We start from the raw sequence: 72089 nt of genomic DNA on the forward strand, positions 1-72089 counted from the left end.
ATTATACTTGCTAGTGACAATAAATGTTCTCTGAATGAATAAAATGTGCCTTGGGGTAATGGGAGGGACACCAAAAGTTTTAATATGAGAAATAATATCATTTTTGAATAAAACAGTTTTTATATTGAAAAATGGATGAGTTGAGATTAGGAAAATCTAAAGCGGGAGATGAATTAGGAGCTATTAGGCAAAATAGGTACTTAATTAGAACCAGTAATCGAGAAAGTAAAATAGGGAAAAGGAAGAGGCTGTAGAAATTAGTTAAAAATACACGCGCGCGCACACACACACACACACACGCATACACACACACCTGTTACTGAGATAGAGCAGTAGAGCATTTCCCTTACATGTGTGAGACTCTGGATTCTATCTGACATTATAAATGAAATGAAATCATATCAAAACAAAAAACAGCCACCACCACCACCACCACCACCACAAAAGACAAAATCCTGTGTGTATTGTGTGCACTGAGCTTGAAATAACTAATGATAATGCTTACAATGGTAATACTTACAACTATGAGTCTTGAACCATTAATGACTTATGAAACCTATTTCGTGAATTAAGTGTTTTTTAATAATATGGAAGAGAAATGAGTTAAAAGTTCATCATGTGCTCATGTGGTAAGATTAAATATTTCATAGAACTTGTATTTACATTGCATATATCTGAATATATTATATGTAGAACTGACATAAACATATTTTCCATCATACATCAAAAACTGTTTGTGCGGTGGCCTCTCCGCAGCTGCATGAACATGACTCCAGACGCCAGCTAAATTTTTCGGCATGGGCAGCTCCTTGCAGAATGTCTCCAGACTGAGAACTAAGCCACGGCCCCATGCCTGCCCAGGAGGGGAAAGATATTTCTCTCGCGCGCCTTTTCCTTGCCGGGGGTGAAGGGCGTGGTGACCGCCATATTATGACTATCACAGATGGGGTTTATAAGCTTGCAATGATCCAATACCTGGAAGAAATCTCCCTGGACTTAGTTGCTAAAGTACAGAAATCCAAAACCGCACGGCCGCGCGACCTTATATCCCTTCACAACAGGTCTGATTCTAGTGGGGTACTCCTAACAATAATAGTGAGGTTTGTGTTGAAATATTGAATGTAACCAAAGTAACTAGAAAGTGAAGTGAAATTTATCAGTTACAAGGCGGGGTGGGGGCGGGATGGGAGGTGTACTTTTTTTTTTTTTTGGTGGTGGGATATGGGCACCGGTGAAGGGATGGTTGTTTCAGCATTGTATAACTGAGACTTAAGCCTGAAAGGATTGTAATTTTCCACATGGTGATTCAATAAAAAAATTAAAATTAAAAAAAAAAGAAAAAATCAAAAACATAAAAAAAAAAAAACTGTGTGCCTCTGTGCTTAGGTAATGGCAGATCAAGTGGTTTATGGAGTGGACTTGCTCCTAATCAAAAGAGACACAACTACGCACATTTCTTTCTTTTGTGTTTGCTCTTTTTTGGGGGGAAACACCAGGTAGTACTCGGGGCTAACTCCTGGCTCTTGTGCTCATGGACCACTCCTGATATTGCTCTGGAGACTACAGGCAGTGTCAGGGATGGAATCAGGAACTGCGTGCAACTTAAGAACTTAACCTATGTACTAAGCACTTTTGCCTCTGTGCACATTTGTTTTCTAATTTTGTATTCAGTGACTTTACCTTGATAGCTTGAAATAGGTCATAGTGGAGGATATCGTAGCATAGAAATCATCAAACACCTTTGAAAGTAGGACTTTGGCCCCAGTAACTAGCACGCCTTTGGGTGGAGCCATATCAGATGCAGTGAATCATGTTAGTCTGAAGCTCAGTAGAGTAATCGGAGCCAAGTTATTTATTTGGAAATAGAAATATTAAGAATGCAAGAGTTTGATTATGAAGAACTTTAAGCAAGATTTAGAAGATAGAACTCTAACGAACATTGCATTTCATGGAAGGTATAGGAGCTTTTTTGATTCATTCTAACCACTTTCTTTTTATTAAACTTGATGTTTTAAAATGGATTGAGGGGGCTGAAGCAATAGCACAGAGGGTAGGTTATTTGCCTTGCACATGGCCAACCTGGGTTCAATTCCCATCATCCCATACAGTCCCCTGAGCATTTCCAGGAGTAATTCCTGAGTGCATGAGCCAGGAGTAACCCCTGTGCATCACTAAAAAGCAATACATAAATAAATAAATAAATAGATAGATAAGTAAATAAAAAATTGATTGAGAGCCAAATCCAGCTTGTTCAACCCTACTACAAATGCACACATGTCAACGAGTAAAAGGAAATTTAGGGCAAGGACTCTCACCTAGGTAATCAGAGACTTTGGAATCACTATTTGTGATACAGATAACCTGTCCCCATACCTTACGAAAGACTAGGGTTGTCTTTTTCTCATTTCTTCATTATTATGAAGAAAACCATTACCCCCACCTCCATTTCCAGCTCCCCAGATCCGTTATCGTAGAGCTAGTTTTAAAAGTCTTGCATAATCTGTGGTATATATAGTCACTATGACGACCAAATTCTTTTCATTCCTCTATTTAAATATCTCTCAAATTCTATTATTCTTTTTTCAGCTATCTTCAGTTCAGCATAACAATACTTACTAAAGAGCATAATTCCTGGGAAGCAAGGATGAAAGATAAGAAAAGTAAAGCAGGAAAATGGAAAGAGCAAACAAAAAGGCATGTGTAACATTCAACAAGTTCTGTTTTCTTGGTAACTTGGTTGCTTTGCAAGGAAGGATGTCTTCAAAGGGGCCAGGCCAGGTGAAGCAACTGTATCACTCAACAGTCTGTGTAAGAGAAGAGGGAAAAAAAAATTGAACTGCTAGCTCTCATCATTCAAGTTTGTCCTTTGGCGAGTTAACTATCCTGCACTTATGGGTCTTGTCTGCTTATGAGCTATGCATAAGCTTCTTAAGTAAGCATCAGTGGCAATAGGAAAGCCGCAGGAGTGGCTTAGAATTAGAATGCATAGAAGTGTGAGTAGAGGCAGTCTGTGCATGCCTGCTGCTTACATGAGGGACCTTGTTCAGCTGTATCCCAACTCTGTAGCTCCCAGCAATAGGCTTCCTAGCCAGAAGGTAAGGTGAGATATGGATTTGGCCTGGTATGGCCCATCTACTGAATTGGGCATATATATATATATATATTTTTATATATGTAAAACATTTTTACAGTCTTAAACCTGGTGTTGGACCAAACTGGTTATTTCTAGACCATTTCAACAGACTGCTAACCATTTTTCATGCCTCCAGGTGTAGAAGCTTTTGGAAACTTAAAAGTTTTGTCTAAGTGGGAATAAAAAAATGGGAGAAATACTCCCAATATTGAGATAAGATAACTTTAAAAGGTAAATATGTTCGATACCATTGACTAAACCAATTGAATACAGATGGCAGAAAGGGTTATGCAATCTAGCAATGAGGTGGGAAATAGTATAATTGGAGCATGAAGACAAAGAGTTAGTAAGAAGTAAAAGTAAGCATACAAAGAAAATAGTATAGACTTATCTTTTTTTTTTTTTTTTGCTTTCTTGGGTTACACCCGGCGATGTTCAGGAGTTACTCCTGACTTTGCACTCAGGAATTACTCTTGGCAGTGTTCAGGGGACCATATGGGATGCTGAGAATCTAACCCGGGTTGGCCATGTGCAAGGCAAACGCCCTACCCGCTGTGCTATTGCTCCAGCCCCTAGTACAGACTATCTTTAAGACATTTTAGGAATGAGGGCCACAGAGAGAGAGGGAGTAGAGCGAGTAATGTCCTTGCCTTTCATGTAGCCACCTACCCTTAGCTTGCAGGAGTGAACCCTGAGCGAAGAATCAGGTGTAAGCTCTGAGCACCTCCAAGTGTACTTCCCCTACTGCCTCTACACACCTTCAAAATTAACCCACACAAATAAAAATAAAATAAAACAAATTGAGCCATTGTCAGAATTATTCACCACTAGAGATAGCATACTAGGTAAGGCACTTGCCTTGCACATATCTGACTTGGGTTCTATTCCCACCACCACCTATAAGCAATACCAGGAATGATCCTTGAGCATGGATCCAGGAGAAAGCGCATCTGGCAATGACCCAAATACCAAAAAGAAAAATACATCTTGGGGAGAAGAAAAGAAGAGATATTGCTGCAGCATTAGTGAAATAAAGCACAAGGAGAGTAAAAATCTGAAGGGGTGGCATTGAAATCTGCCCAAAGATGGTGTGATGCTCTTTGAGAATTGCTGAGACCAAAAATCACTCCTTAGTTATGGATGCAGTCCAGTCATTTATTTCTGCTGGTGGTGGTTTCCAATCTAGGAGCAAGTTCATAGAGAGCAATTTCCTGCCCTTACAAAGAGAAGAAAAGAAAAGGAGGGGGTTGGTAATAATTTGAAGAATTTTTTCCTAGCTAATTTGTTAAGCATTCATAGTTAAAATTTGAAAAGCAAATCACTGTATTGCTGTCATCCCATGTTCATCGATTTGCTTGAGCAGGTGCCAGTAACGTCTCCATTCATCCTAGCCCTGAGATTTTAGCAACCTCTCTTTACTCGCCCTTCCCAATGGTGCTGCATTGGAGGCTCTTTCAGGGTCAAGGGAATGAGATCCATCATTGTTACTGTTTCTAGCATATCAAATACTCCACGGGGAGCTTGCCAGGCTCTGCCATGCGGGCAGGATACTCTTGGTTCTCCAAGAGGGAGAACTAGACAATAATTTGTAAAGCAAATAAAAAATATAAAGTGAGGAGTTCTCTAATAACCTTGTCATGAGGTAATTATTGAACATTTGGTACATATCTTCCATCTTTCCAGACTAAATGAAATCATTAAGAGGTCTGAGTCAGACAAACTTGGGTTCACACCCATTTCTACTTTTTCTAGCTCTAGGGCCTGAATAAACCTTTTAAATCCTGTTTCCTGTCACTATCACTGTCACTGTCATCCTGTTGCTTATCGATTTGCTTGAGCGGGCACCAGTAATGTCTCCATTGTGAGACTTATTGTTTCTGTTTTTGGCATATCCAATATGCCACGGGTAGCTTGCCAGGCTCTGCTGTGCTGGTGAGAATCTCTCGGTAGCGTGCCAGGCTCTCTGAGAGGGACAAGTTTGTCTCAGTTTCCTAATCCAAAAAAAAAAAAAGGAAATAGTGCCCATTTCACTTGGTTGCACTGAGGATTGAAAGAGATAATGCGTGCAAATTTTTTAGAAGAAAATTTGTCAAGAAGAGTATACAAATATAGGATGTATATATATATTCTTGTAGCACTTACCTGTGAGAAGGAAATTTCACACATAAAATACAGATATATTTGTAAAAAATAATTGGGAAGAACTGAAAAACACTTGGAGAGAGGCAGGAATGAAAAGGCATGTCATGGTCATAGGATACAATTTAAAGTACAAGGCCTCCAAGTTTGTGAAGCATTTACAAAGGACAACAGATCCCAGACTGTAGGATAACATTGGGTTTTTCCTTTTAGCTTTGCCGCAGGGAACTTAGTTTACCTTAAAGCAATGTCCTCTCTGTATGGACACAGTAAGACAGTAAATATTATGCTTTGTGACTTGGGAGCTGATTGACTCCAATAATATTTACTCCTGGGCATCTGCTTTCTCAACTCAGTTGCCCTTAGTTCCTAGCACTCCAAAAGCAGGGTCCTGACAAGGGACAGGATGGACTGAGGGCAAGCTGTGAGCTACTTTGGCATGGGCCAGGCCAAAGCACCACAATACTCAACTATAAGTTGAGAACATGGTCATAGACAAATGCGTCATGATCCAAAAGTAACAACGAGACTAGGATCCTGATGGGGTTAAAAAGACTAACCTGGCCTGAGGATGTGGTCTGGAATATATAGTGAATGTCCTTACGAAGAACCAAACTTTAAGTCTGATATATCTCTTACTGTGCTCATACAGAATTCTATTGCTAGAAATATTAGAAGTAAATTTACTATAACTATTTAAATTTACTCTAACTATTTAAAACTAGTTGAGGAATGAAGAAAACGACACACCCTTGTTTGGATCCCACCCTTGAGTGGATCTCCTAGTAATCTGGAGTAATATCCTTAGATGAGATTTTGTTAATCTCCTGGAGAAATGATCTTACTCTTCTTTGTTGGTTTGTTAATGTTCAACCCACCTTTGTGTCATCACCCTATGTGATTGCTATATAAACTAGACTGTAAGAGAAGTAGAAGGAAGGAGAAGAGACAGAAGTGTAGAGAAGACACAGAGGCAAGACAGAAGCCACAGGAGAAGATACAGAAGTGGAGAGAGAAGACACAGAAACAGAGACAGAGAGAGGTCTGAAGAGACCAAAGGAGAGACTACAGATACAGAGACGGAGATAGAGAGACAGACAGAAGAGAGCACAGTGGCACACATAGAAGCAGAGCACAAGGAGGGGCCATCCAGATCCTGTCCATGAACAGAGGCTCAAGAGCACAGAACTCGAATGGAGAGAGGGACAGAGAGAGAGGGAGGGAGAGAGAGAGAGAGAGAGAGAGAGAGAGAGAGCACCGCCCCAAGAGCCCACGAACAACACAACAACACACATCACATTATCACCCCCTTCTGTGTGCATGTCTTTGTATTTTTTACATCAGACAGTCAAAGAAAAGAAGATAAGACTCTCTTATTCAATATTTTAACCAAATTATAAAGTTCTTAGCAAATGCCAAGCTTTGGCTTCATTCTCCTTGGCTGTACCTTAATGCCTATTTTAGCCCTGGTTTACTTAGTAACTCTGGAACTGTGGGTGTCCCAACTGACATGTTTGTATGCATTCAATAACTAGATTCTATGAGCTGGCTTGCCAAACCAGTCTTCAGGATGTTTTCCCTTGCCCAGGTCGTTGACATTACACCTGCTAATCTCCACCAAAATGTTGGCGGCACTAAGCTAAGAATGGGCCAGCCAGATTTCCCTCAGTGGCACTATGATTCATATTCTCCCAGTTCCTTTAAGGTGGTTGACAAATTATTTCATTCCTCATACATAATGTCATCAATTACCTCTTTCTCATTCCAACCTTTGCCTCACTAATCAATATCTTCAAAAGGTCTACCTTTTAACAATTAGCAATTATTTATTTTGTTTGTATAAGTTGTTTCAATTCAGGAAAATTATAGTTAACTAATACCAATTTAATAATTTATTTTAGCAATATAACGCTGATTTTTAAAAAAACTAATAAATTATTAAAGTTTAAATGTTTCTAAAGTACTGACCCACAGACTATAATATCCTCACTTATTAGCACATTTGAGTTACTTATTAGGAATATGTGTGGTTAGCATTTTTTACATTTTAAAAAGTTACCATATTTCAATTTTGAATATTCTTACAATTAAATTTTTGTGAATCTTTCACATTTTTTAAATGACAAGTCCCTCAAAATGATTTATCTAGGTGAAAATGCCTACATTTTAATTTCCCAAATATTCTTTGTTTTTCTATTAGTATTCCCTCATCCAAAAATATTATACCTTCTTTTTTTTTAATTTTTATTGAGTCACCATGTGGAAAATTACAAAGCTTTCAGGCATAAGTCTCAGTTTTACAATGCTCAAAAACCATCCCTTCACCAGTGCACATATTCCACCACCAAAAAAACCCCAGTATACCTCCCACCCTCCAGCCCCCCCAGCCCCGGCCCCCCCCCCGCCTGGGTAACTGATAAATTTCACTTTACTTTCTCTTTACTTTCATTACATTCAATATTTCAACAAAAAACTCACTATTATTGTTTGGAGTTTCCCCCCTAGAATCAGACCTGAAGAGATATGAGGTTTTGGATCTCTGTATTTTACTAAGTCCAGGGAAACTTGTGGCAGAAATTGGATCATTGCAAGCTTGTACCTCTCATTAGTGGTCCTCATAATCTGGTGGTCGTCACTCCCACCACCCCCATCAAGGAAAAGGCGAGAGAGAGCAACCTTTCCCCTCCTGGGCAGACATGGGGCTGCAGCTTAGTTCATAGTCTGGAGACATTTCTGCAAGAAGCTGCCGGTACCAAAAGTAGTTTAGCTGGCCTCTGGGATCATGCTCGTGCAGCTGTAGAGAGGCTGCACATGTGCGACACTGGGGTCACATCTCAGCAGAGGATATTATACCTTCTTGTGGCAAGATTAGTTCTTCAAAATAAGAAACTCACAATAACTTTGCTTTTCCATTCATAAATTCAGCATTTTCCACTGTACTCAAGAACAAATAAAATCCAGATATCCTGCCATGATATTTGTGGTCTTCCAGAATCCAACTTCAATCTTCTTTTCATTTAAATTTCCCCATGTTCAACTAAATTTTCTTTCAGTCATTCTGATTGGGTCTGTATATTGGAATAACCCCTTGTAGAATTCCTGTATTATTTGTTTGGATCCTGATATTCTGACAGATCCTTGGGGTAACCTCAAATTGGAAGATTTGAGGGAAATCTTAATGGGATATGTTTTTTGGGGGGGAGGTTATAAGGGGAAGAGGGCCATACCTGCACACCTGGCTGTGTTCGGGGCTTTCTCCAAGTTCTGTGCTCCGGGGTCAATCATACTGGTGCTCAGGGAACCATCAGAGGTGTTGGGAATCAAATATAGGCTGACTATGTGCAAGGTAATCACCTTACCCACTATACTATCTCTCTGACCTGATGAGAGTTTTAACGAAGGAACATTTGCAATCTAAGAATTTAGTAAATCCCAGAAGAAACAGTGTAGTGCTTCTTACCACATAGTACTGAGTATTCCTTAACTCTCACAGACTTGAAAGAGCATGAGGAGCAAGCAGCAATGGGACCTAATGGGAGTCACCAGAGAGCCAAGAGACAGGAGCTGTGACCTCAGCATCACACCCATGGCATGAGGCAAGAAGGAAGCCCCTGGGTTAAACATTCCAAAATCACCTGCCAATCTTACTGCAATATTTTCCTGAAATTCGACCAAACCAAACTGTAAGTCAGAAGCACTGGAACTCTTGGATGTTCTCTATGTAGATCATCTTTCACTGGGGGATAAAGAGTGAAGAATAAATCTCATGGGGCAAATGAAAATAACTGACATCATTACAAAATTCCTATATGTTGTCTTGAAGTATTTTGCAGTTTCTATAAGATATTTAATATAATCTCAGTTATATTGTATTGTGTGACACCTTATTTTCTTAACTAGGCTAATAATTTTTATAGAGAGATAGGGTTTTTTTAATACATGTGTGATCAGATGTACAGGGAAAGTTGTGTTAGGCCTGCCTCCTGTTCCTGGTCCCACCCCTTAAGGCAGTTGAGTCAGAGGCAATACAGGAAATGATAGAAAACATGGAACCCCAAACAAGGGTTGTTGGTGTATCAAGACCAAGCAAATAATACTGAAGCCTTATATAGGCCTGATCACAAAATCAGCATGTGAGGGAGCTAGACTGACTTTTGGGATATATGTCAAGGTTGAAGGAGAAACAGATCTGTAAATTTGGATGTATTATTTGCCACACAAAATAACAAAAAATTATATTTTAGAGAAAACATGTTCGATCTGAAAATCCTAACCATATGCCAAAAGATGTCATAACTTTCATATTAGGCTAGCAAACAGTCAAAACTTGTACTAATCTACAGTATTGTGGAATCCTAGACCCAGGATGAACCCCTTCTCCTTTTTTAAATTTTATTTTTGCAGGGATATGGTGTGAGGTGGGGGGATAGGGAGGAACACATACAGGGTGCTCAGGGATTACTCCTGTGCCTGTGCTCAGGGATAACTCCTGGTGGTGCTTGGGGGATTCTGGTGTTAAAGATCAAACCTGGGTAAGCTTTGTGCAAAACAAGCACATTACTCTCTGGTCCCTTTCTTCACTCTTACCTCAAGTATGTCAACCAGGGATCTCCTCTCTAATGAGGAGGTCCTGTAAAAGCTTTTGCAAGATGGATGAAAGCAGAAAGGAACAAATTAACTGGAAGCCACAAACAGACCAAATTCTCACCTTCACTGGTTCAGACACTGTGAATTCTATAACTTCTCTGAATAACAACTTCTTCTTCTTCTTCTTCTTCTTCTTCTTCTTTCTTCTTCTTCTTCTTCTTCTTCTTCTTCTTCTTCTTCTTCTTCTTCTTCTTCTTCTTCTTCTTCTTCTTCTTCTTCTTCTTCTTCTTCTTCTTCTTCTTCTTCTTCTTCTTCTTCTTCTTCTTCTTCTTCTCCTCCTCCTCCTCCTCCTCCTCCTCCTCCTCCTCCTCCTCCTCCTCCTCCTCCTCCTCCTCCTCCTCCTCCTCCTCCTCCTCCTCCTCCTCCTCCTCCTCCTCCTCCTTCTTCTCCTCCTCCTCTTCCTCCTCCTTTTCCTCCTTCCCCTTCCCCTTCTCCTTCTCCTTCTCCTTATTCTTATTCTTATTCTTATTCTTATTCTCTTTTAATGCCAATCCAATATGAAACTTATGAAATCTTATTGCATGTGGTTAGGATTTTCAAATTGGACATGATTTCTCTAAAATATTATTTTGTTATTTTGTGTGGCAAAGAATACATCCAAATTTATAGATCTGGTTCTCCTTCAATCTTGACACATATCCCAAGAGTAGCTTCAGTCCTCTGAGACTTAGTTTTCTTGCTTGCAAACTATATTTCATTTGAAGTATTATGATTAATGAAATGATATTTGTGAACCCCCTAGAGTAATTCCTGGTTCACAAAAGTATTCAACAAACATTTCTTTCATTTTATTTGTCACTGATAAAGCAGGTCTATCTCCCATAGCCCTGATTCTGTGTTCCTCCCAAAAGAGTTTTGTGGGAAGCTGAAAATATTGTATCAAAAAAAGATAGAAAAGGCAATTGAAGGAACACCTTTTTTTTTTTTTTTTTTTTTGCTTTTTGGGTCACACCCAGCGATGCTCAGGGGTTACTCCTAGCTTTGCACTCAGGAATTACTCCTGGCGGTGCTTGGGGGACCATATGGGATGCCGGGGATCGAACCCGGGTCGGCCGCGTGCAAGGCAAACGCCCTACCCGCTGTGCTATCGCTCCGGCCCCAGGAACACCTTTATTTAAGAAAAAGAAAAAGTAACAAAAACACTCCTGCCAGCACAAGGACTTGGGGTACCCAAAGGTGGAGGCAAATGATATATTTATTTCATCCTTTTTATGATTTCAGACTTCCTACATTTCCTCTTTCCTCCCTCTTTCTTCCCCAATACCTTGGGTCTGAGGCCCTGATATTTAGTATATTTAGTCCCTGTCATGGGTAATAATAACTATAAACTGTCATGGCCCTGGTGCTGTTTTCATATGTTGATGTATTAGTATTAAATGATTGTATAATGAGATACAGCTCCTCAGAGGACTCCTGGGAATCATCTATGCTTGCTCCCCTGGTTGCAACACAGGGAGAGACCTTGAAGGGTATCATAAAACTCTGGTGATTTTTTTTTTAAACACCATAAATTAGAAATGGGACCTGGCTAGAAGCCTGGTTCCTGGGAAGTCTATTAACATAGCTTGCTCTTCTCCTTGCTCTTATGGCCTTGCACAATTGCTATCTACCTCCCTAAATCCATGTTCCACAGTCATCTTTCTGCCTATTTCACTATATTGCCTCCTTTACAAATATTTTTTTAATTTGTATAATGAAACATTTATTCCACAAAATAAAGAAAAAGAGTCTTGTTAGGGTACTTGCCAAAGACTATTGTGAGGGAGTTCATCATTAGGAAGATAAATTTTCATTGCACCATTTTTTCCCCTTTTTCTTCAGTTTTGGGATATTGTACCTAGGGTTTCACACATGTAATACAATGTTCTACCACTGAGCCACATTCCCAAACATTATTGTACCATTTCTTTCGTAAATAATTTTATTTTTATAAAGACTGGAGCAATAGCACAGCGAGTAGGGCGTTTGCCTTGCATGTGGCCAACCCGGGTTTGATTCCTCCATCCCTCTCAGAGAGCCCGGCAAGCTACTGAGAGTATCCCACCTGCACAGCAGAGCCTGGCAAGCTACCCGTGGTGTATTCAATATGCCAAAAACAGTAACAACAAGTCTCACAGTGGAGATGTTACTGGTGCATGCTCGAGCAAATCAATGAACAACGGGATGACAGTGATACAGTAATATTTTTATAAAGTTGGTCACAATATTTGATCACATCTGATATTTGAACACCAATCCCACCATCATTAAACCTTCCCACCACCATATTTTGGATGTTTCCCTCTTGAACCCCAAACCCTGCCCCCAAAGCAGAACCTATATAATTTATTTTGTATTACTTATTATGAATAATCCGCTGAAAATGATCCAAAAAAGGTTTCTTAGAGGAAAGTGTTCTTTCGCAAATATTAGTTTGATTGGAATGTTCATTTCCCAGGTTACGATTTCAAAAGTTTTGTCTATGACTTTATTTATTATCTCAGGATGAAATGATGTAGAATACATAAAAACACAGATACTAAAAAATCCTGACTGAGTTGTTTAATGACTAGCTTTGTATCCTAGAGCAAATCACTATGTTATGATGGATCTTAATTGTTTTTTCTAAAAATTGTTAGGAAAATAAACAGGATGGAAGGAATGCAAATAAGCCAGACTCATGGAGTTTACTGATTATAACAGCTGCAGTTCCTAACAATGATTTCTTCCTAAGTCAAAAGATAATTGAGGCACTGGTTCTCTCTTGACATCCTTAATTTTTCACACATATAAGTTGCATGTCAAGTATGTGTTGAGGGGCTGGAGCGATGGTACAGCGGTTAGGGCATTTGCCTTGCACTTGGCCAACCTGGGTTCAATTCCCAGCATCCCATATGGTCCCCCCGAGCACCGCCAGGAGTGATTCCTCAGTGCTGAGCCAGGAGTCAGCCCTGAGCATTGCCGGGTGTGACCCAAAAAGCCAAAAAAAAAAAAACCCAAAAAACCAAATACGTTATGAATGAAATAAACCTGAACTAGATCTGTTAGAAAGCTTAGATGTTGTGATGGGGTACTGAGTTCTTGGGGGTGGGCAAAACTCTCAAGTGTGGGGCTGGAGCGATAGCACAGCGGGTAGGGCATTTGTCTTGCATGCAGCTGACCCGGGTTCAATTCCCAGCATCCCATATAGTCCGCCGAGCACCACCAGGAGTAATTCCTGAGTGCAGAGCCAAGAGTGACCCCTGTGCATCACTGGGTGGGACCCCCAAATCAATAAACAAAACAAAACTCTCAAGTGCACTTTTCCTGGTCTCTAAAATAGGCATTTATTTAACTCTGTCCTTTTGGACTGGCTAACCACAAGTCTAACTATACCTTTACACTTTTGCTTTTGTGAGGCTATGCTGCATTAATTTTCCTCCTCCCTCCTTGGTAGTACTTCTTAATCTCCTTTAATAACTTTCCTTTGCTACCAGACATTAGAATCATATGGAAGGTCTTGGCCTTGAAGATTCTTGATGTGCTTGCCATTCGTAGCTTATTTTATATAATCTTACAACTTTAAATGACATCTATAGTATGACAATTTCTAAAATATGTCTTTAGTCCAATAGTCTCCTGTTTGTTTTTTGCTTTTTGGGTCACACCTGGAAATGCACATGGGTTACTCCTGGCTCTACACTCAGGTGGTGCTCAGGGGACCATGTTGGATGCTGGGAATCAAACCCAGGTCAGCCACATACAAGGCAAACGCTCTACCCACTGTGCTATTGCTCCAGCCCCATAGTATCCTATTTGTATTTGGATGGTTTACAGCTATATCAAAACTAAACACACTCAGGAGAATACATTGAGTTAATCTACACTTCTGTTACCCAAGCCTGATCCTTACTTACTCATCACCATACCAAATGTCACCACCTTCCACCAAGTCAGTTTAACCAGAAACCCAAGTACCATCCTTGATTACTCCATTTATCTTATTACTCATTTCTAATATGTTGACAAGTCCTTGTGATATTCCTTCCTAAGTGATTTTTGATTTAACGCGTTCCTCTTCAAGAAACTCCAAGACACTTTCCTTTATTATCCTTTATTATCTGGTTTTTAACAACATACTCTTAAATGGCTTATAGATAGCTTTCAATTTTGTCTCCCTTCAATCAGTTTTCCAAGTAAAAACTAAAGTTATCGGGGTGGGATGTATACTGTTTTTTCTTTTGTTTGTTTGTTTGTCTGTTTTGTTTTTGCTTTTGTTTTTGTTTTTATTGGTGGTGGAAAAATATGGGCACTGGTTAAGGGATGGGTGTTTGAGCATTGTGTAACTGAGATAAAAGCCTGAGAACTTTGTAACTTTCCACTTGGTGATTCAATAAAATAAATTAAAATATATATATATAAAAAAACTAAAGTTATCTATCTATCTATCTATCTATCTATCTATCCACCCTCTATCTACACATACTACTTGTCATATTGTCTTTGTTAAAAACTTTATATGAATTTGGTCTTTGAATAAAATCTGAAATCTTTGTTATGTTCTACAAGATTCTAATTTTTTAAATGATCTATGCCTTGTATGTATTAAACTCATCTCCCACATTGACGGGCTGAATCCTCTCCTTCCTTCCTTCCTTCCTTCCTTCCTTCCTTCCTTCCTTCCTTCCTTCCTTCCTTCCTTCCTTCCTTCCTTCCTTCCTTCCTTCCTTCCTTCCTTCCTTCCTTCCTTCCTTCCTTCCTTTTTTAACCACACCTGATGTTTTTCATGGCTTGCTCCTATGGCTCTGCACCCAGGGATCACTCCCGAATAGGCTGGGGCTAGGGCATATGAGGTGCTGGGGATCAAACCCAAGACTGCTTACAAGGCAAGCACCCTACCTGCTGTCTTATCTCCAGTCCCTCTCTTTCTTTCTTATAGTTACCTGTGCCAGGTGCTTTATAATTCATTTGAACTGATCATTTTTCATAGCTGTCTGAGAAAGAGATTAAAGAGACTCACATTTTATTGGTGAAAAAAAAATAAGCTTATCAAAATTAAGAACATTTCCCAGTGGGTTCCACATTTTGTCCTTATTACTCCACAGAGGTTACATCCTTCAGAGTGGGTTACAGACTGGCAATTACTTTTTCAGTTTTCACGTTTTCTAATGCAACTTTATTTTGAAGAGAACCTGCTAACAATCACACCTGAACTGAACAACCTCACTGGAGTTGCAGAACAGCTTCACGTGAGGCAGAAAAATGGAGAACTCCCCTTCCGTCACAAGTCACCACCTAGTGAAACTAAGTGGGACTGGCCAACTTAATTAGGAAGGAGGGGACAGTTTCCATGGTGTAAAGTTACAACAAGACTCTGGCTGCTGAGACTTCCAGCATATATCCAACCCCTCAGATTTCAAACAAGACAGTAAGTATTGTTGTTTTAGTTCACTCATATTTGTTCGGACATATATTGCTGGTTATTCTTTTACAGGGAGACAGCTACAAGAAAGATAAAAAGCCAAGTGGACTTACTATGATTTATGAAGGTGTGTGAAGGAAATTTGGTAATCTTTTTCCAGTGATGGGCTGGTGAACTGTATGTATTTTCTACAAATAATTTTCATTTTTTATTTTGGGCCACAACATGTGGTACGCAGGGTTTACTCCTGTCTTTGTGTTCAGGGCTCATTCCCAGAGGGGTTCTGGGGATTATATAGGGCTCTGAGTAGTGAACCTGGGTTGGCTGTGTGCAAGGCAAATGCTCTACCGCTGTACTATTGCTCTGGCTCTCTATAAATAATGTTTAAGAAAGTCTTTAATAGTTTCATTTACTTTTAAAACATATTTGTGGAGACATAATTGGTATGCCAAAAACAGTAACAATAAGTCTCACAATGAGAGATGTTACTGGTGCCCGCTCAAGCAAATCGACAAACAATGGGACGACAGTGACAGTGATAATTGGTATGCCATAAAATTCATTCATGAAATATCAACTAAAGTATGTGATCCAGAGCTTTTTAAAACTTTGTTTAAACACTGTATTCATCATTATACATTTTTTTAGGTATTTAATGTTCTAACAGAAATTCCACCACCCCTGTGACCTTTCCTCCACCATTGTCCCTAGTTTTCCACCCATCCCCCAAGCCTGCTCCCTTGTCAGGCACAAAATAATTTCTTTTGTATTGCTTGTTACAACGAAATGGCAAGTGAAGTTATCAAAAAATAGTGCCGTGAAGGAAACTATGTGAAAATTGTTATATCTCACAATGGTATTATTAAAGTCAGTGCCTGAGGATTTACTAAGCTGTTTGTTGTTAGTTGAGCCTTCTGTGTTATTGTTTTTGCTTACTAGCTTAGTGTGCCTCTATTCTGTCCTTCCTTCTAAATTTCTGTTCTTCTACTAGGCTGTCAGTATGATGGCATTTGGAGGTGTCATACAATTATGTATGCAGCCACATGCTCTGGGCTCCGGGATTGGTATAACTGCAACTATTCTTGGCTCTTCCTGTCCCAAGGAAGCCCCAGAGTCTTCAGCCTGAAGTCCAGTATACTTGTGAGTTTCATTGACTTGCCTTGGCATTTTTTCTGAGATTCTGACTCAAAGGTTTGTAATATAGCGAGAGTTGTATAGCTATTAACCTCCACAATCTAACTTTAGAATATCTCATCTCATAGTACATACCTATTCCTCACCTTATCAGAATCCTAGTCAGTAATCTTAACTACTGTAGCACTGTAGCACCGTTTTCCCATTGTTCATCGATTTGCTCAAGCAGACACCAGTAACATCTCCACTGTGAGATGTTGTTACTATTTTTGGCATATCAAATACGCCACCGGTAGCTTGCTAGTCTCTGCTGTGCAGGCGGGATGCTTTTGGTAGCTAGCCAGGCTCTCCGAGAGGGATGGAGGAATCAAACCCGTGTTGGCCGCGTGCAAGGCAAACACCCTTTCCACTGTGCTATTGCTCCAGCCCAATCCTGACTACTTATTGCACTATTCTGAGTATTTCACATAAATGAGATAATATTGCATGCATTTTTTCCTTGCTGTTTATTTATACTTGGGGTGGTCATGCCTGACCATGCTTATAGGTAATTCCAGGCTCTGTTCTCAGTTCTGACAGTGCTCCAGGTACCGTATGTGGTGCTAAGGATTTAACCTATAAGATCCACATGCAAGGCAAACACCTTACTTTCCATACTATCTTCCTGACCCCAATATGTTTTGGGGTTTTTTGTTATTGTTTGCTTGTATTTTTGTGACTGTCTTCTGTCACTTAGCTCATTTGTAAGATTCACCCTTGATGTATCATGTGTTGCTTTTTTGTTTTATTGCTTTTTCACTAAGCATGTCCCATGTGTGAATATTTTTCCTTTTAATTAGATATCATTCATAATGAACCAAACTATTTTTCTAAAGTGGCTGTACCATTTTATTTTCCTGGCAGTTTATGAAGGCTTCCATTTCTCCCTATCTTCAGCAGTATTTGTTACCATTTGCTTGTTTGACTTGTTATCCTGATGTGAAGTAATGTATGATTGTGGTTTTGATTTGCATTTCCCTAATGACTAATGATGATTATTGTCTGTGCTTATTAGTCACATGCATAGATTTCTTTTAGAGAAACTTATGTTTATACTATTTCACCTTTAGGTTTGAGTTCTTTTTTAATGAATTGTAAGAGTTTTTTTAGATAATATATTCTGAGTCTATCCTTTATTAGATAAAGACTTCACAAATATTGTTTTCCTATTCTGAGATGTCTTTTTCACTTTTGTTGTGGTATTGTTTCACAACCCATCTTTTATTTTATTTTAATTTTACTATTTTTTCTTTTGTTGCTGTGCATTTGCTATCATATCTGTGAAAATATTGTTTAACCCGAACTGTTGACAATTTAGCCTCATGTTTTCTTCTGAGAGTTTTAGTTTTTGGTTTTATTCTTAGGTATATGTGATCCATTTAAAGTTAAGTCTTTGGAGGAGACATTTTAGAGGGGAGGGTATTGGGATCCTTTTGAGAGAGGTGGGTAAACTAGTGATGGGAGGCATGTTGGAATTATGTGCATGGTAAGCCTCTATTAATAGTATTGTAAACCACAAATTTCAATCAATAAAAATATTTTAAATAAAAAATAAAGATGCCTTATGTACATCATGAAGTAGAGAACCAACTTAATTCTATTTGCTAATTGTGTCAGTACCCTTTGAAAAGACTATTTATTCTCTATTGAACTTTCCTGACACCTTTGTTGAAAATCAATTAATCTTAACATGTTGAAGCTAGTAGGTACCATTTGTATTCAGGCTCATGCTTGAATGTGACTTAACACAAAGTGCAGCAACAATGTCAATGTGTTTAAAACATAAGCATTTATTTCAGAACTTTTAATTCTGTCTATTGTTCAATATGTCTGTCTTTTCTGTCACAGGGTATACTTTTTTTTTGCAGCATAAATCAGTTAAGAAAGAAAGGGGCAGAGAGTATGGGGAATATTGTCTGCCATGGGAGGGTGGGAAAGGTGGGAGGAAACCAGGGACATTGGTGGTGGGGAATGTGCACTGGTGGAGGGATGGGTGTTTGATCACTGTGTGATTGTAACTCAGACATGAAAGTTTGTAACTATATCTCATGGTGAATCTCTCTGGATCTACTACGGCTGCTCTCTCTCTCTCTCTCTCTCTCTCTCTCTCTCTCTCTCTCTCTCTCTCTCTCTCTCCTTTTGGGCATTATGGTTTGCAATATTGATACTGAAAGGTTGTCAAGAACACCCCTTACCTACTTTTAACCCTCAGATCTTGTCCAGTGTGATCATTTACAGCTATTATTATCATAGTAGTCTCTTCCCTGTCTTACCTACCCTCAGCCCCACACACACCTGTAGTTAGTTCCAACCATTTGCCAGTTACAGAGGAGCACCAATGAGGTAGTTAGTATTCTTAAAGGAGTAAAAGACAGCATTTCATCTTTTTTAAAGACAGAATCGAACCCATTGAGTAAATATATCACAGCTTTTTAGGTTTTGGATGGCTCAAAAAAGAGGTTTAGAAGACTTACTGATATTACAGCAGGTAGGGAGCTTGATTTGTATAAGGCTGACCTGAGTGTGATACCTGCCACCCCATATGGTCCCCCAAGTTCTGCCAGCAGTGAGCCCTGAGCACTGCTGGTATGGTCACCTCCTCTCCCCCAAACGCAAGCAAACAAAAGCTTTACTAGTAACCACTTAGCTGCTTGGAAGATGGTGGATTCATGTACTCAAAGCAAGTCATCTTGTCTGTATTTCACAAGGAGGGGATTTTATAAGGAACAACAGGGAAGAAAGGATAGGAAGCAGACCACTAGGTGCCAGAATGAACAACAAAATTCCCTTATTAGCTGGGTCCTTGAGGCACTCTCTATCTTATCTATAAACTTAACCTCAGTAAGAGCTTGGTTATGGGTGGGGGGGCAGGATAAACTGAAAATAATTTTAGTCATATAGTTTTCCAACACTCATCCCTCCACCAGTGTATGTTTCCTAGCACCAGTAGTCCTTGTGTAGTCCTTATCTGTAGTCCTTGAGGCAAGAACCATTGTCTTTGTCTAACACTACCTGACCTTTGACCTGTTAGAAACATTCTTTAAACTCATTTGCATTATAATCCTTTGGCCTCTCTTGAATGAATCTCTCTATGCATGACTTTATAACATCATATACTTGTATAGAAAATAAAATGTTGTATAGAGACATTGTTCAATTATTGGCATATTTTATTATATGATACTTCAGTCTTACTCTAGCTGTCATGTAATCCAGAATAAAAATTAATAGAACATAGAACATAATTTTACTGCTGTAGAAGATATTGGGGCAAGAACCATTGTGTTTGTCTAACACTACCTGACCTTTGACCTGTTAGAAACATTTTTAAAACTCATTTGCATTATAATCCTTTGGCCTCTCTTGAATGAATCTCTCTATGCATGACTTTATAACATCATATATTTGTATAGAAAATAAAATGTTGTACAGAGACATTTTTTCAAGTATCAGCATATTTTATTATATGATACTTCAGTCTTACTCTAGCTGTCATGTAATCCAGAATAAAAATTAATAGAACATAGAACATAATTTTACTGCTGTAGAAGATAGTTCTGATGAACTACCATTTTACCTTACACTATGAGTATATAGGTGCACTTAGTACTATGACTCCAAGTCAAGTTGGCCTCACTGGCCACTGCCTTACTTCATACTTCATAGCACAGGTTCATTTTTGGAAGATGGGAAGGGGGCACACCCAGAGATGCTCAGGATTTACTGCTGGCACTATTCTGGCAGTGCTTGGGGGACCACATGGGGTGCCCTACATGGAACCAGGGTTGGCTGTGTACAAGACAAGTACCTTGTCTGTTGTCCTATCCCTCCTGCTCCAATATATCAATGGTTCTTTATACTCTTGTTTCTGAACTATCAGAACAACGAACAAGATCAGCATTAGCAGCACAATGAACATTTCAATGACATTTTAATATTACAATAAAAATTGATATTCTCCTTTGAAGGTAGGATCTCAAGCAGTATAGGGAGCCCAGGGCGGCTCCTGGAGATGCTTGACTTGTTGGTGTGGTGCTGAAGACCACCAGGACTACATGTGGCAGTGCTTGGAGGACCATGTGATGTCAGAGACCAAACTCGGGTTTAGCACAAACAAACCAAGCACTCCAGCAGATGTAGCAGGTAGATTAGGGAAGCACCCCCACCCCCACCACACACACCACACCCCCCCCACACACACACACCATCACCCCCCCCCCACACACACACACACACACATCCCAAGGCAATGAAATTTCTGAGAATAAAACCACCAGTCCTAAATCGGACCCACCTTGTGGATACAGAAAGCAAAACCTGCTAAAAGCCTTCTCCAGCAGCAGGCCCTGAGGAGACCGAACCCCTTCCTACAGAACAGAAAGAGCCTGAGGGAAATTACTGAGAACCCTCAATTCCTTGCTTTAATTTGATTAACCCTCAGTTAGCACTGAGGGAGAAGACTGGACACACCCTCTGAGAGAAAATCTAGCAGGAAAAAAAGGTCAAGAAAAGGAGATTCAGGGGCCAGAGCGATAGCACAGCCGGTAGGGCGTTTGCCTTGCATGCGGCCGACCCGGGTTTGATCCCCGGCATCCCATATGGTCCCCCAAGCACCGCCAGGAGTAATTCTTGAGTGCAAAGCCAGGAGTAACCCCTGAGCATCGCTGGGTGTGACCCAAAAAAAAAAAGAAAAAAAAAAAAAAAGAAAAGGAGATTCAAAGAAGACCACTCCCAACTCTACCCACTTAGCAACAATGCTAGCTACAGACTCTTATCTACCTAGAAAGCCCCACTTGGGGGCAGCTTAAAAAAAACCTATAAAAGCCACTTTGATCACATGCATCTCCCACATCTCCCCTCTTGAGATGTGTAGTCACCTATGTAATGTTGATGTGTGTGTAGGGGCTTCTCCACCTTTGGGGAAGCCCATACTCTCTCTTGAATGCGTCCCTTATTATACTCTCTCCAACTTTCTCTCCAGATAAAACCTCCAGATAAAACCTGTTTTACTTCATTGCTTGTCTACTCCTGAAATTCTTTTCTGCAAGGCAAGACAAGAACCCAGTTAACCTTGGGTCCCGGGATGGCAGAGGTGCATTGGGAGAAAGTGACCATCTTTCTCCTCCCTGCCTCACATAAGCCATTCATGGGGCCCACCAACATCACAGCAACTTTGAGCTAGCTGTCCCACCCCAGGATAAATACTTTTATATTTAGGAATAAGTGTTAGGAATTCTTAGGTACATATTATATTTTGAAAACTCTTAATTTATATACTAATGTTGTTAACATTTTTTAGTCATTTCATTTGTATTTTGCATCTTGTCCATCTCCCTTTTGGTATAAAACTAATTTCATCATATCTAACCTGCTTCTAGTAAACATTTTTTCACATAGAAATAGAGCCTTTTGTTTTAGACTCACAAAAAAATCATATAATGGTCAGATAATTATCATTCTACAAAAAAGAAAGATATGGTACAGAAATGTATATTTAACTCAGGGTTCCATGACTAACACCTGAGTAGGAGTAAGAGAAAATACTGGAAGGTGGTTGAAGGTCACAGAAAAGTTCTAGCCCATTAAGCAAACAACCCACAGAAGGGAGTCACTGGTAGGTTTTGGATGTTGTGCTGAGCTGCATACTAAGTTTAAGGAAACCTTGATTTTTTTCTCTTAAGCTGTCTGTGACATACAACTCTGATAACGTATACATTTGTAACTGAAACATTTATTTTTTCTCCCTACCTGATTCATCCTAGGACTGGAGCGATAGCACAGCAGGTAAGGTATTTGCCTTGCACGTGGCCGACCTGGATTTGACTCCTCCATTCCTCTCCGAGAGCCCGGTAAGCTACCAAGAGTATTCGTCTCACATGGCAGAGCCTGGCAAGCTACCCGTGGCATATTCATTCGATACGCCAAAAACAGTAACAAGTTTCACGATGGAGACATTATGGTGCCTGCTCGAGCAAATCGATAAACACTGGGAGGACAGTGCTACACACAGTGCTACTGACATGCACTAACTATAGTAGTATTGCAGGAGCAGTTATGGTCAGTCTCTATGTTGGTCAATGGTTGTCAGGTTCAAATATTGAGTAATAAAGATGCTCAGATTCAAAGTTGAAAATAGAAAGGTTTATTAGAAAATTGAAGGGAAAGGAAAGAAAATCCTCAGGCAGGTAGGAGCTTAGTATAAGACTAAGTGAACTATGGCTACTCTTTTGGTTTTTGTTTGTTTTTGATGGGACTTTATTAAAAAAAAAAAAACAACTGGGTCTTTATGTTACTTGTGTGACAAGAATGTTACAAAGAATTCAGGGAAATTAAGGGTAAGGTTTCTTTGAATGAATCCTGGGTTCTTTGCATGCTTTGATTGACAAGAATGTTACAGAGAATGCGAAGATTGTACAGAGTAGTGTGGCCATTTGCCTTAGGTATTTCCCATGATCTTAGTTTTCCCTGAGCCAATGCTGTGGGGCAGAATTTTGTGGTCTTGAGGAATTATAGGAATGCTTAAAAATGTAAGACAGGACCTTAGGGATGAGGAGAGTATTAGGTCTATAGGGACAAATGGCTAGAGGAAACTGAGGGTCCCTCTTTTAGTGATCATGATGTAACTGCACAGTCATAAAACAACCCTGGCAAAAATTTCATGAAGCTGGAATTTCATGTAATCACGTAGTGAGTGAGGCAGGGAAAAAGGATAATACAGAATTTCCCAGATGCCATATTTTCCACATAGTTGTGTTATTTCATGGAGCTTACCAAACTGTCAGATATGACAAAGCTCCACCAAGCTGTGGCTGCAGGAGACAGCAATTCAGTGAAGAAGATTTTGAAGAAAGGTCTCTGTGACCCAAACTACAAGGATGTAGACTGGAATGACCGGACTCCACTTCACTGGGCTGCAATCAAAGGTGAATAGGCAATGCCCAAGTAGAATTCGTCTCTTTCAGTTCACTATTCAATAAATAGTCAAGGTTGGGAATGACTAGCAGGTATATGGGTTTATGGAAGAATTAACTAAAAAGAACTACATGTGTAAAAAGCATTTGTTAAGAAAATCATATGTTGGGGCTAGAGCAATAGTACAGTGAGGAGGGCGTTTGTTTTGCATACAGCCAACCTGGGTTCAATATCTGGTATTCCATATGGTCCCCCACGCCTGCCAGCAGTGATTACTGAGTACAGAGCCTGGAGTAACTCCTGAGCACCACCGGGTGTGGACCAACCCCCCACACACCACCACCACTCCCACCAGACATAACAATTAGATGCTTATAAAGAAGGAACAAACTGACCTTTACTCTTGAGCAGAAAACCAAGTTAAAAGACTGTACCTTGCATTTGATCTAAATTTATATTCCTTTTTAATTTTTTTACTTCTGGGAGTCAGGCCTCATGTCAGAGTATGACAGACAGGCATTATTAGAACTATTATGGAAGTGCATTTCCCTTTTTGCCCTCAGCATATATCCTATAATTTTTGGCTGACTGGTTTTATTCCATTGTCAAAATTGCAAGTTGGTGACAGTAGAGCATCCTCTGCATCCCACGAGAACAGGAAGAGTCTTTTGCTATCTCCATTGCTCTTGTTTAGGTGATTGTGTTCAATCAAAGAATTGGCTGCATCTTGCTTCCAGAGCTTGTATCTGTCAACATGAGAACCATGGCTGTTTTCCTATATCCTGTTTTTGTAACTTTTTAGAATGTGTTACACAGTGCCCTTTTATGACTGTATTAATCCCTTTTAACTTAATTCCCATTTGCCTCAAAATGGAAGTATTATTTGCTCAATAGGCTAGTCTTCAAAAATTTGCCATTTCTCAATAGCAAAGATATTTTTGTCTTAATCTCTTCCAATTTCTTTTTCATCCTTCAAAGGGCATTTAGAGGTGTTGCAACTGCTGATTGAATATGGAGCCAGGCCCTGCCTCGTAACTGATGTGGGCTGGACCGCAGCTCATTTTGCAGCAGAGTCAGGTCATCTGAACGTGCTCAAAATCCTCCATGCGTTGCATGCTGCCATCGATGCCCCTGACTTCTTTGGAGACACCCCAAAGAGGATCGCACAGATCTATGGACAGAAAGACTGCGTGGCCTTCTTGGAGAAGTAAGTTATCTTTTAAGTCAGATATCTAAAGAGCATAGGGACAGAATCCTGTGATCAAGATATTTGCTACTTACATGATCTCAGGCAGAGTCTCTTGTCCCCACTCCTGGCTGTCTTCACCAGGGCCCCTCGGAGGGGGTGGATTGTTTCCTTCCCCACCCTGAGCAAAGCCCTGGCAGCTGAAGACCTCCGGAACCCAGCCACAGCTATGCTCAAGGCCCCTCTCCACACTTTCGAACGAGCCTCATGCATGAAGGAATCAGCAGAGGAACCCGGGTGTGTGGGACCTGGGGCTGAGATCTCCAAGCCTGTTCAAATGGAGACTGGGCCTCTTTGGCCCAGATCCCCCACTTTCCAGTAGCTAGGCAGTGACACCCAGGGACATCCTCTGGTGCCGTGTAATCCCACCAAAATCCAGAGACTATAAAACCAAGCTCCCAAAAGCGGAAGCAACATCTTATAGTCTAGTTCTCCCTCTTGGAGAACCTGGGAAGCTACTGAGAGTTTCCTGCCCACATGGGGGAGCCTGGCAAGCTCCCCGTGGTGTATTCATATGCCAAAACCAGTAACAATGATGGGTCTCATTCCCCTGACCCTGAAAGAGCCTCCAATGTGTCACTGTTGGGAAGGATGAGTAAAGAGAGGCTTCTAAAATCTCAGGGCTCGGACGAATGGAGATGTTACTGAGACTGCTTGAGAAAATTGACAATCAACGGGATGATGATGATGATGATGATGATGATGATATGATCTTAGATGGATAAAATAAAATATGGAAATGCAACCAACTGATATTGAGGTTGTACTTGAAATTTTACTAAAATGATCAGTTTGATGAAGAAACTATCTTGTTTGAGAGGGCATAAAATATATTCTTAGATTTCACAAACATCATAGCCATTGTAATAATGTGTAATCATAATTTAAAATATATGATCATAAATATTATTTTATTTGGGGAGAATAGCTTCCAAGGGATTCCTAGGGGGCCCAGGATCTCCTGATAGTGATTCTAAGCCAACCAGTCCAGTAGTTCAATTGAAGAGCCTTAGAATTAAGTTCTGCTTGGGTCTTACAATACTGGGATTGATGTGCCACACCCTGTGATGCTCAGGGAGCCATAGGTACAGAGGATTAAACTGAGGTAGGGTCTATATTAGGTATATAATTTGACCTCTGTACTGTCTCTCAAACCCTACACCTATTGACTTATATTGTCTATAATTTATCTCAGATAAGAGAGATGAAATGCCAAATTTTATAGTGATTCATAGTGATAAATAGCTACATACAAATTCCCTTCTCATATCTAAAAGGCACCCAACTTAGTTTGGTGGTCTTTGCTTGTTAAGCTTCTTATTGACTCTAAGTATTCTCAGGTTTAAAGTAAGGTATGTAAATTGCAATATTATCCATAGGACCTTTTTAATCTTCTAAATCTATGAATCTTCCTCCCACATATACATGCCAAAGATAAAAACTTCTAACGTTTGTTATTTTTTTTCCCTCTCAGCCAAGCTGAGATTCAGATATAATTAAATATCAAGTAAGTACAAGACATTATAGTTCTGAGAGAGATGGGAAAAAAATTAGGAATTTATAATCTTGCTGAGCTAAATGATTAATTTGTACAACATAAATAATTTTTACAAGAGATAGCAAAATAAGAAAGTAAGAGTCACTTTGCTTAGGAACCAAACTGAGATTAATAGCAACTCTGATGGTGGGGAGGAAGAATAGGGGTAAAATGCCTTCTTTTTAAACAAAGTTATCATCAGAAAATTAAACTAGTAGATGTCAGAGCCATAATATAGTAGGTAGGGCACTGCCATGCACATAGCTGACCTGGGTTTGATGCCTGACACCTCATATGTTTCCCTGGGGCTGTCAGAAGTTATCTCTGAGTGTAGAGGTAGGTGTGGCCCCCAAACAGAAAGAATAAAGAAAGAAAAGAACAAGAGCAAGGAAGGAGGGAGGGAGGGAAGGAAGTAAAGAAGGACAGAAGGAAGAAAGGATGGAAGGAAGGAAGGAAAGAAGGAAGGAAGGAAGGAAGGAAGGAAGGAAGGAAGGAAGGAAGGAAGGAAGGAAGGAAGGAAGGAAGGAAGGAAGAAGGAAGGAAGGAGAAAAATTAACTAGCAATTTTTTTTTTTTGCCTATTCCAAGATTAGTTATCTGTAGAATTAATCCAGGAGGAATTTTCTTAAAACTGATATCCTGGGGGCCAGAGCGATAGTACAGCAGGGAGGGCATTTGCCTTGCATGCAGTCAACTCAGGTTCTACTCCTGGCATCCTATGTGGTTCCCCAAGCACCACCAGGATTAATTTCTGAGTGCAGAGCCAAGAAAAATCCCTGAGTATCGCTGGGAGTCACCCCAAAAAAGCAACAACAAACAAACAAAACCCAAAACCAATAGCCTACATGGAAAAGTATTCAGAATAGGATGTAAATAACTTAAAGAGACAGACTTGAATTCTGACTAAAATAATCCTTTCTTCTCAATCCTGCCATTATTCCCTACATCCAATGATTTCCACCCACTATAGAGCTGAGTATCAGTAGTGTCTCTCATTTAAAAGTGTCTTATGTACCTCCAAGAGACCATATTCCTTTCTTCACTTTTCCCTATGGCCAAGCAGGGCTGAGTGTCCTTGTCTCGTCTTATCTTGCTTCCTCCTGATACATCACATACTTGAACATGTTGCTGTTTTTTCTCTGCCCAACACAGGGACGCCCACATACCTGCTTTTTCCATTTCTGTCTATTATTCTTGACTTTGCAACACTGTCATCTGTTGCTTATAACCCAGGATCAACTTATACAAATCTTTGTCTTCACTGTTCTTATACTGTATTTGTTATAAATATGTAGATGATAACACCAGATTTTGTTTTTAGCCTTTGACTCCAGAAGTTTTAGGATTTCTCTCTTCAGCTTTCCTCAGAACAGCCTAGCTATCTCTTCCTTTACTACCATTTCATGACAATTTCGCATCTCCACAGGACTACAGCCTGGCCCGCAGACTGCAGGCTTTTTGCTTCATGGAAGATAACGAAGATATAAAGTATATAATGGGATATACTTTTTTTGGTTTGTTCTTGGATTGTGCAGTGCTTAGGAACTACTCTCAATTTGAAGTTCAGGGGTTGCTCTAGTGGTACTCAAGAGAAGTATGTGGTGCCAGAATCTTTCACAAATCCTATGATCTAACCCTTTGAATGAATTCCTAGGTTCACATTTGAAGACCTCCTTTTACCTACTATATATAATGCAACTTCTTGCCTTCCAAGTCTATCCTGTGGAAATATTATCCTCCCATATCAAAACATACTTCTATACTTTTTTTCTCTTATAAGACTGTCATTCTCATACTTTGTCAATCTTTTACTCTCTCCTAGATCTTTATTTTATCTATTCCTTCCATTCACTTCTCTTAGATCTACATGTTCAAATAAATCACATGAAAGAAAAAACACCTGTGGTGTATGCTTTCTTCCACACATTTCTAAACTACCTGAAAGTTCATCTGTGCAACTGTCTTTACTTCTTGCTTGCTCCTCAGACACCTTTCTTACACCAGTATACTAAATCAGTTCCCATCCAGGTCAATAGGAATATACTGTCACTGTCACTGTCACTGTCATCCCGCTGCTTTGCTTGAGTGGGCACCAGTAGCGTCTCCATCATGAGACTTGTTGTTACTGTTTTTGGTATATTGAATATGCCATGGGTAGCTTGCCAGGCTCTGCTGTGCAGGTGAGATACTCTTGGTAGCTTGCCGGGCTCTCCGAGAGGGGCGGAGCAATCAAACCCGGGTCACCTGTGTGCAAGGCAAATGCCCTACCCGCTGCGCTATCACTCCAGCCCAATAAGAACATATGTTTTGTTAAATCAATGACTTCTATTTATATCTTACATCCAATTAATTTGGCTATTTCTATAACAACTTCCTTTTTCCTCTATCAGATATTACTTTCTTCTAGTTCTCCTTTTACTCATCTGACATTTTTTCTCATGATTTTATCTTGTTTTTGCATGCTCTTTGGGTGTTGAAATCATCAGTGTCCTATCTTTGGATTTTCCATACTTCTGAGTAATCTCATTGCCTCTCTGGTGACAAGTGGGTGGATGAGCACAATATATTAACACATCATAAGTCAAGTGGAGGAGGGCTGGGTGGCCATGCTGAGCAGACAAAATCTGCTAAGGTCAACCACAGAATGTACAAATATTTTCTACTTATCATCATCTCCTATGAGAAGCTTCCCTTCTGACAGTCACAGGGTTTAGAGGGAAGGAATCTTTGGTAAGGGGAAATTTATCTAGATCTTGAAAGATAGTTAATAACTGGCCCAGAGGGCTGAACATTTTATTTCTAAGTAAGACACCAGTTGGAAACATGCAAAGATTGTATGTGTGTATGAGGAAGAAAGATGACAGTAGAAGATAAGTAGCATGGGTAAGGAGAACATTCACCCAAGAGAGAAGTTGACAATTAAATTGTGTGGATTGTAGGATATGGAAGGTGAGGTGGGTTATGATGACCAGAGTAGCTAGGCAAGCAGATGAGTAAAATGATCAGAGATCAGCACCATGAGGTCAGTGCTCTTGTGATGTTCCTAATGTAATTGAAAGAGGTGATCACGGGGCTGTACAGGGAGGAATAGAGACGCTTGGAACAGAAACAAGGAATTCACATAAGAAGCAACTGAACTGCAGGGCATGGTGAGAGACAAAAGATATACGAGATTTTGAAGAATGCACAGACAATACTTAATCATCTTCCAAACATCTTAAGGATTCACTGGTACATTTAAATGTTTTATTCAGCCTCTCTAAATAGGGAATAATTCCTTCATTCAATAAATATTTTTAAGCCCTACCTGTGTGTGATATTGAATTAGGTACTAAAAGGAATTAAAATATATATCAAATACAATGCAATACAGTAATGAGCTGAAGAAATTTCATTTGGGAAAGGAGATAACTTGGTTACATAAACAACCTAAAATTAATACAAGACCTCAAAAGAGTAGGCCAGAGAAGGGACGCAAAACATGGTCTAGATGCTGAAAGGTCACTTAAAATCCTTTGGGACCCTGGGACACAAAGGGACAGCAAGTTTTCTTTATGCTCAATTATTATTATTATTATTATTATTTTGGTACTGGACTTAAGCCCAGGGCCTCATGTGTACAAAGGACAGGTTGAAATACACTTCCACCCAGAACTCTGTTTTAAATTTTTTTTTAATTTTATTTTTAATGTTGCTTCATGCTTAAGACACTGTTTGCCTTTCCTGTGCCATTTAACTTCCATTTGTCTCATATTGGCTTACATTTTTGGGCCTGAGAAATAGCTTAAATAGCCTGGAGGGACTCAACACTGTACAGGGAATAGCCTTGAGCACTGCATGTGAGAGCATGTGCTCCCCCACCCCAATTTATCCCTGAGTAACTTTCACTGATGTCTTCAAGCAGATTTTGCAAGTACATTTTGACCTTAGGTAGCGATTTGTACATATGTATGCTTCTCAATGTCCATATGTATATAACAATTGATTTATTCATTCTCCCATATATCAGCTATAATTATTCTTTATATAAATATGTACCTGTGTTATGCATATAATTATAGACAATTTTAATTTTGTTCCACATATACTTCTGGATTTTTGAATTTTATATACAGAACAGATATGACAATTATAATTAGGAAAAATTACAATGAACTGTAAATGAAAGAAAACAGCTTCTCCATAACACATGGTTAAGAGAGAATTTGAGAATTTGGAAGAGGGGTGTTAGAGGGTGGGGAGGCAGAAGCGACAGATTAGAGGTAACAAAACAGTGTGTGTGGGGGGGTGTTTTACACACATGGATGGTCCTGGAGGTGCAGGAACTTTGTACAACAAAACCATAAAGATTAACACAATAGTAACCATGTTGCATTGTTGTATATTGTAGTAGCACTGTCGTCCCGTTGTTCATTGATTTGCTCGAGCGGGCACCAGTAAGGTCTCCATTGTGAGACTTGTTGTTACTGTTTTTGGCATATCGAATACGCCACGGGAAGCTTGCCAGGCTCTGCCATGTGGACGGGATATTCTTGGTAACATGCTGGGCTCTCCGAGAGGGACAGATGTTACCTTAATTTTTTTTTTAAAAAAGTGGTAAATATAAAATAATTAGCAGACCTTCTTCAAGTAAAGAGCCTGCCTTTAATTCTGTTATTGCGCACCTAAGGCACACCACTTTCCTCCAGTGCAGAGTAATTTCTGTCAAGTTTGGGACCCTCTAGGCTAACACTGAGAAATGCCCGACCCCACTTACATCTCCTCTGGATCACCAAAGCAGCTGTGCTGGGTGCAGGGGCTTAACCAAAGAGAGGCTAATTCTGAAGTCAGGGCTGCTACCCAGTCTGGATGTTGAGAGCTCCTCTGTGTCCCTTCTTCCCTCTGTGCCCCGCCACTCCTCTCCCAGGGCAGAGCAGGAGTGCCTGGTCTACCGCCTCACCGCCAGCCAGAAGGGGCTGCTGCTTGATCAGCAGGACGAAGACTGGGACGCCAAGAAAAGAGAGCTGGAGCTGTCGCTTCCTTCCTCAAGTGAAAACAAGAAGAAAAAGAGTAAGAAAAGTCGATGTCCCCTCAGGGTCAACAAAACCAAGGAGAAAAAAGCATGAGAAGAAACCTAACTTCCGGGAACCTGGTTCCTAGAAGGTCACGTGCCCTGGCACTAACTAGAGGGCTTCAGGATGCGTCATCTGGGTAAGATTTCACTCATATAGCTTCAAACCAGCTGGCTCCCACCTAGGGCCTCTAGCCAGGCATTTACTCTGGCACTCAGCAGGCTGCTGTTGCTTCTTTGCTAATACCTTACTCTCCACAAATAGACCAGCAGATGACTGATGTCAACTGCCAGCATTTTGTCATCATGATGCACCAATCAGCTTCTACCTAACTCACCACCTGCCCTCCCCATGCAATTAGAAACCAGGCAAAAAATTTGTAAACAAAGCTACTCCCAGTTTCCCAGTGGAGTAGAGACCCCAATTTCTGAAGGAACAATCTGACAATAGTCGTGAGAAATAATTAGAAACTTTGACATCAACTACTTTGATCCCTCATAACTCTGTGAGAAATTATACAAAATAATGCAACTTGTACTTTTTTACTCAATATATTATCTGTGTCAAGAGTTCTAAATTCAAATCAGGTATTTCCAGTGAAACTAGTCTTTCTAAACTGAGATGTGCTATAAATGTACTGAAATCAAATTTTGGAGACTAGGTATTAAAAATGTGACTAAACTATCAATGATATTTAATATTGATTACATGTTGGGATGATGGTGTTTTGAATATTGAATCATATAAAATATAATATTAAAACATGCATTTTGTCTCTTTCCTTTCACACTTTAAAAATCCAGAGAAGAAGTCATATAATGACAATGGTTTAACAATTTGGGCACTTTGTTAGGGGTGGAAATATAACTTTATACATCAAAAGTATTAATATTAGCATTATTATACCTTGCTAGCTTAATAAAAAGTGAAACTAAATTTGAAGTTACCCATGTGCCTTGATTTTTTTCCCCCTATCAGAAAGCACTGCAATAGAAACCAGAAAATATTTAGGGCCTCCAGCAGGAAGATCTGGATGGCCACTCAGAAGGCCAATTAACTGAGAGAGAAGGTGACAAGCAGAGAAAGAGCTTTATTCAGCAACAAGCCAGCAGGTCAGAAGATGATGGACTCAAGTCCTGGACAACCTTATCTACATGGTTCTAAAATGCACTTTTTATGAACAAATAAATAACCTATTCTGTCAATAAGGAAGATTTTGCAGGTTGGTGACTACTGAGGTGGTCAGTAACTTTTCTTGCAGGCAAAGTTCTATTGAGGTCAATCTACTGTATCTTCAAATTTAACCAATAGTTTCTGGCTAAGGATTTAGTTGTTAGCCTAGGCTTTGGGGGTAAAGAAGATAAAAGAACCATTTTCTGCATTCCTGCCCATGAAAGTTTGTTGGGATTTTTTTCATTTCCTTTTTTAAATATATAGTCAGAATACTTTATACTCTTATTTTTGTTCATTTTGTTTTGTTTTGGGGCCAAACTCAGAGGTGCTCAGAGCTTACTCCTGGTTCTGCACTCAGAGATCACTCCTAGTAGAACACAGAGACAACAGGGCTTCCGGGGATTGAACCTGGGTTGGTCATGTTCAAGGCAGGCATCTTACCAACTTTACTATCTCTCCAGTCTCATATTTTTACTTTTCCTATGTTCATTTTATATACTTTTATTTACAATAGTGTTAATTATTGGGTTTCAGGTATACAACACTTCAACCCCATGCCCTCTACCAGAGAGTCTGCTTTTTTCCACTATATCTTGCTTCAAATTTTGAACTCAGCTTTTAATTTCTTTTGGCCCATTTACACCCCACTGTCATCCCGTTTTTTTATCGATTTTCTGGAGCGGGCACCAGTAATGTCTCCACTGTGAGACCTATATTACTGTTTTTGGCATATTGAATACGCCACGGGTAGCTTGCCAGGCTCAGTTACACCCCAGTGCAATTTATTTGATTTTTCCACTTTATAGGTTTACTAATATCTCTTTCTAGGACTGGAGTGATAGCACAGTGGGTAGGGTGTCTGCCTTGCACATGGCCAACCCGGGTTCAATTTCTCCGTCCCTCTCAGAGAGCCCGGCAAGCTACCGAGAGTATCCTGCCCGCATGGCAGAGCCTGGCAAGCTACCCGTGGCATATTCGATATGCCCAAAACAGTAAAAACAAATCTCACAATGACAGGACAGAGAAGAAAAATCCCTCCCTGGGCGGCATGAGGTTGTAGCTCAGTTCACAGTCAAGATGCATAGCTGCAAGAAGCCGCTCTGGGTACCAAAATGGGTTAGAAGACCTCTCGATCAAAGTCTTTAGGAGCAGAGGGTCCCAGGTTTGAAGTTTTTGACATAAATTCTTCAATACCTTATCAGAAATAGTATAGCTCTCAAAGATATGGTTTGTATTGTTTCTCTATCCCAGACATCAATTAATTTTCTCTAGATTCTACAATTTATATAGCTGGTTCCTTCTTGCCTTGTATGAACTGGTCTTCAAACAGTATGAACACTGCATGATGCCTTGGCCAGTATAATTTTTCTTCTTCCATGAATTTGAAAAGATCTTCATAAGAGGATATAGCAGAGGATATATTACCTTGGAAGTACAGAGTTACAGGCTCTACAATAAGGCTAAGGAAATGTGCACAGGTTTAAAGGAGAGAGGCAAAATGTAGGGGAGAGGGGTAGAGAAAGAAACACAGATAGAGATAGAGTGAGACATTTCTGTTTTCCAGTTCCACTTCCTTATTCAACAATGTGAAAGACTGCTTGCATAATAATATTTCCTCTTTTGTTTACAAAATATTGAATTGGCTTTTTTCTATGCAACTGGTATTATTTTTTGATAAGTACAGCATTTTATAATCATGAGTTTGTGAGTCAAGCAGATGTAAGTTCCTACTGTCTACTTTGAAATAGACCAAAATCATCTTACTTACAAGGGTTGCTTTGAGGACAAGATAAGGCAGTATATGTAAAGAGCTGGCACCTATCCTCCTTAACAGATCCTTAGAATACTATTGTGTTACTAGAGAAATTAGCTCTGATTTTCCCTGAAAATTCGAAAGTCTGTCTAGCAATAATGCCCTTTTATGAGTCTACATGGGCGTGCAAGTGGGGAGGTTCCTCAGTAGACAAATTCTCTCCATCTAACTTCACTTGTCTCTCAGTAGCCAGAGATATTGGAACCAAAGTTTTGCAAGTGGGGTGTTCTTAGTTTCCATTACCTGAGGGTCCCCAAGTTTCTTCATTAAACTCCTCTTCTCCTGCATTCTCATTGAAACACTAGAAGAAATGTGCTTCTTCCACCACCAGTTTTTGTACAGTAAATACAACAGAAAAGATTTCTTATTGTGGGAAGAACATATTATCATATGTTTCTTCTGCATGACACACCAAAAGGCAGTCATCATTACGCCAACAGAAGTTCTGAGAAGTTGAGTCACTTTTCCTCAGCCACCTCATAGATGTCTTCAGAGCCTTGAAAGTATGCCTGGGGTAGATGGGCACTAGACCTTTAGGTGTGTGGACAAGTAGCTTAACTTCTCTAGTCTCCCCATCTGTAAGTTGGAGGAGAATACCAGTATCTCTGCCGTAAGTTTGTGGTGAGAACTAATGAGATCTTGTATCTCAGACACTTAGAACACCGTGCTCTACATGATAAAAGCCCTCAATTGTCAGGTATTGATTTAATGGCTAAAATTACAGTTATATTATTTTCATAAGCTTCAGGCTTCAGTGAGAGTTCCAAATTGATAACAGAGAAGGAGGTCTTGCTAATAAGCCAAGGCCAGCTACAGTGGGTTTTTGAGACTGCATTTTCTCTGAAGTCCATCAGACTTTAGCGAAGGTACCCATCTATTTTCCTGCTCTTCCACAACTAGTCTAATGGCTCAGATGACTACACAGAGACTGCAGGCTCATTCATTCCATGTGCCAAGGGCCTGGGTGGGGTGGTAATAGGGGATTTAGCATCTGATATCTTCATGTATTATATCCACTTCAGTGAAGTCTTTGTGAGGATTCAAGGCAGCTTAAGAATCTGGCATTTGAAGTATTTGAGCATCTCCCCCACCCTTACAAGTAGGAAGAAATTAGGTGTTTCTATTACTGTGTAGGAAGCAGGTTAGCACCACATCATGGAAAGAACAGAGTGGAAAGGAAAGGCCATTTTAGATTTGACTTATCAGACAACTAAGTATGGATAGTGATTACTGGGACACAAGCCTTGATTTGTAAAATTAGAGCTAGAACTCATTCTTCAAAGGCACATAAATTGTGTTATTCCATAAGAATGTAAGACCTTTAGACTTAGACTATCTGAGAAACATTAGTAAGATTTTTTTAAAAGGTATTATTCCAAAGAGATAGTACAGTGGGTAGGAGGTAAATTGGCCTTGCACACAGCTGACCAGGCTTTATCTCCAGTCCTCCAAATGGTCCCCTGAGCTGGTCAAGAGTGATCCCTGAGTGTAAAGGCAGGAGTAAGTCCTAAGCACTACTGGTGTGGCCCCAAACAAATGAGCAAACAAACAAAAACACCAAATAAATGAACAAACAAACAAAAAAAATCCACCAAAATAAAATGAGTATTATCCCTGGTGGAGTCACATTAGTATATAAAATAGGTATTAAGGTTTATACATTTGTGGTTGTTGACCATACATTTTGGACATACAAAAAGCTTTGAAAAAACTAAGGAAATAATAAAGAAAGGCCATTTTATTTTGGACACTAAATTTTATGGTGTTTTTTGTTGTTGTTGTTCATTTATTCGGCGTTTTTTCATTTGTTTGTTTGTTTGTTCATTTGTTTGGGGCATCATCAGTGGTATTTAGGATTTACTCCTGCCTTTACACTCAGGGATCACTCTAAGGGCTAGAGTGATAGCACAGCAGGTAGGGCATTTGCCTTGCATGCAGCCAACCTGGGTTCGATTCTTCCACCCCTCTAGGAGAGCCCAGCAAGCTACCGAGACTATCTCGCCCCCACAGCAGAGCCTGGCAAGCTACCCGTGGCGTATCTGATATGCCAAAAACAGTAACAACAAGTCTCACATGGAGACGTTATTGGTGCCTGCTCAAGCAAATCAATGAGCAAGGGATGGCAGTGATACAGTGATAAGAAAATCTAAAGCAAGTTGAATCATCTCTTCTTCCTTCATCTCCTTTTTCCCTTATGATATTTTGTGCCTACCACTGTGCTTGGTTCTAAAATATCAAAAGAGGAATAAGGTCTGTGTAGGTTTTATGTTTCTAAGATACTTTATCTGACTTTGTATACCTGTTTCCCAAAAGCATACTTCTAAACATTTTCTGGAAAATTTTGAAGTTAATCACAATTTTAAAAAGCAGTTGTCTTGCTTTTTCCATGCTGACGTGAAAACTGCTATTGGTTGAATTGTGCTCCTTCAAAATGCATACGTTGAAAGAACTAATCCCTGAATCCTCACTGAATGCGATCTTTGTGGAAGTAGAGTTATTGCAGATAAAATTGATTTACATGAGGTCATACTGGAGATACAGGGAGAAGACTATCGTTTCTAAGGTGAGGAGAGAGATCTGGAACATAGATCTCTTTTCCTCATGTCCTCAGAAGGCATTAAATCTGATGGTTCCTTGACTTCAGATTTCTATCTTTCCGAACTGTGAAATAACACATTATTGTGATTTAAGCCATTTGGTTTCAGATATTTTGTTATGATGACCTCGGCAAATGAAAAGGAAGTTGTAGAATAGCCCTTGTGAGATTTAATTTTGTGTGTCAGTTTGACGTGTCAGAAGATGCCCAGATAGCTGTTTACTTATTGTTTCTGGATATATTTTAAAGATGTCTCTAAATGAGATCAACATATGAATCAGTGAGCTTGGTAAGCTGGAGTGATTTCTCCACTGTGGATTGGAAGTGAAAGAAACAGAACCACTGGGAGTTCATTTTGAAAAGCCAGACTCCATCTTGTGCCTCAGCACCATGAGTTTACAAGGTAGTAAGAAAAACAGAGCCCAAGGGCATGGACTGAACCAGACATCTGACCACAGATAACAAGGAGGATTCAGGCAAAAGTAACGAGATGTGTTAACTGCTCTCTTGCTTTTGAACTTCCCTTTGTTTGCTCAAGGTCTTGAAACTGCACCTGACAGGGGCCCCCAGACACGCAGGCATCACCCAGGCAGGTAGGCAGGAGGGCGAACTGCTTAAAAACCTCTCCCTGAGGATGACGGGGGTCCCAAGCCCATGAAGCAGTCCCAGCTTGCGAACTTTCAGTGCTGTGATCCTTGCACCCTCAGCACTGGGAACCTTGTATGAGTGTTTTGGTGTATGACTAAAACCTTGAATTATCTGTCCTGACTCTGTTTGTCTAGGTGGTGACTGAGCTCGGGCTCAAGGCCACTTAATAGGCAGCATCTGATCCACTGAGAGCCTGTCTAGCGCAAATGGTGAAGGAAGGAGTTTTCCACTTTTTACTTGCTTGCCTAATTGAACTGGGACAATGGCTTTCTCTTACCTTTGAACTGAGACTTATTTATAACACTCACTCATGGTGCTCAGGCTTCCCTGATTCTCAGGTTCTCTGTCTGGTACAGGAATCACCAGTTTGCTGGGTCAGCTTAGAGACAATGGTTGCATCCTTTATAATTGCCTGGCTAATTCCTCAGTAAATTTTATAAATTCTCTCAATCTCTTCTGATATATATTCTACTACATAGCACTGTGGCACTGCACTGTCGTCCCATTGTTCATAGATTTGCTTGAACGGGCACCAGTAATGTCTCCATTATGAGACTTGTTACTGTTTTTGGCATATCAAATATGCCACAGGTAGCTTGCCAGGCTCTGCCGTGCAGGCAGGATACTCTCGGTAGCTTGCCAGACTCTCCAAGAAGGATGGAATAATTGAACCTGGGTAGGCCGTGTGCAAGGAAATGCCCTACCTGCTATGCTATCACTTCAGTCCATTCTACTACATAAATATATTTATATAAATACATAAAAAATTATATAATATATATTTATATATTGCATTGTAGCACTGAGATTTAATCAGCGTCTCCTTGTTTATACATCATAACGCTGCTGTATTGGGGGCTCTTCCAAAGTCAGGGGAATGAGTCCATTCTTGTTATTGTTTTTGGCATATTGAATACGCCACAGGTAGCTTGCCAGGCTCTGCCATGCGGGTGGGATACTCTTAGTAGCTTGCCAGACTCTCTGAGAGGGATGGAGGAATCAAACCCGGGTCAGCTATGTGCAAGGCAAACACCTTACCCACTGTGCTATCGTTCCAATTCTATTTATATACTATTTAGATATATGCTTACATACTATTTTTTCTGTTTCCTGATAAAATTCTAGTGTCACAGAGTCAAGAAATTCTCTAGTTAGTCATTGTCACATCTCTGAACATAGTTACAACCAACATATCAGAAAGGTTTAACAAATGCTTTTGGAACGCCAATTTTGAATCCCGTGAATCTGAAAAGGCAGAAACCATACTTAACTCAAAATTTTTGATGCTTTTAACATATCAAGAGTGTAAAGAACTATATGTTTTCAGTGCATCTTCAGCATAAGTATTTTTTTTTTTTGCCAATGACTGTATAAATGGTATGTAAATTGTCTCTTAGCTGTGGAAAGTTTTTATATCTTTATTGCTAAAAATAGCTCCATCCCTCTCGGAGAGCCCAGCAAGCTACCGAGAGTATCCCACCTGCATGGCAGAGCCTTGAAAGCTACCCATGGCATATTTGATATGCCAAAAACAGTAACAACAATGGGCCTCATTCCCATGACCCTGGAAGAGCCCCCAATACGGCAGCATTAAGAAGGACAAACAAGGGGGCTGGAGCGATAGCACAGTGGGTAGGGCTATTGCGTTTGCTTTGCATGCGACTGACCCAGGTTCAATTCCCAGCATCCCATATGGTCCCCCGAACACTGCCAGGAGTAATTCCTGAGTACATGAGCCAGGAGAAACCCCTGTGCATCGCCAGGTGTGACCCAAAAAGAAAAAAAAAAAAGAAGAAGGACAAACAAGGAAAGGTTGATTAAATCTCAGGGCCTAATTAGGCTGTAAAAACAAAGAAGGCCTAAAATGACTGTTTGCACTTTTAGCACATGTATGCTGGCTTTGAAAGCATCCATTGAGGACCTGATGGTGCAAGAGCGGAAGATCAAGTACGATGTCATTGGATTGATTGAGACAAGAGGCATCTAATACATCACACCATTTTTGACACTGGAGAAGAACTGTTCCTCAGAACATGCGACAGTAGAGGCGTCGGTGGTGTTGGTGTCCTTGTCAACATGAACTTGGCCGTGAACATGATTCGTTCTAATGCCTAACAGATGCGGCTCATTGCCGGCAGTTTACATCTTTGTTGTCTATGCACCAACATCCAACTACAACGAAGAAATTGAGAAATTCTACATAAAGCTGGAGAAGTTCTATAAAGAAGACCACACCTTCTACAAAGTCATTGTTAGTGATTTTAACTCAAGATAGGACCTAGAAATCACCTGAAGAACTCCACATCAGGACCCATGGCTTAGAATGGAATGAACAGGGTGAGAGACTGTCTGAGTTTATCATGTTGACCAAGACCATCCATGGTAACTCACAGTTCCAGATCTAAACATTGGACATGGGAGTTTCCTGGTAGACAATTCCACAATGAAATTGATCACATCATATTCAATCGACTGTTTTGCCTGACCAATGCCGCTGTTGTCCCAAAATTCCAAACGAGATCAGACCACCATCTCTTTCATGCGAAATTCTACTTCACAGAGCAGGGAGAAAGGGCTGCAAAGTTTAAGAAGAGAACTCCCAGAACTACCACCAACTGGGAACTCTTTGGCACTATTGCAGCAATATGGGAAGACATGGTCCCATCGATGGGACCATGGACAACATCGATGAGGAATACGATTGACTGGTTCAGCATCTCCATAATTTCGAGAGGAATGCAGAGAGAAAACCACAAAGAAGTTGCCTTCTTTGGAAATTCTCAAGCTCATTTGTCAACGTGGTCTGACGTGAGCCTCGGGCAAGCTAACATCCAAGCTTGCAAAGCTGTGCAGAGAATCAATAAAGGAAGATCTCAAAGAGAGAAGAGCAGCCATGTTGGCTGATGTGGCAGAAGCCAGGAAAAGTATTTGTAATACCTGCCTGTCCTTCAACAACCATAAGACCAAGATGACTGCCCTTCGACATACTGATGGATCTATCACATCTTCCAGAATGGCAATGGAAAAGGTTATTCACGATTTCTACTCGGATCTCTTTGATAGCCACCTGCCCACATACCAAATTTCACAGGATGGATTTATCATTCCCAGTGTTCTCCTTTCCGAAATCTGACATACCATTTCATTAGTAAAGAAGTGTATAGCATCCAGTCCAGTCAAGGTCAGACACGAACACCTGAGGAATCTGCCACCAGTACTCGTCAATACACTGACTCAGCTCTTCACATGCTACCTGTCTGAATGCAAGGTTATGTCTCAATGGAAAGCCAGCAGGACCATTCTGTTGTACAAGGGATACATCCATGACATCGGCAACTATCGCCCTATTTGCCTTTTTCCCGTCATCTACAAGTTATTCACTCTAGTCATCCTGAATAGGATTGGCAGAACACTAGAAGGACAACCATGTGAGCAAGCCGGGTTCCGAAAAGGATTCAGCATAATCAATCATATCCACACGGTGACCAAGCTCATTGAGGTTTTGAGAGAGTTCAAGATGCCACTCTGTCTAACGTTCATTGATTTAAAGAAGGCCTTTGATTCTGTTGAGATTGAAGCGGTCATTGAAATCCTAGCCAAACAGGGCTTTCAAACTCAGTACATCAGGATCCTTCACAAACTGTATTACGGCTTCACCACCAGGATCTCACCATTCTACAAAGAAGTGATCATCAACGTAAAGAGAGGAGTTAGGCAGGGCGACACCATTTCACCGAAACTCTTCAGTACCACCCTGAGAACATCATACAATGACTGGAATGGGAAGGAATGGGAGTGAAGATAGACGGTCAGCAATTACACCACCTCTGCTTCGCTGATGACATCATTCTCATAACACCAAATATCAGCCAAGCAGCAGGAATGCTGGCTGACTTCGACTGCGAGTGTGGAAAGGTCAGACTGCAGCTGAATCTCACGAAGACAATGTTCATGAGAAACAGACTAGTTCCTAATGTTCCATTTGCTCTCAATGGAATGAACATCTCCAAATGCAGCAGTTATGTGTATTTAGGTTGAGAACTCAACATGACAAACGACCTGGCACCTGAATTGCACAGGAAGTGGCGTGGAACACCTTCAAGAGCGTCGAAAAAGTGGTTAAGAGGACGAAGAACTTCCAGCTCCAGGCACATCTTTTCGACTTCACCGTTCTTCCTGCACTAACATATACCTCAGAGACCTGGCCCCTAAGAAAACAGGATGAGAATTCTATTCGGGTATCCTGAAGAGGAATCGAAAGAGCTATGCTTGGAATAACACATTTCACTCAAGTGAGAGAAGAAATCTGGAGTTCTGACCTTCATCGATGATCAAGAATCAGAAACGCTGTCTCGTTTGCCAAGGTGTCAAAAAATCAGATGGGACAGACATGTAATGCGATTCTGAGATCATCACTGGAGTAGAGCTGTTACGGACTGGATTCCACAGGATGTCAAAAGACCGCGTGGCCACCCACCTACGAGATGGTCAGACTTCATCAAGGCCCTAAATGAATGGTTTGAGGCTCTTTGTGTTCCTGGAGCAAGCAGATGCCATTGGGCTACACTAGCATGCAACAGGGACGAATGGAGATGTTACTGGTGCCCGCTCAAGCAAATCAGTGAACAATGGGATGACAAATGATACATCAATAATTAGTGAGCAGGTTATAGGAATTGTTCTACGAAAGGGTATAAGCATGTATCTTCTTTAAATAAATACATTTAGAAGCATAAAAAGTGAAGTGAACAATTTTATTATTTGATATTTATAGTATTAAAGGATTTAGCTTTTTTTTTTTTTTGCTTTTTTGGGTCACACCTAGCAATGCACAGGGGTTACTCCTGGCTCTTCACTCAGGAATTGCTCTTGGTGGTGCTCAAGGGACCATATGGGATGCTGGGAATCAAACCTGGGTTGGCCAAGTGCAAGGCAATCCGCTGTGCCATCACTCCAGCCCCAGAATTTAGCATTTTTTAACAGCATACATTATGTGGCATTGCTGAAGAATTTCAAGTAACCTTGCTTCAGAGAAAAAATTGATTAAATTAATTTCTCAGCAGTGAACTAAGGCCTATACTGACCTTTTGAACTAAGATGTATACTTTGTTTGTTCTGCTTTTGTTTCTTTTCTGTATATACCACTAACAAACCAGGTTCCCTTAAAAGCCCCGAGAAAGAGGAACTTTGTGGTGAAGTAAAAAGTGTCTAACAACAACAAAATGAGTCAGCTGCATTTTATTTTTCACATTGAATTATCCTTTGGTAGTTAAAGTGATGTGAATTTTTTAGTGTTTGTTCTTTTATACTGTACCATTGACTTGAGAAACTACCTCTTGAATCCTGAGTGCAACACTTCTTAACAAAACAAATACCAAAATGAATTCAGAAATATATAAATATTTATGTCATGTGTAAATATATAGGCAAAGATAGTACGTCTCGGTTTAATTGTATTTCCTTATAATACTAGACCAATTCAGCATTCAAAAATCATTGAATGCAATTTAGCCTATTCAATAAAGAAGAAAAAAACTATGATCAGGAAAGTAGGTATGAAAAAAGCAATTGAAAAAGATTTAAAGAATGTAGAAAACAAGGGAACCTACTTGTTAAGGCCATCTATATCGTGTGAACTATAGCAATATTATGGTTAGAGGTTAAAAAAAAACCCAGTATTTTCAGCCCAGGGATGGGTCAGGGATAGAGTGCTTGCTGCTCAGGAATGAAGCAATGAATGCAATCCTCCAATTCTTCACCCCTGCTGCACATCACCTCTGCACATGATAATGTGAGTCCAGCGGGATTGTTGTTCATCCTTCATCGTGTTAAAACAGAGTGTGCAATATCCAGTGCCCCGTTGGTCATGGCATCCACAACGACAGCAATAAAGGGAAAGAATGGGGTGGGAAAGATGAAATATTTCCCTCACTGTCCATTCCTTTCTCATATTATTCAAGAAGTTCCAAAACTTGAAATAAAATCAAGAAAAGAGGACTGCACATTAAAAATGAAAAAACAAATCTATCTATTCAGATGACAGTGTTGTCTGCTTATTAAATCCAAAACAATCTTCAAGATAAACTACTTGAACTAGTAGAAGAGGTAAGCAAGATTGCTGGATACAAAAGCAATATAAAAATCCCATTTCTTGCTCCGGTCCTGAAACCGGGCCAGCAACACCAGGAATCCAGAAGGAGGAGGTACAGCTGGTACACCTTCTCCAGATGGAGCCCTGGCGACACTGAGCAGCAACTAACACGGCTCCGGGTTGCGGGACTGGAACACATCCGAACCTTTTCTAAAAACTGAAAACAAACAATCTGTTAATGGAAAACCAATTATCAAATGCTTCCTTAGTAGGGCTGTCTTTTTTGGGGGGAAACTCCAACAACAATAGTGAGTTTTGTTTTGCAATATGGAACGTAATCAAGGTAAAGAGAAAATGAAGTGAAATTCATCAGTTATACAGTTGGGAGTCGGGGGCGGGGGCAGGGGGTATACTGGGGATTTTGGTGGTGGAATATGGGCACTGGTAAAGGGATGGTGTTTGAATATTGTATAACTGAGGCATAAACCTGAAAACTTTGTAACTTTCCACGTGGTGATAAAATAAAAATTTTTTAAAAATTAAAAAAAAGTAAAAATCCCATTTCTATTTACTAATGAGAAACTACTAGAAAATTTTAAAAATGCAAAAACCATCATTTGTAATTGCACTAAAATCACACAAAATACTTAGGGATAAAACTAACAAAATATGAACAAGATCCAAATGCTACCAATAATCAACTAATTAAATAAATCAAAGGAGGTCAAAATAAATTGAGGAATATAAAAGTTCTTGGAAAACTCTGTTGTGATCATTTAAAATTTCCTCGAGTGGTGCTGGGGAAGATGTAGCAGCCTCTTCTCCGAGCCACCCCTTGGCCTCGGGACTTCTCTGGGGCCAGCAGCCAGCCGCGGGCTCAGCTGACGACCGACCTTGGGCTCTGTGTCAAACCAGCAGCTTGCAGGTGGCTGCGCCAAGGCGTCTAAGGAGTCGCGGGAGGATTTGGCCAAGGAGCCGCATCTGTTGCACTGGGCCTGCATCTCTAAGTGGTTCAACATGCGCATGGGGTTCGGCTTTCTGTCCATGACCACCCGCGCCGGGGTCGCGCTGGATCCCCACGGAGGACGTCTTTGTGCATCAGAGTAAACTGCACATGGAGGGTTTCCGGAGCCTGAAGGAGGAGGAGGCAGTGGAATTCACCCTTAAGAAGTCCGTCAAGGCCCTGGAATCTATTCGAGTTACTGGTCCTGATGGGGTGTTCTGTATTGGAAGTGAAAGGTGGCCCAAAGGGAAAAACATGTAGAAGCGGAGATGGAAGGGAGACGGGTGCTGCAACTGCGGCGGTCTAGTCCATCATGCCAAAGAATGCAAACTGCCACCCCAGCCCAAGAAATGCCACTTCTGCCAGAGCATCAACCATCTGGTGGCCTCCTGTCCACTGAAGGCCCAGCAAGCCCCCAGATCCTAGGTGAAGCCTGCCTACTTCTGGGAGGGAGAAGAGGAGATCCATTCCTCTGCCCTGCTGCCTGAGGCCCAGAATTGAGCCAGCGGGTGGGGCCTATCCTTTTGCGATCAGAAGTTTCAAAGAGCAGGATCAATCGGCAGAGAGGAGAAAGTGGAGACAGCGTGGGAAGGGGGCAGCTGGCACTGCCATGTACGTATCTCAGGCCGGGATCCAAAGCTTCACCTTCTCTTCCCTCTTGGCAGGGGGGAGGGGGTGAGGCAAAGGAACTCCAACCACTCAGTCTAAATGCTTTGGGGGCTGAACCCCTCTGCATGCTTTATCTGAGTCTCTATGCCCAGGATCTCTTGCTGGGATCCTGGGCATAGAGACTCAGATAAAGTCTTTTGTTCTGGACATGGAAGTGGTTTTCCTTTTAAAGAAGGCTGTGTAACTATTTTCCACGCCAAAGTGAAATGGCTCCCTCCCCTTCCTGGGCCAATATGATTTTATTTATTTGCTGCACTGTGGTCCCACCTTCTCCAGGATGCCAACTGCACTAGCTGTGTGCAAATGATGTATCCTATGCATTTCAATTTTTTTCATAATATAAATATTCTGATTTTGTATTTTTGTGTATTTTAATCTAAGGCCCTCATGCCTGCACTGTGTTCTCAGGTCCATGAGCAATCTCAGGGATAAGTCAGCGGCAGCTCTGGGAATTCTGCACAGCAGGAATACTTTTTGTTGTTTGATCAGCAGGGAGAAAAACTATTTGAAGTGGATTGAACTACTTCATTTTTTTTTTTTTTTGCCAATTGTGAGCTGACTTTTCTGCTATTATGTGGTCTTGAAACCCCTCCGTCTTCAATGTTTTCACTGGGTGGGGGGGGGTGTAGGTTTTCTCTGGGTACCCTGTGACTTGATTTTTCCTTCCCAAGACTGGGAACTGGTCTGAACAGGAAAGGTGGTGCAGAGAGGTTAGGAGAAGCCGGGCCAGGTTAAAGGCACCAAGAGGAAACCAAGATCAGGTGAGGTTGGTGTGAGACGGAGGATTGCTGTCCCAGGCCTCTAACCCCAGCACACAGGACTCGTTACATCCCAGATCCATCTTTCACTGGATTGGGCTAGGCCTACCATGCACAACAGGTGAATGTGTGCTTGCAAAGCACACACACACACACACACACTAAAAAGTTTGAGTTCATAAGGATAGTTTTCAGAGGATATCTCTGTATCCACTTTGAGATGCCCAGGTATGGATATGAAACAGGAACCAAATCCAGAACCTTTAACTCTTTGGCTTCCTGATGTCTCCTTTTTGGGGCCCAGAGCCAGTGTCCTGCCCTGCGGTATCAGTGACTCACATCATGGTAGCCAAAGAAGAAAAGGGAGGCAGTGGGTTCATTTACGTGCTGTGATTCCTGCAAACCTCTACCTCACTGTGTTGAAACGGGGCAAGTGCAGTAGACCACACTGGGTGATTTGTGTCTGATCCTGGGTTCTTGTCTCTCCAAACTTGCAGCCCCTTATAATTGTTGTATTTGTATGGGCTTTGTAGAACATATGAGTAGCTAATTTGGTGATTTCTAGGTGGCCTAGTTTGTGTAAATATAATGTGTTGGTCTTCTCCATGTTATTTTGGGGTTTTATTATTTACAAAACTTTTGTATAAGAAAAATAGCCAAAGCATCTTTGACAACAGGTTCTGCACCAGGTTAAAGGATCTGAAGCAAGCTTGGGTACCCTTCTTGAAATGGGGGGTCTTGAACCACCCTTTCTCTTGTGTTCCTCTGCCCCTATTTTCTATTTTGAATCTGGTCTCTGTCCCTCAAACTTCTATCATCTCCTGAATTTTCTTACCACCTCCTTGATTCCCCCTTCTCCCTACACTTCCCCAACCCCCCCCAAGCCCCCCTACAAATCCACACAACCTTGCAGGTTTGTGGTGTATCCTCACAAATCTTAGAGTGATTTTTACAAAAGTTCTTTAGAAGTTCAGAACACTCTATCCCTTGCACCCAGTCTTTGAAGAGAGGATTATCACTTGCTATCTTTTTTTTTTTTAATTTTTTATTGAGTCACCATGTGGAAAGTTACAAAGTTTTCAGGTTTAAATCTCAGTTATACAATGCTCGAATACCCATCCCTTCACCAGTGCTCATATTCCACCACCAAGAATCCCAGTATAGCTCCACCCCGCCCCCCCACACCCCTAACCCCCCCACGCCCCTAGCCCCCCCCTCTTAGCCCCCCCCGCCTGTGTAACTAATAAATTTCACTTTACTTTCACTTTGATTGCATACAATATTTCAACAAAACTCACTATTATTGTTTGGAGAGTCTCTCCCCTAAAATCAGACCTGCTGAAAAGGAAGCATTAGATAATTTGTTTTCTATTGCTGAGGATGAAGAGGTATGAGGTCGAGTGACCACACTTAGCGTCCTCTCAGTTTTGGGTTTCTTTATTTTAGTATTTTATTAACTAAGTCCAGAGAGATATCTGCCAGAAGTTGCATTGTTGCCAACTTGTACTTCTCAGTTACATTATATTCCACATATGAGTGCAATCTTTCTATGTCTGTCTCTTTCTTTCTGACTCATTTCACTCAACATGATACTTTCCATGTTGATCCATTTATATGCAAATTTCATGACTTCATGTTTTCTGACAGCTACATAGTATTCCATTGTGTAGATGTACCAGAGTTTCTTTAACCAGTCATCTGTTTTGGGGCACTCTGGTTTTTTCCAGATTCTGGCTATTGTAAACAGTGCTTCAATGAACTTGCTATCTTTTATGCCAAACATGCGCTGCTGTATTACTTTAGTTTTGAATATTAGGGTAGAGAAGCAATGAGGGGGGCCTTCCATGTAAAGTGGGATCAGGAAAGAAACTGAAGAAAGGGAAGATGAATGTATATCCAAGTCACTCAGCAACTTTTGTGCAGGTGCAAGAAACTTAGGTCAAAGTGGCCACAAGATTGTTTAATAGGAGATGGACGAATGTAACTTCATGTTGACTACTAGAAACCAAAGCTTTGTGTGAAATCTTGAATTTATGGGGAGGGAGGGCAGGAGAGTAGGGAAGCATATACCTGATCCCCTTCCCTCATCCCATTGGCTGAGACTGGAGCTGTGACCCCACCCTTGGGAAATGTTTATTTGATGGTTGATTTTGCTGTATGGGTTACTTCCTTTCCCTTTTGCAATCATTTTGCTACATACATGCTGATCCTTTTCCCATCCCCTTTCTGTGCCCTGGGAAAATACAATGAATAAACAAAAACTTATTGGTACTAAAAATTTTTTTTAAAATAAAAAATGTAAAATTTTCTCAAGTATTTTATAAATTCAGTGCAGTTTCAATAAATTTCATCTGAAATTTATATTGATGCAGAAATTGGTAAGTCTAAAATTATGAAGAAATTAAAAGAATCTAGGATAATAAAAAAATTTCACAAAAGGAAGATGATGCTAGAAAGTTATTAAGTCTGATTTCAAGTTTCTTTATATTAATCAAGACAGAGTCAGGCTAGCTAAATGCTTAGGCATACAAATGAATACAGCAGAAAGTAAATCCAAGAAATAAAATTATGGAAATATAGTGAGTATAGTTTATTAAATAAAGATTTCTAAGAAAATTTAGTTAAGAAAAGATTCAGGAACAATTGAATATATAAAAATGTATAACTTGCATCCAATATAAAAGGTAATGGAACATAGATTATAATGCTTTTTAAAAGGACAAACTTGGTGGCTAGATAAGGATGTTCAGAAAATTTAGTTAAGGGAAAGGTTCAGGAACAATTGAATCTATAAAAAATACAACTTTCATCAAATATTAAACAATGCAATATAGATCACAAATTTGAAATAAAGCTTTACTTTGAGACTTGTACGTTTTCAAAGGACAAACTCTGTAGTTAAGAGTTAGGCAAAGATTCTTTAATGCGCTCCAGACTCTGCAGCTCCTTGAGACTGAGCCAGCTGCTACCCTGCCAGTCTGTCTCTTCATCGCTAGGGCGGGATCACACCTGCTGTATGGCTCTTGTGATTAAATGAATAGTTGGAGAGTGTATAAAAATAAAAAGAAAAGGCGCGGGCGAGGGAAGGGATGCCTCACCGCACCAAGCCAGGCACAGGGCCTAGGGCAGCAGCTGTCTCTCCCGCCACCCGAGTTCGGTAGCCTCTAGCCGCTTCCCCCACCCCGGGGAGGTTGATGGAGAAGATGTGGCAGGCGAAGGAAGGATCGGAGCCAAGATGGTTGGTCTCACTTGCAGTTTATTCCAGTCTTCCCTCTATACACTCTCCGTCCTCTCTACACCTTTCCGCCCCCATACACTTTCCCCCCTCACCTTCTCTTGGAAGCCCTTTTATTGATCAAGGCCCTTCCAAAGGGCGCAATACATTGACATCACCAAGGGCACCAAAAGATCTTACAGGAAGAACATTGAGGCAACATAATCCTCTTGTATCTGCAGGCCATTAATCTGCCCCCCCCCCAAAAGAAGATACAAAACCAAAACTGAAGCCTTCATTGGGCTGAAAGCACTCGGATTTACATCCCAAAGACCAGGCTGGGCTGTAGCAAGAAATCTACATGTCAATTACAAACTAGCCAGCACCTGAAATTTACATCCCAAAGACTAGGCTGGGCCAGAGCCTGGAATCTACAATGTAGAGTCAAGCCTGGCTAGCACCTTAGATCTGCGGGTCAAAGATCAGCTAGGTTTCTGTGACAAAAGGTTTCTGTGACAAAACTCCAGAAGGCAGCTGGAAAAGGGGAAATATTCCAACAGGAGAGGAAGGATTAGGCTTGATGGGAGAAGTCTTTCTCAAGATGAGTCAAAACCTAATATAGAAAGCAACAGACTGAAGGATGGCTAGATGGTTTGATATGTGAGAAAGAAAGCCCCAAGTTCTAGCAGATCCATAGGTAAAATGGTATTGACCTTATTGATTTATTTTTTTCTTTTAAGTAGGACCAGAGCAATAGTACAGTGATTGCTATACTATCTGGCTCACAGCTGACCCTGATTCAATCTCTGAGAACCATCAGGAGTACTGCCTGAGCACAGAGCCTGGAGTAGGCTCCCTGCCAGGTGCCAGGTGTGGCTCAAGAGCAAAATAAATAAATACATAAATAAAAATTAAAAGGACTTTAAGTAAACATTATAAGATGTTTGTTCTTTTTTAAATTTTTTTAATTGTTGCTGTTGTTGTTGTTGTTGTTGTTGTTGTTGTTGTTCTTCTTCTTCTTCTTCTTCTTCTTCTTCTTCTTCTTCTTCTTCTTCTTCTTCTTCTTCTTCTTCTTCTTCTTCATTGTCTTCTTCCTTCTCCTCCTCCTCTACCTCCTCCTCTTCCTTCTCCTCTTCTTCCTCTTCCTGCTTCTTTTTTTTCTTTTGGTAACTACTGTCTTTGGAAACGATACAATCCCCCAAATCCCAGAAAATGAAGAAAGATGCCCTCACACTCTTCTGTGTATGTGGAGTTCAGTATCTAAGCAGAATAGACAAATCTGGGCCAGTTCAAGCAAATCTATTTCCAAATATGTTGAGCCTGAAAAATTTGGTTATTTGCTTTATACTCTGTTTTGTTGCTTCTAAACACTGGGAACTATGGCTATCTGTTGGGAGTAAATGTGAATGTACCTAGGATCCTTGGTTAGGAAATTAAAGCTATTACTGTTTTTAATTTTAGAGTCAAAGGATCAAAAAATATAATCATCTTGTTCTGTGTAGAGGCCTTGTCTATAAGAGGCCTGTCCCTCTGATGATAGGAAGTCAAAGGCTCAGAGAGGAGAGGTGGTTTCTTCAACACACATCACCGTGTCAAGTAGTGGTAGAGAAAGGACTTGAATTCCAGATTCAGGATGTCTTTCAGTCCAGTGATTTATCCATTGAATCGATTTTCCTCCAGAGGGTTCTTCCTTCCATCTAATATAATGACAAAGAACAATTCCATGGAACAGGTTTTAAGGAGTAATTTCTAGGCAAAAGAGAAAACATCTAGCAAGAGACAAACCCAGGCTAGGGTGAGGGACTGTCCCTCCGCTGACTTTCCTGCACTGGCTGAAATTCCTGGGCATTCCTAGACTCTGCAGATCAAGGGGTTTGGGGGACAGCCAGCCTGAAATTTCTAGCCATCTTGGACCTGAGAAACAATGACTTTTCCTTCTGGAGACAGAAACAGGGAAGTGCAAAATTTCCTCATGGTGAACTAATTCTTTCCTCATCTCATTTACCAAGGCCAGAGGAATGAAGGGTCTCCCCTTACAGAATAACACTGGGGTTTCAGGGCCTCTTACCAAATATGTAACCCATATGGGGCTGGAAAACCCCAGATTAGTGCAAAAGACCTTCCCTAAGAACCATGATGCTGTTCAACTTTGTATCTAGGGGTTCAAAAACTGGAGAAAGTAGTCTTATTTACCCCAGCCTTCCTCTCTCTCTAGCCTGCTCACATTAGGATGTTTCTCTGATCTTCTCCAGCACCTACATCCAAACACAACCCTGTCATGGGAAAATTAGGCCACAAATAATTCTTTTATTTTAACACTTATTTCAGGACAGAAATTCTCAATACCCTGTGACTCTGGGCTCTTGCATTAATTATCATAAAGCCAGATGATCACAGTTCCTAACTAATCTAAAGTAACTAAGTATCTGTCACAGAGAAATTAAGGTTACATATTAAAAAAAAAATGTTGCTTGCGGGACAGGGTGGGATCTCCTCAGTTGGCACTTGGCACACTTGGGCAGCTCAAAGCTCAAATACTCAGCTTGGCTGTGCTGGTCTGATGCTCAGGGCCAGCAATGGTCCCATGGCTTGGGGACCATCAGGGTCGCACCAGGCAGTGCTAGGAGAGGGCAGTATATGTGTGTGTGTTGGAGGAGGGAAGGTGTTTGGTGTAGGGGACAAACTCTGGACTAGCCATGTGTTCTACCACTTAAGCTGTCCCGTTGGCTTACACAGCATTTAACATGGTATCTGCACAAAGGCTGTGGTAGCCAATGTGTGCCATGAGGCTGTAGGTGTTGCCAAGATGCTCCCCATCTCTCCATCAGCTTAATAAATATTTGTAGACATCTGCAATGTGTGAATGTTCTATGACTCAAGATGAAGACATTCTTCCTATCATTAAACCATTTTAATTCAGCAAGGTAAGTGCTGCACCGTTTTTGTACCTTGAATTCTTTTTGCAGGTTTAGTAAAGTTTATAGACTCCTTCTCAGAACCATATTTTCAAAGAGTAGAATGAAATGCATGAAAGTTATTTATTGACTCTCCTATATAACAGAAGTGGAGAACCAGCACTCGAGATGTTTCATGCTGTGAGAGAAGTGCCTTTTATAATCTTAAATACCCTGTCAAGTAGAATAACTCATTCAACATTTATATGTGCTGGATATTGGCACACAGCAGAGACTAACATAAATTTCATATACTCAATGCCCTTACGTCAAGACAAAAGGCAATGATAAGTATTATTTTATTATGACAGATATTAGCAGAAAATATGATAGTGCTGTGGGAAAAATTAAGTCAGTTGTAGTGAAAGCTCTCAAGAGAAACTAAACTTAGAGGTTATTGGAGGTGTGATGTGTATTTTATGTTTGTGTGCATGTGTAAATATGAATACATGCATAAATATATAAATATAAATATATAAATAAACATGCACATAATATTTTATGTATGTACGTAGATTTACTATAAGAAATTGAACTTCTCAATATAGAAACTGGCAGGTTGACAATCTGCAGAGCCAATATACTAATTCAAGTTTGAAGGTTGCTGTAGTCTTTAGATCACTCAATGTCACCATTCAAAGGTCAGCAGGCAAGAGGTCTTTCTCTTACTTGTGGAAGTCACAGCTCTTTATTTCATTCCGGACTCAGCTGATTAGACGACGCCCAACAACATTATCGTGAGTAATTAGCTTTACTCATAGTCTCTTCATTTTAATGCTGAACTCATTTAAAAACACCCTCACAGAAAAACCTAGAATAATGTTTTTGTTTTAATTTTTAAAAATTTTTATTTTTTTTTATTAATGAGTCACTGTGAGGGTGCAGTTACAGAGTTTCGTGACTGTGTTACAGTCATACAATACTTGAGTACCCATCCCTCCACCAGTGCCCATTCTCCTTCATCGATGGCCCCAGGGTCCCTCGCCCCCACCTCGTGCTAGCTGAACGCCCCCCCCGACACTCCCCCTCCCCCTGCGACAGGGAATTCCTTAGTGTTCTCTATCTCCTTTTGGGTGTTATGGTTTAAATGGAGATACTGGGTAGCTATCGTGTTCAATCTATTGTCTGCTTTCAACCGGCCTCTCCTATCCTGAGTGGATCCTCCACTGCACTTTTGTTGGTGTTCCCTTCTCTGTCTGAGCTGCCCTCTCCCCCAGCATGTGAGGTCAGCTTCCAAGCCGTGGAGCAGGCTTCCTGGTACTATTGCTACTATTCTTTTAACTCTGCTGCACGGGCTTGATACTCTAGGTAGCTTGCTGGGCTCTCCGAGAGGGGCTGAGGAATCAAACACAGGTTGGCTGCATGAAAGGCGAATGCCCTACCGCTGTGCTATCGCTCCAGTCTACATTTCCCATCCCTGGGGTCATTGGTGATAGGAAATGTAGACTAGTGGAAGGACAGATGTTGAAACTTTGTATGACTGAAACCCCAGCATGAACAGTTTTGTAACTGTGTATCTCACTTTGACTCAATACTCTGTGTGTGTGTGTGTGTGTGTGTGTGTGTGTGTGTGTGTGTGTGTGTGTTTCAATGCCCTGGTGAGAAGCCCTGATAGCTGGAACTAAGGTGTTAAATGTGGACAGCATCAGACTCATGTAGATATTGTGGGCTGATGTGAACATTCTGAATTATGTTTGAAGGGTCAAGGAAAGTCATACCTGAGAGTTTGTGTTGGGGCAGGGTTGGTCTCCCAAGCAGTACCCAAAACTGTTAATAGACCTTGGCCTGGCTATGCAGGCTGATAGTTTATTGCTGGGGCCTCATGGTGCTCCAGGAGTCCTGGGGTGGATCAAACCAAAGGCCTGATGCATACAAGGTATGTGCTCCAGGATTTTTACTATAACTGAGCCCCATATGGGAGTGTTTCAAGAACTTCTACCTCTGGCTACTACAAGAGAATTGATTTTAGGGGATGAAGATAGAAGCAAGGGCACAAGGACCTAAACTTCCTGTGAAAATCAGCTAAGGACTGTGTTGATAGGGCGTTTGCCTTTCACGAAGCCGACTGGGGTTCGATTACTCCGTCCCTCTCAGAGAGCCTGGCAAGCTACCAAGAGTATCTTGCCCACACGGCAGAGACTGGCAAGCTGCCAGTGGTTTATTAGATATGCCAAAAACAGTAACAACAAGTCTCACAATGGAGACATTACTGGTGCCCGCTCAAGCAAATTGATGAGCAATGGGATGACAGTGACAGTGGACTACAGAGGGTACAGTGAAGGCAGAGAAGGGCAATAGTGAATAAATACTTTGGAGAGAGATCAGAGGTCATGGCTGCAGGGCAAATAGATTAAGAACACAAAAACAGTAAAAAGACAAATACTCAGGAAGTGGCCCATTATCGCTTTTCAAAGTCCTTCATTGTACTGATGGCAATCATGTTTTTTTTCCATAAGAAAATCTTTCACTGGTGTGACCTCTGTCACTGATTATTTTTCTGAATTGCTATAGATGTGTCTACCCTTCTGGAAACTTGTTTTTGCTTTATCCATTATACCATGTTTTTGTCTGTCAAGCTCTCTCTGTACCTGCTACCTTAACATATCTTGGAAGTTCAGTTTTGTTTTATAGCTCTTTTGAGCTACATAAATCGGACAGGTTAGTTTAGACTAGTTTTGCTTTATCTTCTTTTTTAAGCAATTGCAATGTTGTACAGTATAATTGACAGATGTCAAATGCATAAAGACTAAGTGAATAGTTTTAAATGAATAACCATAAAATTTCCACCCTAAACAGGATGAACATTCATTCCCATGGCCAAAGAAAGTTCCCCTAAGTCTATTTCTACCAAACTTCTATCATCCTGTCCTCTGTAAAACTCTATTCTTATTTCATTCCTCACAAATTAGCTTGTGCTATTATTGAACTTCATATAGGAAACTTTTAGCATGCATTATTTTGTTTCTGAATCTTTACATTCAATATAATATGTTTGAGATTCATCCATTGTTGTGATTGTGTTAGTAGATTGCTCCCTGAATGAGTAGAATATAATTTGTTTATTAATTCATCACATAATTGTAGTTTGTGACCACTACAATAAAAGCAACAGTGACACATTGTTTGCAACAGTCCATAGTGGAAACAACCTCAATTTCTATGTCACTGTCACTGTCATCCCATTGCTCATCGATTTGCTCGAGCGGGCACCAGTAACATCTCTCATTGTGAGACTTATTGTTACTGTTTTTGGCATATTCAATATGCCATGGGTAGCTTGCCAGGCTCTGCCGCAAGGGCTTGATACTCTCGGTAGCTTGCTGGGCTCTCCGAGAGGGGCAGAGGAATCGAACACAGGTTGGCTGCGTGAAAGGCGAATGCCCTACCGCTGTGCTATCGCTCCAGCCCCAATTTCTATGAATTTAGAAAAATATAATATCAATATGTAATGGAATATTATTCATTCTTTAAATGGAAATAAATCACAGATATATGGACATATGAATTTTGGGGGTAGTACATAACGAAAGTCCTAGACAGCTACTGTATGAGTTCATTCATACGAAGTTCCTGAAATAGACAAGGTTATAGAAACAGAGTATTGAATGGTGGTTGCTAAAAATGAAGTGGGGTATAACTGGGACCTGCTCTGCTATCCTATGGAAATAAAGTTTGTCAGGTAAAATAAAGAAAATCTGGAGATATACTATATAACATCACACCAAGAACTAACAAAAATACATTCACTGTCACTGTATCACTGTCATCTTGAGCGGGCACCAGTAACGTCTCTATTACACTCATCCCTGAGATTTTTTTTTTATTTTTTAAAATTTTTATTATATCACCATGTGGAAAGTTACAAAGTTTTCAGGTTTATGTCTCAGTTATACAATATTCAAACACCATCCCTTCACCAGTGCCCATATTCCACCACCAAAATCCCCAGTATACCCCCCGCCACCGCCCCCCCTCAACTGTATAACTGATGAATTTCACTTCATTTTCTCTCTACCTTGACTACATTCCATATTGCAAAACAAAATTCACTATTGTTGTTGGAGTTTCCCCCCAAGGAAGACAGCCCTACTAAGGAAGCATTTGATAATTGGTTTGTCATTAAATGATTGTATGTTTTCAGTTTTTAGAAAAGGTCCCGCGGCCGCGTTAGCGGCCACGAGGCTCGGATGTGTTCCAGTCCCGCAACCCGGAGCCATGTTAGTTGCTGCTCAGTGTCGCCAGGGCTCCATCTGGGGAAGGTGTACCAGCTGTACCTCCTCCTTCTGGATCCCTGGTGTTGTTGGCCCGGATTCGGGTCCGGAGCATTTCTCCAACCGCATTGCTCACCAGACTGCCTGGCCTCTTCTCTGTTGAAGGTGGGAAGATGGCTATCCCTGAGATTTTAGCAGCCTCTCCTTACTCATCTTTCCCAATGATTGGAAGCCCTTTCAGGATCAGGAGAATGAGACCTATCATTACTGTTTTTGGCATATCAAATACGCCATGGGTAGTTTGCCAGGCTCTGCCGTGTGGGTGGAATACTCACTCTCGGTAGCCTGCCAGGCTCTCAAGAGGTATGTATATAGTATGTATATATGTCTTACTGTATTTGAGATATGAATATGCCATGGGGAGCTTGCAAGGATCTCCCGTGGGGGCAATAGACTCTTGGTAGCTTCCCAGGTTCTCCAAGAAGGAGAACAGGCTATTAGATAGCTGCAGCGGCCGTGTGCTTCCAGGAGCTTGGTCTTATAGTCTCTGGATGTTGGCCGTTGGTGGGATTACACGGTGCTGGGGGCAGTTTGTGGGTGTGGCTGCAAAGCTACTGGAAAATGGGGGTCTGGGTGGAGAAGGCATAGTCCCAATCTGAGTAGGCTTGGAGATCTCAGCCCCAGGTCCCACATACCTGGGTTCCTCTGCCAATCCCTTCATCTGTGAGGCTCGTCTGAACGTGTGGAGAGTGGCCTTGAGCATTATAACAAAAATGCATTACAAAAACATGTAAAGGGTAGTTTTAGAGTTAAATATTATGACAAGACAAACTGCAATGAATGTTGGTTACCTGACTTTATATACACATTTTCATTTTTCTTTGGGAAATAGCTGCATATGAAATTACTTGTCACAGTGTAGTTATATATAAACTTTATGCATTCTGTTTTTCTTCTTTTTTGGGGGAGTGCTAAACACAGCACTGCTCGGGGTTTACTCTTGGCTCTGTGCTCAGGGCTTACTTTGGGTGCTGGAAGACCACATGCAATGCCAGGGGTTGGGATCCAGCTGGAGTTACCTACATGCAAGGCAAGTATATTATCTGTCTAGCTCCAAGAGTTCTGGTTTTCTTTTTCAATTATATATATATATACACACATATATGTATTTATACACACATATATAGTTGGAAATGTATATATTTATGTATATATATGTATATGTACATATATACACAAAATGTGTACATATATACATTTTGGGAGTTCTGTGAAGTGGTGCTCAGGAAGTTTGAGGACCTTATTGTAATTCTCCATCAACTGGGCCAGCAATTCAATGCAAGGAATTGAGAATGTGATGATATTGGAATCCTCCAGTGCTGGGAATACTTCAACCACGTGGGCAGTGATGGAGGCCTCCAGAGCCACACCTGGTGGTGTTTGGGGGCCTCAAACTTTGTATCAATCATTTGTCTTTCCCATTATCCCAGTGCTAAATTTGTCAAGCACTTTCCCTTCCCTGGACCTATCAGCCCAGCCTCATCCCCTCCATCAGAATCACCCAACCCCGTTCTATTGAGATAAAGCCCTAATCCTTGAATCAATTTCTCAATGGTTAGAAGAAAAGAAACTTTTCCTGAGACCGTTTTTGGATCCCTGAGACATTTTGGCATTTTGGAATCATTTTTTATAATTAAAGTATTTGATCAGGGGCCTGCTTTGATAATGTCACTATGTAACATAAAAGCATGATGCTTTTGAGTAGAGAACTGTTTGTGTGAGTACTATTTTTCTGTTTGGTGGAAATTTCAAATATACTTCAAGAAAAAATGTCAGACCTTTCATGTTTTCATTTTGTAATTTTTATCCTAAAATACATAATTTTAATAAATATAAGTACTATGTAGCCTGATGCTCGATATTAATAATTATATGCATGTAGGAAGTGTTTCATGTCAGTTTCAAATATTTTAGTTTCCATACTAAATCTAATCTCCATTAAACTGTCAGATAAAACAAACAAAAGAACTGTAAAGCTATTAAATAAGGAAATGGTAAACTGAGGAAGAGGGGGGTTCTCTGGTGCAGAATAGACCCTACATTTCTAATAGTCATTACCTCAATATTACAGGAGAAAATCACAAGTTCACCCCATCCGTGGAAGTATTCTTTCTTAAAATTTTTAAGTTAAATTTGAATTAACTATTAACCAGTAGTATGTCTAAATAAGTTACAAAGCAGTTCAAATTGACTTTAATTCTGTGCTCATTGGAGTTTCTCTTGAAAATTTCAGAGAAATGAGTTGTGAAACCAAACTGAACATATTCATTTGCTTGGATGTGGGCGCCCTCTTGTGGACTATGAGATAACCTGAGAATTTAAAATAGTATTTCAATCTAGAGTGCTAACGAACCAGTCTAAACACAAAATCACTAACCAGAGTGCACACCAAATCCTTAGCATATTATAATGCAAATTAAACATTAAACCTGGTGATAAGTTTATTCATGATATCATAGACCATTAGAATTTGAGATGTACACCATCAAGATGTGGTGGAACCGAGAGCCGCGGCACGAGAAGCAGAGCCTCCGCGCCTATTGACTGTGATCCTGAGGTCTCCTAACCCATTTTGGCACCAGAGCGGATGCTTGAGCCATGCATTTTGACTGTGAACTGAGCTACAACCTCGTGCAGCCCAGGGAGGGATTTTTCTCCCTCTCCACCCCATTTTTCTGAGCGAAAATGGCGGCAGCGGCAGCAGCCACGCGGTGAGAGCCACCCTCTAAGACCCCTCCACCAGGAGGTAGGACTTTCTTTAGTGACGTAGCCTGTAGGTGGTCCTGGGAGGGGGGGCGTTCCCGGCGCGCCTTCCGCCCAGTGATGAACCGAGAGCCGCAGCACGAGAAGCAGAGCCTCCGCGCCTATTGACTGTGATCCTGAGGTCTCCTAACCCATTTTGGCACCAGAGTGGATTCTTGCAGCCATCCATTTTGACTATGAACTGAGCTAAAATATTAGAAACCCAAAACCGCGCGGCCGCTATTGCGGCTGCGCGGACTCAAAGTCTTCACTCTTACCAATGAAGAGAAATTATTAGATGATGCCTATTCAGCAGGCCTGATTGTTGGGGAAAATTTCCAATCAATAATAGTGAGTTCTGTATGGAAATATGAAATGTACTCAATATATATAGAGAATAATGGAAATATCATTAGCTACTTAGATGGGGGGTGGGGTGGGAGGGGGGTGTATTGGGGTTCTTGGTGGTGGAACGGGTGCACCGGTGAAGGGATGGTGGTTTAATCAGTATTTGACTGTGACTTAAACCTGAAAGCTTTGTATTTTTTTTTCTTGTTTTCACGGTGGTTCAATAAAATATTTCTTTAAGGAAAAAAAAAAAAGATGTGGTATCATTTTATAAATGAGGAGGCCAAGGCTCTGACAATTACAATTTTTTTTTATTAAAGAACTGTGACTTGAAAAGTAATTATTAATAGTTGAGTTTTAGACATATATTTAAACACCAATCCCAACACCAGTGTCATCTTACTTCTACCAGTGTTCTCATATTTCCTCCTGACCCCAAGCCCATCCCAACCCTGCCTGTCAACTTGATGGCACATTACAAAATTTTAGAGGTTGCAGCCAAGATCTCATGTTTTCATCTTTGTTGAATCTGTGTTTTGAATATCCAGCTATGACACTCATCCATATTACCCATGTAACTGATGCCCTGATGCCTGTTTACCCATTACTTCCTGTTGTCTTTTCTCCCCTTGAGTTTTTTCCTTCTCTGTCTTTCTCCTCTCTCCACTGGAGTCATGAGTTATCTAGACATCCCATTTTGCTACAATCATGAAAATTTGGAAGGATTATTTCTCACATTTTAAAACCAAGAATTAAATTGCCATCCTTAACCTTACTCAGGCTATATTTAATTTATTTCTTTTATTGTTAAAATATGCTTATATTTTACTTACTAAAATATAAAGTATTTTATTCAATGTATGTATTATTGATGTCTTATGTTGATAAGACAACACAGTCTTGAGGTCATTTGATGAATTTAACAACTTCCACAAAACTGGCATTAACACGAATATGCTGAATTAACTCAAATTCACATGAATTGCTTTGAAAAACCATAAAGTGCTACATGTCAAGAGAAATGCATAATGTATTATGGCAAATATAAAACATTTTCGCAATTTATTTTTAAGAACAATCCAGGGTTTTTGTTTGTTTGTTTTTTGCTTTTTTTTTTGGGTCACACCCAGCGTTGCATAGGGGTTATTCCTGGCTCATACACTCAGGAATTACTCCTGGCAGTGCTTGCGAGACCATATGGGATGCTGGGAATCAAGTTCAGGTTGGCCATGTGCAAGGCAAACACCTACCCGCTGTGCTATCGCTCCAGCCCCAACATTTTAGTAATCTTATAATTCTTTTTAAAAATATTACTAAAATTTCTAGTCCAATGGAAAGTGAAGTAGGGCACACTAGTTAGGAAACCAACACTTAGAGAATGATGCTGCAGCCATTGGGTGACAGGGCACAGTGTGAAGTTCATGGTTTTGAGAGTGGATGAATTTGTAGGCATCACTGAGAACAACTGCTATGAGAGGGCAGAGGCCATTCCTAAATCTGGCCTGGGAAGTTTGGACAGATAGAAAAAGCCTCAACTTCCCCTTGCCAGCTGCTGTGAGCAGACCTATTTTTGACTGTCCCCTCCTCATTTTTGACTTCCTGGGAATCCCTGGGTTCTTTCTGATAAACAGGAAGTTAACTATTGTCCAAATATAAAATTTTGTCCCAGGGATTAGGCTCATTTGAAGGCTAAAATTTGCCTTAGGCAATACCTAAGGCAAAAGGCCAGACAATCTGTTTGAGTTTTGCCTTCTCTGTAAATTCTAGTCAATGGATAAGAAATGCAGAGTCCAATTTTCATTTAAAAGAAACTGCAAAACATCCTGTATTCTCTATAACACAAACCCCCCTTTTCTTACAAATCCCCCGTAAACCAAGCCATAATTAACTTAGTCCTATACTAAATACCTACCCACACAGGAAGTTTTCTCTTCTACCTTCCAATAAACTTTTCCATTTCTAACTCTGAGACTGAATCACTGTATCACTGTCGTATCACTGTCTTCCCGTTGTTCATCAATTTGCTTGAGCAGGCACCAGTAACGTCTCCATTGTGAGACTTGTTGTTACTGTTTTTTGCATATCAAATACTATTCATCTTTATTATTCAATATTTTCATTCTTGAAAATATTTAAGTATTTGGGGACCATGGACAATTACAGAGACCCACCACCATCACTTCTCCTGTATCAGTACCTGATGGCATCTCATACAGAATATGAGAGTGGGAACAATCTTAAATAAGTAAACAAAGGCCAAAATGTTAATAGTTAATTTCATGTGTTTTCCTCGGATTGGGCCACACCATGTAGAATCCTTGGTGTATAGAAACATAGTCATATGGATACTGAATTGACAGCAAGAGGATTAGAGAATGTTCATGCTTGTGAGAGTTCATGAGACTTTAAAATAAACAAACAAACAAAAACAAAGAACAAAGAAAAGTAGATTTTAGAGCACAAAGGGAGGGTTTTGTTCTCTGATTTGTTTTTCTCAGAGGAACTTCATAATCACTGATTTTCAAAACAGTTATAATAGAATCAAGTATTTCTAAATTATATAATAATTGCATTTAGTTTTCCTCATTATCACATTCATTTAAACCTCCTGTTCAACATTTGTCTGTAGCATCATTGCTTTGGTGGACTATTGGTTTTCCTGGTTATAATAAGTAGGCCTGGTTGGTCTACTTATTTAATATAATTAGATGCAGAGAGTCTCTTTCCCCATCCCCCACCCCCAGCCCGGCTGTCTTGCCTGGGGCCCCTCGGTGGGGGTGGGCTTCAGTTTCCCTCCCCACCCTGAGCAGAGCTCCCTAGGCCGAAGACTTCCGGAGCCCAGCCACAGCCATGCTCAAGGCCCATCTCCACACGTTTGGATGAGCCTCACACATGAAGGAACCGGCAGAGGAACCCAGGTGTGTAGGACCCGGGGCTGAGACTTCCAAGCTGAGCCTGCTCAGATTGGGACTGGGCCTCTTCTGCCCAGATTCCCCATTTTCTAGTAGCTAGGCGGTCACACCCAGCAACTGCCCCAGCACCATGTAATCCCACCAACGGCCAACATCCGGAGACTATAAAACCAAGCTCCTGGAAGCACGAAACATCTTATAGCCTAGTTCTCCCTCTGGGAGAACCTGGCTGGCTACCGAGAGTTTCCTGCCCACATGGGAGAGCCTTGCAAGGTCCCCATGGCGTATTCATATGCCAAAACCAGTAACAATGATGGCTCTCATTCCCCTGACCCTGAAAAAGCCTCCAATGTGGCACCATTGGAAAGGACAAGTAAAGAGAGGCTTCTAAAAATCTCAGGGCTGGGATAAATGGAGACGTTAGTGAGACCGGTCGAGAAATTTGGTGATCAATGGTATGATGATGATGATGATGGTGATGATGATGATGATGATGATGATGATAATGATGATGATGATGAGATAAATGTCATGCAAAGTTTAAGTGGACTGTGCATTTGAGGATAAAGCTGCATGTTAAATTCTTTATTTTAAAATATTATTTTTATTTTTATTTATTAGATTTTGTGTGTGTGTGTGTGTGTGTGTGTTTGGGGGCAGGTACATGACTGGTGGTGCTTAGGACTTACTCCTAGCTCTGTGCTCAGAAATATGATTCTCTCTAGGGGATTCAGGATGTAATGCAAATGTTTGGAAAAAAAAAAAGAAAAGAGACCTTTAAACACTGGACAAAGATTCTTCAATGTTGTGTTTTCAGAAGCTATACTAAAATACAGATTATGAGAGCTGTTTTAGGTACTAGACAGAACGAGAAGATACCTCCTATTGCATTTGAAATACCAGCACTAATTTTATCTCCCTTAGAATTGAGAAAATAAAGCAGATAGAACACCAACTGTGTCATCAAACAAAAGTTAGTTTGAAAACTGATCGCAGCTTGCTCTATAACTGTATAAATTATTAGCCTTCTTCAAAGTCTTCTCATCTACTACACAATGATGTTGTAACTACAAAGATGCTGCTAGCTTGCTTGGGATGTTGTCACAAAGTTCCAAAGACAGGGTGGTGTTAATAACCATAACAATTTTGGATTTTCACAATTCTTGAAGCTGGAAATCTAATATCAAGATTTCTGGTGACAGCCCTTTGGCATATAGACATCTTTCTCAGACTTACCGCCTACATGTGGAGAGTAGGCTCCCTGGTTTCATTTCTTTCCTTTTCATAGTCTTTAATTTTTTTCTTGTTATAGTTAAGGTAACATGTTTACAATAACATTAACTTTTATTATCTTGATGTGTAAATACTGCACCTCAATGTTATCAATGGTTCCTTCTTTTACAAGAATCAGGGCACTATTCTTTATATCTTATTTGGCTGCTAGCTAGTTCTGCTTATAGAATGTAGATTTCAAAACATGCACATCTTCACTTATAAGAGACTTGTAGCATTGCTATATCGCCATTATCTCATTTGAAGCAACAATTACAAAAAGTTAATTTTTTGCTACTGATAAAAGTACTACCACTTATATTATAGCATCTAAAAAGTAGCAAAGAATCGACATTGCTTTGTCTATAGTATTAGTTCTAATATTTTCCATATCTGTGTTGTCCTTTTTAGTTTCCAAACTATAGTGCAATGGCTTTGCACTATAGGTCTTTTATTATTATTATTATTATTATTGAATCACCATGTGGAAAATTGCAATGCTTTCAGGCTTAAGTCTCAGTTATACAATGCTGAAACACATATCCCACCACCAAAAAGAACCCAGTATACCTCCCATCCCTCCCCCCACCCACCTGTGTAACTGATAAATTTCACTTTACTTTCTCTTTATTTTGGTTGCATTCAATATTTCAACAAAAACCTCACTATTATTATTAAGAGTTCCCCACTAGAGACAGGTCTGCTGTGGAGAGATATGAGGCCGCGATTGAGGCCACGTGGTTTTGGATTTCTGTATTTTAGCAACTAAGTCCAGGGAAATTTCTTCCAGAAATTGGTTCATTGCGAGCTTGTATCTCTCATTAGTAGTCCTCATAATAATAGCAGTCGCCATGCCCTTCCTCCCCAGCAAGGAAAAGGCGAGAGAGAAAAACCTTTCCCCTCCAGGGCAGACATGGGGCTGAGGCTTAGTTCTCAGTATGGAGACATTCTGCAAGTAGCTGCCGGTACCAAAAGGATTATAATTGCCAGTAGCCACTGTGTTCTGAGATTGGTTTCTGTGCCTCTGGGATAATGGACGCTCAGGGGTGGTGGAGCCATTCCTGAGCATATATTTTGTGTATCAGGAAAGGTTTGGAGGTGTCCCATTCCTGCACACTGGAGCCATGTTACTAGCTGCTCAGCGTCGCCAGGGCTCCATCAGGAGAAGGCGTGCCAGCTGTACCTTCTCCATCTGGACCACCGGTGTTGTTGGCCCGGTCTGGGGTCCAGAGCAATCTCCAGCCGGCGGTGCCCGCCAGAACGGCCCAAATTCTTCCTGCACTATAAATCTTCCCATTAAAAAAATATTTTCTTGCTACTTGTCTTTTCAAAGAGAAAGTACAACATCATGAAATTTATTTCCATGTGGATGGAACTGTAGATTGTCATGGTGAGTGAAGTATGTCAGAAGAAGAGAGGGAGCTACAAAACAAACTTTATCATCTGTGGGATATGAAGAAATGTAGTCAGGGACTGACAAATAGACAAAGGCAGTATTATCTGAGAATTGGTCTACAGAGGAGAATATACCACGTGGAAGAAGGGTAAAAGAAGGATAAGTTTGAGGGGGAGACACTCTACTCTGGTAGTGGGTGGGTATGGTATTGAAACATTGTATGCATGAATGATTTACAATACTGGATTGACAGTATTATGATTCATGATGCCTAAAATTAAAAAATTAAAAAATAATTTCTGAGATCAAAAAGAAAGGGCTAAAAAGGTGTTTGCTTTGCATGTAGCCAACCCCAGTTTTGATCTCAGTTCCACAGATGGTGCCCTAAATACCACCAGAGTTCATAGACAGGCCCTGACCGCAGCAGGGCCCCCAATTTATCCACCCCAAAAGAGATAATTTCTGAATTAGGATATTTTGACTAAAAGTTTTCAAGCCACCTTTACCTCTCTGGGACATGCTTTCAGAGGGCAGTGAAATTAGAGATCTTTTTGATTTTGAAAAAATTTTGAAAAAATTGCATTTTTTTTTTTTTGCTTTTTGGGTCACACCTGGCAATGCACAGGGGTTCCTCCTGGCTCTGCACTCAGGAATTACTCCTGGCGGTGCTCAGGGGACCATATGGGATCTGCTGGGAATCGAACCCGGTTGACCACGTGCAAGCCAAACGCCTTACCCGCTGTGCTATTCTCCAGCCCCTGTAATTGCATTTCTTAAGAAAAAAAAGTAAAAAAAAGGAAGAAAGAAGAAAGGAAAAAAGAAAAAGGAAAAGAAAGAAGAAAAGAAGAAAGAAAGAAAGAAAGAAAGAAAGAAAGAAAGAAAGAAAGAAAGAAAGAAAGAAAGAAAGAAAGAAAGAAAGAAAGAAAGAAAGAAAGAAAAAGAAAGAAGGAAGGAAGGAAGGAAGGAAGGAAGGAAGGAAGGAAGGAAGGAAGGAAGGAAGGAAGGAAGGAAGGAAGGAAGGAAGGAAGGAAGGAAGAAGAGTAAGGAAGAAAGGAAAAGCTCAGTACTTTTTGATTCAGCAGTTCCATTGGTTGGAATTTGTTCTAGGGCAATAACCTGAAGTACATGTAACTGAAAATAGAAAGATTTTTACTACTGCATTTCTTGTGAAGTGCAAAATCAACAGAAAATAACTCTATACCCATAACACAGGCTTGGTTAGTTAAAACTTGCATACCCATTCAGTAGAACTTTGGATAGTCACAGAAAGGTGGTTTGTTGGGAAATATCTATAGATATAAGGAAAGTTTAGAAGTCAGTATATAAATCTATGTATCACTATTATGAAGAAAATTAGCATAGAGAAAATTTAGGTCATATGCCAAGATATTAATTGTGGTCATTTTGGGGGTAGTAAGATTACAGCTAACATTTTACAGAATTAGACAATCTATTAAAAAGTTTATATACAATGGGGCCGGAGCGATAGCACAGTGGGTAGGGCATTTGCCTTGCATACAGCAGACCCAGGTACGATCCCCGGCATCCCATATGGTCCCCCAAGCACTGCCAGGAGTAATTCCTGAGTGCAAAGCCAGGAATAACCCCTGAGCATCGCTGGGTGTGACCCAAAAAGAAAAAAATTAATTAACCAACAGTTCCTGAATAAAAAAGAAGATGGGAAGTATTGTGTTTCCTGACTTTAAGTCATTTTACAAAACTATAGGAATCAATATAATTGAATAAAAGTAGACACTTGGACCTTAGACTCACACATATACATGTTAGTTTATGAAAGAGTTGCTAAGGGCATAATATTTAAAGTGAAAAATCTCTGTAACAAGTAACGTTGAAAATACTGGTAGCCACATGCAAAAGAATAAAACTAAATCACAATCTCATACCATCCAGAAATATTAACTTAAAATGGATTAAAATCTTGGATGTCAGGTCCAAAATCATAAAGTACATTGAAAGAAAACAGAGTCAAAACATTCCATGATGTTAGCTTCAATGGTTTCTTTGAGAATTTGATTCCACTGGCAAGGAAAACAAAATAAAAAATAAACAGATGGCATTACATCAACCAAAAAATAATTTCTTCACAGTTAAAGAAACTATTGTTTATTTGAAGGCTATTATACTGAATGGGAGGAAAACATCATCAAAAACACAAACAACCTTATAAACTGAGTAGAAAATCTGAATAGACATTTCATCAATAAACATACAGATGACCAACAGGCACATAAAAAAGTGCTCATCATCACTTATTACATAATGCAAATCAAAGTACAGTGAGATATTTCACACCTATATCAAAAAGTCCAGAAACAATAAATGCTTGTAGGGATGTGGAGGAAGAAAGGAATTTTTATTTACAATGTGTAGGAATGTGAATTGTTTCAGCCTCTATGGAACAATACGGAGATTAACAAAAAAGAGCTTATGTAAGATGTAGATATCTTATCCAAAGAATACTAAAACACTAATCTCATTATCATTTTGTCATTTGATTTGTTCTACCTGTCGTAGATGCTGTAATTCTTTTTTTAAAAAGTTTTTTTTATAAAGTAGTTCACAATATTTCATTACATTTAATACTCAAACACCAATCCCACCACCGTTATACCTTCCCACCACCATATTTCGGATGTTTCCATCCCGAACCCAATCCCTGCCCCAAAGCAGAACTGAAATAATATATTTTGTATTGTTTGTTATGAAAAATCACTGAAAATGCTACAAAAAAGTATCCTTAGAGGAAAGAGTATGGAGGTTGTTGTATTTCACCCAAGGACCATTGAGCCCTTCTATAAGAGATCATTAACCAGATTGTTAAAGGTTGAGCTTTGTGTTCTGTGTGTGTGTGTGTGTGTGTGTGTGTGTGTGTGTGTGTGTGTGTATGTGTGACTGTCACAGTCATCCAGTTGCTTATTGATTTGCTGGAGCAGGCACCAGTAACGTCTCCATTGTGAGACTTGTTGATACTGTTTTTGGCATCTTGAATACGCCATGGGTAGCTTGCCATGCTCTGCCGTGCGAGTGAGATACTCTCGGTAGCTTGCCGGGCTCTCTGAGAGGAGCGAAGGAATTGAACCTGGGTCGGCCTGTGCAAAGCAAATGCCCTACCTGCTGCACTACTGATCCAGCCCATGAGGAGAGTAGTGTGTGTGTGTGTGTGTGTGTGTGTGTGTGTGTGTGTGTGTGTGTGTGTGTGTGTATTTGTTGAAAAATATGTGTATTTCCCTGTAAGATTGATTTCCTCCTATTTGAACCCTAGCAAATGTGGTGCGATAATATTGGAGTATGGGTAGGGTGTGTGGTTTGAAGTATTGAGGCCTCATGTTCCAGGAATAAATTCACTCGTGGCTGATGTTTAACCTGAGCATGTGGAGAGTGGCCGTGGGCCTGGCAGCAGCTGGATTCTGGAGGCTTTTTGGCTGCTGGGGCTGGGTCCCTTGGGGCAGGGAGGATCCCCACCTGCCCCCTCAGGGTTACCCCAAGTGAAACAGCCTGACACAGTTATGGCTAGTGTAATGTTATGCTCCCTTCCAGGAGAGAAGGACATGAGATCTGGATGGTGGCCAGTGACGGATTATCTGGTGCCAGCCAGAGGCAGCTTATGGGCGTGACTGCTAAATCACCAGAAACAGGGTTGTATGGGCGGAGGATCTCCATTCCCCATTCTGTTGAACCCAGTGTTCTCAGTCACAAAGTCCCACGTACCTGGTTTTTTCCGTAGGCTCACCTGTGGGTGAGATGTGGCCCGAGCGTGTGGAGAGCAGCTGTTGGCATGGCATAAAACACTAATTTTAAAAGATATATGGACTCTTTTTAAAAATTACAACAGTATATATAGTAACCAAGTGCTACAATCAGATCAAGTGCCCAATAGCTCAAGTGGGTAAAATAGATGTGGTGTCTATTTGTCTTTCTATTTTTCTATTCATCTATCTATATCGCATATGTACATATACATATGTTTGCAATAGAATACTACAGGTTATTGAAAAAATGAAATCTTGCCTTTTGCTACAACCTGGATATAACTGACGGGGCTCTACTAAGTGAAGTAAGTCAGAGGAGAAAGACAAATACCAGATGATCTCATGCATATCTGGTATATGAAGAAATAAAGCAAAGGAATAGACCCTGTCAAATATAAAACTCTGATACTAGTACTGAGATGTAAGGAATAAGGACTGGGTTAAAAGGTGGAGAGAGACTGATCAATGAACTTTGGTAGGAGAATATTAGCATTTTCGTTACTAGTGTGGTAACATTGTAACCCTATTATATATAAACATTTGCATTCTTATAAACTAATGTTACTACAATAAAGGATAACTTTTTTTTTTCTTTTTGGGTCACACCTATCCCTGCTCAGGGGTTACTCACCCAGGATTTACTCTTGGCGGTGCCCATATGGGATGGTGGGAATCAAACCTGGGTCAGCCACGTGCAAGGCAAATGCCCTACCCTCTGTGCTATCCCTCCAGCCCCCAATAAAGGAAAACTTTTAAGTTAACATTTTTGTACTATGTTTCCCAAGGTTTTTTGATGTGGAATTGTGAATGTTAAGGGAAATTTAATATACATAAATTTGTTTTAAATGCTTAGGACTCTTAGCAATATTAGAATGTTTCTTGTGGGACTATGTATTGCTAAAAACCTTTGGGTGGTGATAAATGAGCATTCTTATGAGAATAATATTGAGAAAGCAGCTGGCATTCTAACCCAGAGACTCTATGAAAACTCTAGTGGTCAAAATTAAGTGAATAAAAATGTATATGTTTTAAAATGTGAAAGACTGGAGGCAAAGAGATTAAATGCATTCAAGGTTGATATTAATGGGAAACTGTTCTTTTAATATATTTAAATCTTTAAATGCTAAATATATCATATTGGGCATGTTCTAATGTGAAGGCTATATTTTTTTCTGAAAAAAAAATAGTTTAAAAATCAGTGGCTGAACTCTCAGGAAAATTTAAATTTCATAGCCTTCTGGACAAGAAATATACAATATTCTGTTCTTCTCTGTATTTAACCTAAGGGCTTAATGGTGACTGAATTTAATAAAGGCTCAATGGTTAATACGTCAAACTGGATTATCTGTGCTACTCATGTTCCTTTTTAGTGTGGATACTTTCAAAATTAGTGACATATTGAGCTCTCTAAAAGAAAATAAACTGCTTTCAGAATTGAGAAATGAATATTCCTACTTCTTCAGAAAAATAGCCAGTATTCAAGGAGTTTTGCTAAACACCAGCCAACCATCACTTGCTTATTTGGTTCTGTGACACAGCTTCACAGATCCACCCTCAGGATTTGTCTCCCATCCAAAGGGAATGGATTTGTTAATTACACAGGGATGTGTGGTCATCGGCCGAAAGCTTTAGAAGATGATGTTTCCGTCTGCCCAGTCACTGGATGATCCAAATTCAAAGCAGATGCTCAAGGGGCCTCTAAAACATGCTGACCCAAAATCATGAACCATCTTAACCTTAAATCCTGCCTTTCCCACAATAATATCAAAAATACAAATGCTTAAAGCCAGTCAAGTTAAAATCACTCTGAACCTCTGAAAACGGATATACATTGGTCCTCAAAGAGGGAACAGCAATTGAGTTACATAACATTAAATACAATTAAGACATTTGCTTTGCGCCAGATTGAGACAGGTTTAATCCCGGATCCCTTGAGCCCCGCCAGGAGTGATCCTTGAGCACAGAGCCAAGAGTAAGCCCTTAACACTCCCAGGTGTGGCCCCCAAATCCAAAAATAAAAATAAATTAAAAAGTAAACACATTGCGATAAAACTTTTCATCTACATATTGAAATTCTTTTATCCTAATAATAAAAGAGGGACAAAAGATCTCATTAGACCTTTGTTGTTAAAGAAAATATCCAATCATATATTTCACGTTTTGCTCCACTTCACTAGGTTTGTCATAGGAAGAGATGAGGTGTGTATCCCAGAATTCTCCCTGTTTTTTAGTGAACTTTGTGAGATGAATTAACCTGTATTGTATAAAATTAATCTGTTTTGTATATGATCCCTTGAATTTTAACAGATTTATGCAGTTTCCTAGCCACCAATTCAATAAATAAGGCGTAGAATATTTTTCTTTTTCCCCCCAAAGTTTCCTATGGTTCTTCTTCTTCTTTTTTTCTTTTTGGGTCACACCTGGCAATGCACAGGATTTACTCCTGGCTCTGCACTCAGGAATTACTCCTGGCAGTGCTTGGGGACCATATGGGGTGCTGGGAATCGAACCCGGGTCGGCCACATGAAAAGCAAATGTCCTACCCACTGTGCTATCACTCCAGCCCCTCCTACGGTTTTTTGATTGTCAATCTTCTTCAGCTTGACATAAAGTTGTGTTTAAAAATTTTACAGAGTATATATGAATGTAAGAATGCAAGACTGTATATGAATGTATAATTCATATACAGAGTATATGAATGTAATGTCAAAAGAATGCCTGGCCGCCCACCTACGAGATGGTCAGATTTCTTCATCAAGACCCTGAACAAATGGTTTGAGGCTCTTTGTGTTCCTGGAGCGAGCAGATGCCAGTGGGCTACACTAGCATGCGACAGTGACGAATGAAGACATTACTGGTGCCCCCTTGAGCAAATTGAAGAGCAATGGGATGACAAGTGATACAAGTGATATGAATGTAAAATAAACCTGTTCCTAATTCAGGAGAATTTAGCGAGCCTATTCACTCTGACAAACTACCCAAAGAACTCCTAGTGTGCCCCAATATATATCCCCCCTTTATATCTTTCCCTTGTGCTAACTCAAAATTCTGTTGAAATGTCAGATAATACAATTGGTCTTGAACACTGATGCTGGTCACTTGCATGAAAGAATCAGCTGTACCAAAAATAATCTTGTGGTTTTCAAAGGGAAATGAGAATATAATTTCCAGTTGTTTGCTTAGAGTACAGTGCCTTTTGTTCTCTTGATCAAGTTACATGTATGATTTGACATCAGCTTGCT

General features: G+C 40.3%; 1 protein-coding gene and 1 pseudogene across 1 annotated transcript; both read left to right on the plus strand.

Moving 5' to 3' along the window:
* Nucleotides 1-15255: 15255 nt before the first annotated feature.
* Nucleotides 15256-31731, plus strand: ANKRD66 (ankyrin repeat domain 66). The gene is made up of 5 exons (XM_055137132.1): nt 15256-15305; nt 22235-22321; nt 23221-23395; nt 24363-24591; nt 31073-31731. Exons 3-5 carry the CDS (start codon nt 23233-23235, stop codon nt 31269-31271), a joined length of 591 nt encoding a protein of 196 aa, XP_054993107.1. The 5' UTR covers nt 15256-15305; nt 22235-22321; nt 23221-23232; the 3' UTR covers nt 31272-31731.
* Nucleotides 31732-44438: 12707 nt separating this feature from the next.
* On the plus strand, nt 44439-45042 carry LOC101539937 (protein lin-28 homolog A-like; annotated as a pseudogene).
* Nucleotides 45043-72089: the final 27047 nt, after the last annotated feature.

The sequence above is a fragment of the Sorex araneus genome, chromosome 4 (genome assembly GCF_027595985.1).
Source record: "Sorex araneus isolate mSorAra2 chromosome 4, mSorAra2.pri, whole genome shotgun sequence".
NCBI lineage: Eukaryota > Metazoa > Chordata > Mammalia > Eulipotyphla > Soricidae > Sorex > Sorex araneus.

What these genes read in the sequence shown, in the direction of transcription:
- ANKRD66 (XM_055137132.1), top strand. Translation starts at nt 23,233, where the DNA reads ATGGAGCTTACCAAACTGTCAGATATGACAAAGCTCCACCAAGCTGTG. An exon ending in TCACTGGGCTGCAATCAAAG is followed by an intron (nt 23,396 to 24,362) that starts GTGAATAGGCAA and finishes CATCCTTCAAAG; the next exon opens with GGCATTTAGAGGTGTTGCAA. An exon ending in TGCGTGGCCTTCTTGGAGAA is followed by an intron (nt 24,592 to 31,072) that starts GTAAGTTATCTT and finishes CTCCTCTCCCAG; the next exon opens with GGCAGAGCAGGAGTGCCTGG.